Below are 72089 nucleotides of genomic sequence, written 5' to 3'. Positions count from 1 at the left end.
TTTAGCACCTGTTATTTACTACACAGATTTTCATCTTTAAGATGCATTTTTGTTGAGAGAGGTTTAATGACTCAGCTTCCTGTCATAGACTGGATACCATTAAAGAGGGGCTATTTTGAAAAAAACCATTCAGGCAGCAAGGGCCCATATTTAGTGTGGCTCACAGCAGAGAAAACCCAGTGTTTAGAATAATGTGTGATTTCAGCTGCTCAGGTTATTTTTTGTTGTCCTGTTCTGCAGTGTATTTTTGTTTGGTTGAGATGTTATATTTTATTTTATACTCCAGCATGGTCAGAGCTAACAATATACATCCTTATTCCATTCTGTCCTTTGCAGTTTCAGTTTAATTCTGAAAACTTGGCCTATAAGCTTCAAGAAAGATAAAGTAAAGAGTCCCCAAGATCAAAGAGGCGGTAGTAGATGAAAGGAAACTAGAGAACATCTTTAGGGATTAACAAGGAGTCTTGAGGAAAAAGGCACCAAAGATCCAGTCAGTCACAACCAAACTGTGAAGAAAAATCTCTGTGAAAAAAGAATTATACGAGGAAGGATGATTGCTATTATTTAGTCAAAAGCTGAATTTCTGATGTTGGTGTGAGAGAGAGAGAATACATAGGAAGAAAAATGTTTTTTGCTGTCATCCTAGAGACAAAAACAGAAATAGCAACATTCAGTGAGCGATGTTAGAGGATTCATTATTTATAACTCTCTTGAGACAAAATGTAAAATAGTTCATGTTCTTCACTCACCCCTGTGATTTGAAGTAAAGGGAATGAGATTTTTCTGATATGTTTAGGCTATGCTAAGTTAATGTTTCTGTAAGAAATCTAGTAGAGTTGCACGTGTTTCACTTAAGTATGGGAAATAACAAATCACGCTGCAAATACATAACAATAAGCAAGTGCTGACCTGCAATTAACCATCTTTCCAAACAGTATGTTTAGGCAACAAGAATATGAAAATCCTAATATAGAGCCTATTACTTAACAGAATTTGTTCCTACTGAGTTTAGTTAGTTTTTGTACAGGCTGTGGAAGAGGAATAAATATCTGCTACCAAATTCTAGGTCATTATTGCATCTTTCTCTGACATATAATTAGAGAAATTACCCGCAGGAGTCAATGGCAATAACCTGTTCTGTTTTGTTGAAAATGTGGAGTCTAACAGCGTTGCCATGTGGCAGCTGAGAGCATCCTTTGGCTCACTGAACACACTGAGTCAATAAAACCTGAGTAAGAGTTAAAATTGGCTTATATTGCTTGAATTACTTTGACTGTCTTAAACTGTTTATGTTAGTTCTCTCCTTGAACCATCCCAGAATTTTCACATCTGAATGACTATTTTTTAGATATGAGTTAGTTTGTGCAATTAAGGACTCTTTTCAAACAGTGAATGCATTCAAAGTATTTAATCCCACCTAAAAAATGCAGCTACTATTTTTAAGTGTTCTTAATTATTTGCTATGTTCAGTGTCCTTTGACCCTTGTGAAGAGTATATGAACAATTCACTGTTTCACATGCCTTGAATCATGGAAAATACTTTACTTGGTTTACTCTATCTAGCTCTAATAATCAACTGTTATCTACAGCTCGCAGTTGGGACATCCAATGGAAGGAGCTTTACCTAAGTCGGTTAATGAAGTATTTTATAGAAAACTGCCTTGAAACAAGCTGAGTCTGCAGCAAGTCAGACTTGGGTATGTGAAAAGATTCAGCCTGGGCCAGACTGTTCTAAGTGGGTAGCTAGTGGGATGAGAAAATGATGGGAGGGATTTATAGTGACCCTGTATGTCTAACGGTTTGTCTAGCTTGATAAGGAGGAGACAGGTGGAGGACTGTTGGATTAGGAAGATCAGAAAAGCTTAAAGGAAGCTTTGGCAAAGAGTATTAAAGAGTTTGGTAGCTGGGAGACTTGGAGATGCTGAAGATGAAGTCAGTTACTCTTTGCCCAGCTATAGGCTTGGTGGAGATTTGGGGTAGCTGCCCTGTCTCAGTCCTTGCAGCTTGGGTAGCCTCTCTCCTTTACTTCAGAGGGAGTCAGGAAAGACCTATGCTTAGCATCAGTGGTTCACATACAGCCTCTGGAAGGGCTGAGGAAACCTAAGGATTAAGGTAGTGTGAATTTCTCATGTTTTTGGAGTGCACCAGGACTCTTTCATACCTATCTATGGTCCCAGGATGCTGTAAAAGATTTGTGTCAACCTGGTGCATCTCTCTAAATGCTCAGAAAATTGCTGATGCTCAGCATCTCACAGGATCCAGTTCTACTGCAGTTTGCGAAGATGAAGTCCATGTGTAACTGGTGTGGGAAGGTCCCTTCAACCCTCAGGCTTTTGAAAAATGGACGAGGTTTACTACTATAAATGCCATCACAACCAACTATTTATCAAAGCACAGTACACTGCAGACTGGAAAGGCAACAGGTTACAGTATTTGCTTTTAGTGGGCATTCTGGGAGAATAAAATAGCCTAGAAAAAATCAAACAGTTTTAGAAAATATTTAAAGGAAATAACGAAGTGATCCAAAATATACTCTTCTTGGGTTATTAAATTACAGTAAAAACATTAGTCCTGCACAGATCATTATTTTATCATTAGCTTAATGTCATCAGTTAATGAAGACTTTCAAGAAATATTCGCATAGCTATAGTATATGGTTAGGCTACACAAACCTGTGGATAACAGATGCAATTAAAATGCTGCCAGAATCATTATCTTTGCAATAAAGCCTTGTGTCTATCTGTGTTCCAACAGCATGTTTTTTTGGTGGTGGAAAACAGTTTTAATTTTACCCGTACAGATGTTTGTTTCCCACTAACCCTAATTTTGCCCATGGCATCACGATATTAAGTTTTCTGTCATAAATTGTTTATTTCTTGCAATAGAAATACCTCCTACTTCCACATTTCAGGAAGGTGTATGTTTAATATATATCACTGATAAGGAGGCAATGAAATAGTTAGAAAATGAATAAGCATCTAAATGATGGTAGCCCTCTAGAAAAATTATTATGCTAATTTAAAAATGTTTTTCACTTTGTAACCTCTTGGGACTATGATTTGTTTCAACAGCAGATGTATCAGATTTCAAAATGCACTACCCATTTTGGGAAAATAAAGATTTAGCATCTTTCTACCAATTCTATATGTTTTTAGCAAAGAATTAAGGCACAGTTTAATCCTACTACATTTTATTATAGGGAAGCTAAAACTCATAGTGGAAAAGATGTGAATGAATTAAGCAAAGCTGTCTGTATTTGCTCCTTGGGACTGCTTCGGTAGATACAAAAGAGCTCCTCTCATTATTTAAAGAAAGGGTAATCCCAATGAACTGGTTAACATTTACTCTACTTGTTAAAAGCACAGAATGCACTGGTACAGTGTACCTGGAAAATATTGCACTTTAGCTGCAGCTTCTACATGCCCATTATCATTTCAGGCACCGTGTGGTTCCCTGAGGCAGACTGTATAAAGAAATGCTAGCTCTAGAAATCCACCCTGGCCACCCCTGCCTTCCCACCCACCCCATGAACTTCTGCCTAGCCAGTAGAATAAAAAAGATATTTAAGCATAAAAAAGTTGCAACTCAGTTTGAATCTGGATTGGTTCAGAAATCTAAATTTGCTGTCTGGTTTTCAAAATGAACTTGAATATTCAAACGGAGATGAAATGACAGTGGATACAAATTCAAGATATGTGTACATCCTCCATGGGTTTTAGCCAATATTTTGAATGATATTTTCACCTGTTAATCTTTTTACTATATTGTCCCTTCTGTAAAGGAGTTCATGATTTTGCATTCATGTTTATGGATGATGTCCTACAAATAGGTCATTCTACCTTTTAAAAGTCTTTGCAAATGATTTAAGAAAATAAGTTTCCTGGAGACCATTTAGGACCCACCGGTCATCATGGAATGAAATGAGAGGTTTTAAATTTATACTCTTTATATGCAAATTATTCTGAGTCACTATTTTAAAACCATATCCTTGATGATTGTTTAGCAAAAAAATAGCACTATACTCTCTGAGTATGTGTTGTCTTCAGCTTGTTGAGACTAAACAGAAGACTTCTCTCATTCTACCAGTGCTTCCAACACAAAGCTGAGACAGGACAGAGCAGAGATGCTCACAAGGTTACTGGTCAGATTGTCAATGCTGTATCTTTCAGAGGAATAGATTGATTTTTCAGAACTTGAACAAGACAATTTAATAAAGAAGCCTGTGCTGCGTGGGGATGTACAACAGTTCTTTTGCTGAAAGGTTATGAAGCATTTCTAGAAAACTTAAAGATTTATTTGCACCTTGTTACTCATCCCTTATAAAATAAAATGCTGAGGTTTTGGAGGTGTCGGATTAGATAGCTGTTCCTTGAACTGCGCCATCTATTTGCAGGAGAGGAAGCAGAGAGAGATGGGAGCTTCATACAACCACTTCATACAATGTAGAGTGTGTGTTACTGTTCACAGATAACTTATCAGCATCACCTCTTTGTTCCCTGTTTGCACAGACCTCAAGTAAGGGACACTGTTGGCTGTTGCTGTTACCTGTGCTGTTGCCTTTTCAGCATTTCCTGCCCTAAGTGCAGCAGTGGGGTCCTGGAGAGTGAGGCCAGTGACTGCTTTGATCATCAGAAGTGGCAGAAGACAAACTGCAGAGGCAGCCAGTCTAGAGTGGTTGCCATTCATCCTACCTACTGGCTGGGAATCTGTATGCTGGTAGTGACAAAGAGAGGAAATCTTAGCCAGCTCACCTGAATTACACTCTGTGTCTCGCAAATAATGTCCTGAGACTTTCAGCAGCTCATCTCAGAAAGAAAAAGAGAGGAATTTTCTTGAAATCCTTGTTATAATTAAATATTTTTTTTTCCTAATGTCCTTCCTAATTTAAATTGTTGGATTTTATGTCTTTAATGACATGAGTGCCGCATGGCCAGGACTACAGGATCCTGCTCTCTAGCTTGGCAGATAATTTTCATAATTAACCTAGTTTTCAGCCAAAGGAAGCCAACAGTTTTCAGATTTGTGTATTGAAGACCTATAAATACACACCATGTCAGGACTGTCTGTTTTCCAAAGTCACTAAGCAAAATCAGCATCTTTCAATGCAAGGGAAAATCAGGCCATTTGAATTCAGGAATCAGGTGTGTGTTTGAGCACTTAATTAGGTAAATGAACAGCTGCTATTTCAGGTGGTAGCAAAGGGCAGAAGAAAAGATAACACTGGAGCAGAATTACCTGGGTGCGTGCTGGAGCAGCACAGTGGTCAGTGGGAACGTGGTCATCCTCACTTGCAAGGTTTGTTTATGTTGTAATCACTGACAGGGCTGGCAGTCCTGAGCTGTACAGAATTATGAAGGCCTTACAGGAGACCTTTGTTGAAATGAAGAGCAGCAGTTCTGAACACAGTTTCTTTCTCCAAATTTTAAGTTCAGCAAATTACATGGACTAGGAACTACTATGCTGTTATAAAGTTTATGCTTGATTCTGTTTGAAAATCACAACAAAAAAGCATTTTGTACCAGATGAATTTCTATTAGAGTATTAAAACAAATTTGATGAACTATAGCAATGTATTTTGATTTTTAGGTCAAATTAATTTCTTTACCAAAACTCTGTATTCTACCAAGAATGTCTCTTAGTGGATTTTTATTGGGGGGATTGCAACTCAGGAGCAACCACTCCTAGTAAAAATGCAAATGCAATTCAAAACATCTCCAAGAATCTTGAAACAAATTAATTTTCTGAAATTATTAAAATCTGCAGTAGGAATCTTGGTTTAACTTATTGTTTTGGAGGAGTTTCAGATCTTAATCTGTAAGGGGCTTGCAAGGTTTTGGTGTGTGTTGGTGGCAGTACTTAGCACTTTCTATAATTTATTCCTCGGTGTACTACAATTTCAGCAGTCTGAGGAGAGAACTGGGTTCTTGGAAGGAAACCTGGATGTTTCAACTGAATTTGCCAATGTTGAGTTGTTTTTCAGCTCTGTGGTGAAACTCAAAATATTTTGTACAACCTAAGTGAAGGTAATGATAGTGTTTGCACGGGTGACCATACTTGTACAACTTAAGAGAGCCAGTAATGAATGACTTCTTAATAAACTAACCTGTAATTTAGAGTAAATATCAGGATTTAAGTAAGACTTATCTAAAAATATAATCTACTTGATGTCTATCCTCATTAGAGGTATTTAAGAAATGACAAATACAAACATGAGTATGAAGACTGCTATTTCACAGGGCATTCTTTTTAGACAAATAAGAAAGTTTGGGAACACTTGGAAAACAAAAGGAAAATTTGCATTCTGTTCCAATCAGGGGGTGAATGGTACAAGTTTCTGTGGTATCTCACAACAGCAGGAAATTAAGTTTTTTACCTAAAGGGTGTTAGAGGGTTGGCTGTAGTCCTCCCTAGCACCATGAGCTTTGCCTGCGGAGGAGAAGAGGATCCAGGTGGAAAGGATGTCTCACTAGCAAATGTTCTTGAAAGGGATTTGCTTTCTAGGCAAAACAAAAAAAAAAACCATGTTTTTCAATTATATCCTGACCTTCCTGGAGAGGAGAGCTGTAAGAAACACAAGCTTAGTAGGGCTTAGTGGTCCCTAACTGAGAAGACTATAAGCACTCCTACTGAAAGACCGTCTCAACTACAGAAGTGCTATTTGCCTGGCAGAGTGAGGCATTTGCAGCCACTTCCTGAAGTTAAAATGCAATGTGTGACTTCTGGGGAACTATATTGTAATTAATACTATGATCAAGTCTGGGGCAGCAGCCTTCGTTCTCCTTTCTATTTTGATGGAATGATTTAACATGATTTAGCAAGTGTCTTCATTTGTGTGAGACATCAGTCAAGTTCATGAGGGGCTGTGGTTAAGAAAGTGCTTAAACTTAGCAATCCTCAAATCTGAGCAATTTTACAACAGTAAAATTACAATATTACAAGAGTAATATTAATAAAGAAATTGCAGGGTACTGTTACAGTGAATTGCAGATTCTTTCCTCTGCCTGAATGTTTTGGTGAGAAGACATTAATTTCTTCCTACAGTTTCTTTTCTTGTACCCGTTAGGGTCTGTAGAATTAAGGCACTTTCTTTTACTGACAGTAAGAATAAATATGTTCTGTATTTTTTTTTTATAATAGTATTATAATAAGTAATGTTTTTGCCACTCTCCTTAAAAACAGATTAATTTTATTAGTCCAAACTGACAGAGAACCAAACTACTCAGCCTCTGGAGTCCACAACACATTACTATATATCCTGTCTATGATCTGAAAGATTGATTGCCCTTTGATTGGTTAATCCTATCAATTATAGCATTATACTGTTGATCAGTTTAGATGCATGTGTCATCCCCACCTTAACATTGATTAATTCCTTCTCACAATCTGCTTATAGAAATATTATCCCAGTATTAGGTAATAGCAGGATATATATGGATGGGCCCACTAATGAATGCATGTTTGCTGCACTATGGACCAGAACCCTGAGTTCCTCTGTCCTTGAAGTCTGTAAAGACACCTGACAACTGCTGGACACCTACCATTAGGTCATTGATTACATTCCATCAGAAATGAATAGATCACATTTTGGTTATTATCTTTCATGCATCCCAGTAAATATATGAAATCATGCTAAGCCAAAAAAGAACATAAAATCATGCTTCATGCTGATTGCATCCTTGTTTTACAGCTAGACTAGAATTTTGTATTAAACCTAGTGCTTTTGCATATATCTCAAATATAAAGTTAATTGACAGAAGTTTGAAGTTATTGGCATAATTTCTGACTTTTGGGCAACATGATGATAGGTGTTAATCTAAATGTTATATTTTTCAGTGTAATAAAATGGAAAAATTCGTTGAAATTAATCAAAGATATACTTTAATTCAGAGGGCAGCCTTCACCATCAGTGCTTTGGGCAATATCAGAATGAGGCTTTCTAAAATAGTTCGTGCCCTGAAGGCTATCCTGGCTACTTTTTCATCATTTCAGAGAAAACTCTCTTCTGAGGTGCTAAGAAGAGAGATGTTCAGTTTGCATTCAAAATGAAGTCTGGAGTCTCCATTGTTCTGACTTGTGACTATCCAGTCATTAGCCTCGGGACTAAGAAGTCCTGTGGCTTGAGAGTGTGACAAAGCAGATTCCCTCTTCCCTCATGGACTTTAAACATGAGCTGGGAACAGGAGAAATTTGGGGAATCTGTTACTTGCCCTTTAAAAAAGCCCAAGTTAAAAGGGACACTATCAAAAAAGTTATCTATGGAACACAGAAAATTAATTCAAAATCACAAATATAAAATTAATATTTTGCAGTGTGTGTTGTGAAATATATAAGCAGAATACATATTTAAACTCAACAGAAAGAATCTATTTCTAAATTTCTAATATCCAAATTTTTTAACTCTAGGGTGTTAAGAAATAGTAACAGATGGCTAGTCCACAAAACAGGACTTTTATCCAAATGATTTACAGTGATTACACAAAAAAATAGTCAGACACTTACTGACTTTATGGGTAAAATATAGCAGGGGAAAACAATAGACACGTTCAACCTAGCTTGTTAGAAACATTTGATTTATCACATCTAGATGTGACTGAAATCTCATTCTCTACTCCATTCTCTGGTTTTTTTTTGTTTCCATTTCTACTTTGCTTCCAATTTCTGGACTTTCTTTCCCTATTCTTTGACTTTTGGAAAAGACCTATGTCGTGGTTTAGGCCTGGTTGGCAGCCAACCACAATGCAGCACCTCTCTCTCCCTTCCCCTCCGGCAATGAGAAGGGACAGAGAGCCAGGCTTGGGGTTCGAGATAGGACTGGGATGGGGGAAAATCCCCCTTTTATGATCACGAGCAAAAGGCAGACTCGTTAGGGGAAGAAAAAAAAGAACATACATTTATTACAGACACTAACAACACATAACAGAGTAAGACATTGAGAAGCATTGCCACATCTTGAGAACACCTTCCCCCCACCCCTCCCTTCTTCCCAGGCTCAGCTCTGCTCCCGATACCTCTACCTCCTCCCCCAGTGGCGCAGGGGCAGGGAATGGGGGGTGCAGTCAGCGCTGCCACTTCCTTCATCTTCGGTGAGGGGAGTGTCCGAAACTTGTTCCTCCTGCTCCATTGTGGTCCCCCCTCACAGGAGACAGTCCTCCACAAACTTTCTCTGACTTGAATTCCTCCCATGGGCCGCAGCGTTCCCCACACTGCTCCGTCATGGGTCACTAACTTCCTCCGACTGGATTCCCTCCCACGGCTGCAGCCCTTCCCGAGCTGCTCCGGCGTGGGACTCCCCCGCATGCTGCAATCCTCCCAGCGCTGAATTACAGCAGCGGGGCTGCCTTTTCCCATGAGACCCCGGCCTTCTTCGGGCACAGAACCTTGATCAGACGAGCAGGAGCAACAGGCCATAAATCAGTGTCTGCTCCACCGTAGATCTTCATGGGTGGCAGGGGGGGGCCGCCCTGCCGTCTCACCACAGGATACAGAGGGGTCTCTGCTCCGGCACACCTCCCCCCTCCTTTCTTCCTCCGTTCCTCCACTGACCTTGGTGTTCATGCAGCTGCAGCAACTCCTCCTCACAAGTCCGACTGCCCGTCACCACGTCCCTTCTTAAATATGTTATCGCAGAGGCGCAGCAGATTGGCTCAATTTCCCAAACAGAAGTGGAGCTGACGTGGAGCTGGGGGAGCTTCGAGAAGCTTCTCACAGGGGGCTGCCCCGATAGCCCCCTCCCCTGCCACCAAAAAACTCCACCACTCACTCAACCCAGGACAACCTACTATATAAAACCACAAGAGCAATAAAGCATAGCAAAATCCAAGTCAAACTAATTTCTAATTTTTTTTTTCTCAACCATGAACTTGTGGGGATACATTTTTAATATACTCTGAGCCGTTTGTTAATTAGAAGATGTCATTGTCTTTGAGGGCTCCAGGTGGTACAATCAAAATTCCAGAAGTCTTCGCATACTTCTAGACAGCTTTGAAAACATACCCCTACAGTGACCAAATGGATCAAAATATGTAAAAATAGAAAAGCTATAAGGGGGTTCAATAGTTTAATCAAAGAGATGGATAGGAATTTCAAATATTTGAGCAGCTGCCTTTGGGAAAAGCTACAGTAAATATGGCAGAGTATTGCAAGCAAATATGCTTTCCTTTAAGAGACAGGTCACCTCACTGGTGCAAGTTGTTATCTTTCTAAAGGCTCTAGGGTTGATTTTTTTTTTTTATATTGCTCTTTTTCAAAATTGAATCTACATTTTAAATCTTAACTCATGCCATCTTAGTAATTAGTTCCAGCATCTATCTGTGCCAGTCACTGCCACCATAATTTTTGTTAATTAAAACCAGTCATGGCAAGGGAAAATTAAAAATGTAAATGCCTCAAGCTTCATACCAGTTTCTGTTGTGGAAATTTGGAAGATTTGTTTGAAAAGGCAAAAATTTTTCACTGAAGCAATTAATTTGCTGCTGTTGTACCTTTTCAGTAGAATATCAAGGCTGAGGTTTCTTAATATGATAAGTATTAATATGTAGGCTGCATTTCAGTAAGCCATGAGCAAATGAATCAAATGCTGCTTCCAGGGAGCATCGCTTTCAACGAGAGAGTGAATGGCCAAATGTGCATGGCATGAGCATTCACATCCCAGCCTGTGTGCACATCGGCTCCATTTCCACACTATACGCAAAAAAAAAACCCAGAAGAGCTAGAACAACTTGTTTGCTTTCACGTGTCATTTGAAACTATCTCTTCTCACTGCACCCGCTTTCTTCATTGCTAAGAGAGAAAAGAACGGATCAAATTCATCCTTGCAGTAAATCTACTGATGTGAGCTCACATTAGAAAACTTCATTCTTTTCAAAGGCAAAATTATCACAAGCAGTGAGAAGGGGTTTTGTGTCACATGAAGGCTTTGTAAAAGAGCCAGAATTCTCATACTTTATTAATGAGGATTTTCTTCTGACAGATGTGCTTTGTATCCCAGTAGCTGCAAGTGGTTTCAGTGTTACAAGTACTTTTATGGGAAACGCCTGGAATACTTACAGCTAAACAGTGATTTTTTCAAAGACGAGTTGGTGTGAAATCCACAATGCACCAGTTAATGAGGAGGTTTTGCTACGCAGGCTCCTGCTGTTTGTGAATCCTTTTATTTGAGGGAACGCTGATAGGGCATCAGAATGGGACATAAGGGACTCGCATTTTTCCCTAGCTGTGCCACCAGTCTGTTCGATGATCTGGATGAGCCTCTTCATCTCCCTGTGAGACAGTTTTTCCTACAGCAAAATAAGCATCGTGATACTTTTTTTCTTTTAGAAGGTGTACAGTGAAGAACGTTAAGTGCACTACAACACGTAAGTATTCTTCTTTCAGTTACAAGAAGAGAAACCTTTTATTTTTAAAGCAGATGCGCACCGTTGATCCCTTCCCGTGAATGCCTTTGCCAGGCCACTCACACCGATGGACGTCAGCAGCAAGCACTTAGCAGGACTAATTGCCACTGCAGTTATCACTTCATATCATGTGAGGAATCAAAATTAACCAAAGGAAAACTTTTGTTATCTAGGGTAATGCTGAGCATTGACCAGTAAAGGCTTCCTCTGTGTAACTGAAAAACACAGTGTACAGGTAGCACAGTTTTTCTATTCCTGCTTCAGAGCTACTTACACGCAAATCCATCATTTTCCTACCCATACATATTTACTAGCATTTTGTGATCTATCTGTAGTTGACACTGTTGCCTATGACTAAATCTTGTACACTAAGGTGTCTCAGGCAGTGACTCACTGAACTGAACAGAACAGATATTGAAAAATTGCAAATCAGATTGTTTTCAACCTAATCAAAGATGCAAGAATTCATTTTGCCCAGTAGCCCTTCTGAGCACTGAGGAGATCAACATGAAAATTGGGGAAAAAAAAAAAGGTTGCTGACTGTTAAGAATAATGCAGTTGTACTTCTCATTGAACTTTGTAATGAAATGAGGAATGCACTTAATTATACGATCCCAACGGTAATAACTGAGATAATCAGGTTTCTGTTTGGCTCTCTTCTTATTCCTCTGTGTCACCATCCTTGTCTAATTTCTAATCTTGCTAAAATAATTGTTAAATTATTGTCCAACATATAATGCATAAAGGATATGAAGAGGGCTAGAACAGTGTAAATATTCATAGTGCCAGCATAATTCCTCTCATCTGTTTCAAAAATATTTTCCTGTGAGTCACATAACTAGTGCTTCCAAGATTTAAAGACATGAAAAATAAAGAAAAAATTGAAAAAATGTGGTATCATTTCAAGGGGGAAAAATTGGCTAAGGATTTTATTTTTTTTTTTCCTCTGTAAATGAGCAATTATCCCTTAGTAAATTGTAGCACAATGGATTAGACATGCTTGTCAATACCATGTAAAAATCAAGCCCTTGAGATTACTTGTGTTTAAATTGCTTTACAAAGGACTACAAAATATTGTGGGCTACAAGATTATGTTTCAAAACTGTTTTTTTTCCCTAAAATTGTGCAAGGAATCATGACTCTTAGCCAGGAAAATCATCTGCATCTATCCAACCTGTTGACTTTAACATGCCAATGAGCATTTCTACACCCTGGAATGTCAGAGGGCTTAAAATCTTCTGGAATTTAAAACTTCATACTTAAAACAGTTTTGAAAAATACAAAACTCTATGTATCTATGTCTGTCTAACCTCTACAGCACACTTTGTGTGTGCAAAAATATTGTGTGTATAGTGTGCAGGAAAGGTTCATATATCCAGGCCAAATAAGAGGATTAACTTGTGGTGGCATGTTCTCTCTTTCTGGAAGGTTTCTCCTCCTTTCCTGGAGATGGAAGGCAACCTACCTGGGCTGCCTTTCCTCATGCAGGAGAAAACAACTCTTGATCTACTGAAGAGATAGTGGAGCAAATGGTCTTTGCACCTGAGCTCTCTGGCGCAGCACCTCAGCACCCACCGGTGGGTAAGTAAGCATTGAGACGTTGATTGCTAAAGACAGGAGGGCTGTGGCTCCCACTAGGCTGAAAATGGCCCTTCAAGGGCTACCACATATTATATTTGATATAACAGAAAAAGTTTATTATTAGATAGCCTTAAAAAGTCAGAATACTCATATTTCTGAAGCAAAAGAAAATTAAATGTAAAATGTGCTTTTAACCTGTCCAAATGCAAGTCAGAAGTTTTTGAGCAGTATGTATTAACATTTCAGAGATATATTCTACAAAACGTTAGAAAGTTAGATATAGGAACTTGTGGTTTTATTGGAGAAATTATTTGTTAACAGGTTAAACAAAATCAAGAACGCTTTGTAAATATCTCCACTCTGACTTCAGATCTTTGGTTTTAATATTGTATAGCGCATTCTAAATATTTAATTATTTTTATATATATTTTCTGCTCTGAAGCTTGCACGTCTGGGATGTGATTCAGATTGATAATTCTGTCTTCAAATCAGGGATATTTTATTTAAAATTCTGTGGAGAATAGGGAGCTAGAGAACTGTTTTATCATGAAAAACTCATCTACAATAATCCACTATAGGCAAAACATCTGTATTCCCCAGTATGTGCAAAATGTAGCAAAGAGAGACAACGAGAAGGAACATGAAAATGCAAGGATTAAGATGGAACAGAATTGATAAGCAGGGAAAATGTGCTTTGGGCTCATGGGTTTAGATCTGTTGATCTTGTCAGTGAAAAAGTGACTGCTTAATTTGTATTAAAACTGAATATCAGATCTCTGCATAGCAGAAATTCCGAAAGTGCTGGAAGAAACAGCTTGCAGGGGAATAGAAAATAATATGAAGGAAGCCTTTCAAGAGTAGCTGAAGACTTATCCTGTGATAATTATGTTTACTACAGGCCCATGTTTCCTCTCGTTTGGTAGCAGCTGAGCTCTTAGTCATGGCGACCAGCATTGATTCATTGTCGTCTTGCAGTCCTTCATCTTTTGAATTTCCCTGCTATCTCTTGTCTGATACTTCAGTAACTTCTTAGAAGCTTGGGTTGTCGGGCTTGGCTTGTTGAGCTCCAATTGCAAAGTTCTAACCACAGGCCATAACATCAGCCTCTTTTGGTAATGAAATGATGATCAAAAGGAAATGTTAGGCTATAGAGAACTAGCTCCCTATTGACATGAGAATGATAGCATCTTTGGCAGAAAGAGAGCATGAGCATTTCTCCAGACTAGGGAATCATAACTTCATTCTGATATTGCTGTAATTTTATTTAGTTTTTTTTTTTAAAAAAAAAAAACAAAACCAAAACCAAACCAAACCAAAACAAAAAAAACATATAACCGATCTTTGCTTAAAACAGGGTTGATGCCATTTGTCTGTCCAGAAGTACATTCAGAAAGAAATGCAGGCCTTTGTCTTTGAAGAATCAGGGCACTCTATGAATCCCAAATGACATCATGTGGACAAACATCATCCCAGGACTGGAGAGAACCGAGCATCTTCCCACAGTGTGTAGGAGGCACTAGCATTCTGATATGCATGTCATTTACTTGAATTTATCAAATATTGTTTAGACTGTTGATAATGTGTAATAAAATGTGACCAAACAATTTTTATTTGACTGCTCTGCAGATTGATGCTTCTCAGATCCATCGACTCTCCTCTCTTTCATGCTTTGTACACATTGTCAGAGAGGAGAAGGGATTGAGGTAGTGTCTACTTCTTAAAAGTATGTGAGAAATGCTTCATGTGTTAAGCATTGCATCACAGGCAGCAGGAAGAAATATAATTCTCTCCATTGCTACCACAAGTGGCCATCTGTTGTTTACATCTGCTGTGCGTTCAAGTTTTGAAGATGGGATCTTTGGTGACATTAGATACTCTGCTTTTAGTACAGACATAGAAGCCTTGAAACTCACTGTTTTTACCCAAAGTGAGTTCAAGAAATGTTCTTCTTTCAATGCCCATCAAGATCACTGTCTTAGAAAATCCATTTCTCCTATACTGAAAACCTCAAATATACTGATGCCACATGGTCATCAATACAGATACTTATCAAATTATATCCATTAAGAACTAAGGAATTGATAGTCCTTAAACTATGCAAATTTTGGCAGTAGGTTTTTTTTTTCAATGACTTCCTTCTCAAGGGAAGATGTATATATGTCATGTCCCTGGTAAAAGAATATTCTTGCTTCCCATATTGGAGATATGGAGATATTTGTGAAAATCCTATTATAAGGGATCTGGGGGGTTATAGCATAATGAAATACAGAAATATTTTATCTAAACTTGACAGGTCTGGTAAAGTTTGCAGACAAATACATCACAAATTGAGATGGAAACAGACATAAGTGAATTGTGTGTTTGTTGAATTAGGGAAAATATCCCTTTACTCCACAGAGGAAGATAAACAGTTTTAATTTGTATTCAACCCACTGTCAGCACTTTCATAATTGAAGAAAGCAAACTGTAAGCTGGATGGGCGGGCTCCAGTGGTAGGGACCTCAGGAATGGGATGCTCCTTTGTGCTAGACCAAGCGTGCAACACAAAGAGCGCTTTTCTTGGATGTAGGTATGGAAATTATCAATACAGAAGCAAAAGTTCAGCTGCAATTTTAATGGAAAGAAGTACCTTCATTATCACTCAGCGCTGTCAAAATTGAAGAACTGGCTTAGAGTGAAATATGGTTTAATTTTTTATAAGGGAAAAAAAATGGTTACATATAACAATATTTGGAAATAAAGGTTTCTTACTCTCACGATTTATGTCCCTTTAAGAATGCCAGTTATCAAGTATATTAATGTAAATATGGCCTGAGAGAACTGGCTTCAAACTGAATATGCTCCTTCCTTCCTGATCTCATAGGAGTCCTACTCTGGAGAGGAGAAACAACAGAAACTGAAATAATCCTGCATATTTGCAGTACAGGAACATGACGACTCCTTTATGGCAGAAATTCAAGGCACCAATATGAAAAAGTTTTGCAAGAAGGAGATAGAGGTATGTTTTCATGAGTAACAAAATCCAAAATCACACTTAATGCCATAGATTTTAAATTCCCCTGCCACATTTTACTCTGGAAGAATCTAACTTCTTAAATTACTTTATGCAGTATTGCTTTTAAAAGTTATTTTCATAAAAGTTTGTATTGAAAAAGCAGTTGTCAGATGCCTCCAAATATTACTTGTGTGAAAAAATCACTACATATTTGTGCATTCCTATATAAATTGTCCTGTAAATTTAAATCCCGACATGGATCTCTAATTGCTTTGCTCTATGACCCTACAATGACTGAAGTTAAGAAAAAAAAATTTTAAAATTCTCAAGTAGTTTATCTTTTCTAAACTTGTTCAACTCTGATGGGGTCATTTCAGGTGAGCTTAACGAGGCATGGAAGAACACTGTGTATCCTTGTAGAAGTCCTAGATTTCAGAGATTTCTTAGTCCTGCATTTCATCATAATTCCTACTTGAATTTGTATCATACTTCTGAGGCATGGGATGTCTTTAACTGATAAAACTCCTAAAAAGAATTTCATGCCAACCCCTGAAGGCCTGGGGTTTTTTATTTGGTTGTTTTTGGTTTTGTTTGTGTATGTATGGGTTTGGGTTTGTTGTTTTGTTTTGTTTTTAAATCTGCCTTTGTTTTTCTTCTGTGCTGAAGAGAGAAAAGTCAGAAATGGAAAGGTAAATAAAATCAAGTATGAGAATACTGCCACATTAGGGAGGGCCTTCAAGTCAATTTATCATATGGCTGAAGCCAGTCAAACTGTCTCTTCCATACACGAGAATGAACTAAAGCAACAGCTATTATTATTTATCTGACATCCACTGCATGTTGGGAGAACAATTTTACATTTTAAAGAATCATCTATAAAGAGGAAGTGAACGTTTTAAAAAATCACCGACAAAGCAAAGACACAACTCTCTCTCTCTCCACTGCTTTCACTGAATGGGAAAAACAGACAAATGCTGTTGTTGCTGCAGAATATAAACCAACATATACAGCTCAAACAGGACTGTGAAGGAATACAGTTTATTTGCAGCTTGTGAGGCAGGCATCTGATCTCTACTACAATGTCAGTATTTTTTTTTAATGGACTCTTCAGTAGATGATTTTTGTATGGATGGATACGTGGTATTTGTCTGTTAACACATGCAGTATTTCAGCCAAGTCATTTCCTATCCTGCAGACATTTATAAGAACTGGACACATTATGTGTGAAATTTGATGGGTCTTGTGAAGATTTTTACCTCTATATTACCTTTATCAGTGATCATAAAACTTGCTTTTTCAGTACTATTTCAAAGTCAGATCAAATAATTGCTGTATTTATGGGAAACATTTACATCAGCTCTTTGAAATCTGAAATTTGAACAGTAACACACCAGCATAGAAAAATTACTGAGACTCACTTGACTTTTTTATCAGTAGCTTAATGTCACATGAGAAAGCACTTTAAAGTGTGAAAAAAAGCCACAGCAGGAGTCAGCCTTACTGATGAAAAAGCCCTCATGACCTGCCTTCACTCCACCGACCACATATTTTTCTTTTTCCCACTGTTCCCAGACCCTAATCTAAACTAACTGCTACTGACTTCCATTTCTTTCCACTTCTCCCACATGCAGAGCTGCCTTCTACCTGCCCTGGCCAGTCAGTCCCACAGATGGACGCGTTCCCCTCTGATGAGGTGGGGGCCATCCAAACCCTACAGCAACCTATGCTTCTGGGCTGTTCACCATGCTGGTTTGCTTTCAGAGCCTTTCCCAAGGTCTTCTTTCACCCTTTAACCAAATCTCCAAGGCCATTTGCTATTCCTTCCTCCAGGATGTCCTTCCCCTGCACGCCCAAGAGCCAGAACCTGTGAAGTAGCCTGTAAAGCATCACCAGCAAACCAACATCAGAAGCTGATTTTTATAACATTTTTATTTCATATTTGTATTACAGCAGCTGTGTAGAATTACTCTCTCTCTGACTGTCACAAATCTGGATATCTTTTTTTATGCTGGCAATATACAGATTGCATAGATCATAATTTTGTTCTGCCAGACTGCTGCATTATTTCTGATTCTTACAGACTTGTTACTAGGTGATCACTCTTTGCTTTATTTAAACTGGAAAAGTGACAAATCCCAGGTCAAGTTGACCAGGAACTCTGGTGCATTTACACCTTCTGTTCTAAAAACTGCATCTTACCTTCCCGTCTGTGATCAATTTATAATTACTCCACAGGAAAAAGAAATCATGACACAGCTAGAGAGGTCACAGGTCATCACTTGTGCCAAGTAAGAAGGAAAGCAAGCTTTGTGCATCATATTTCCAGAATTTTCCTGGAACTTCTATTTTCTGCTCCTGTTTACCTGCAAGGCTTTGGTCCTCCACCTAATATATATCATTATATCAAAGAGATCAGGATGTTTTCCAGGATGCTTTTCAAAAAAGAGCAGTAAGGTTCACCAAAGAACCCCAATCCCATTGCAAAACATTGTGTACTACTCTTAAACGTTATTTTATTACAAAAAAAATGAGCAACTACAAAGCTGCTATTGAGACTGAATATGTAATGCTTTATCAGGAACTACTACCTAAAGCAGCTGATACCTCCCAGAGGAACCGGTGGGAATACATCCACAACCTGTAACAGCAGTGGACATCCATAGTATCAACTGATAGACAAGTAAGTGCCATGAGGACTGGAGGCCCACCAAATGTGGCAAACAAATTCTGACTTTAATGTCACTATCTGCTTGCTAATGCCATTTGCATTTAAACAAGGACTTTATCTTTCACAAGGTATTTTAGACTTTTATTTGATTCTTTATATTGTAAGATCTTATCAAGCTTTAAGTTTCCTTTGTGCTTATAAGAGGCTCAAATCTCCACTTAGTCATAAATCAGGCCAGACCGCAGAATTCACATCCCATTTCAGGGAGAGGAGACACTGGTGAATGAATCATCATGGTTCAAGCGGCTGATATGCCAGGCTGTTTGTTTCCTTGCCACATGCAGATTGCACTGCCAGATATTAAATTATACAGTTATTTTGCATCGTAATGAGATTTTCCACTAATGACTTCCATCTAAACCCTTGAAGCAGGACCATACTTTGATAGCAACTGTCAAACTTCACTGGACATTGGAATCAGACAAGTCTTAATACAATTTTCCACAGAATGTGAGATGAAGATGTTACACATTACGAAATAACTGAAGGTTTATGCTCTCATGAAATTTATTTGTGGGCTGTATCCAACCTAAATATTGTTGTGTGGGATATATCACATGCAGCAGTTAATACCACTTTACTGGATATACATGGTTACTGTGGTTTCTGGACATCTGAATTTCTGAATTTAGTTTAAAAAAACCCTCACAACCCAAAACATTGAATATCATGGATGAAAACTTTTTCCACCCATTTAATATGCAATATACACCAGGACACTTTTATTTCTCAATACACTCTTTATCAAATTCAATAAATTACTACATTCACATTTTCATTAGCTGTAGTTATGGAGTAGCAGATGGCTCTTAAAATCAGTCTTTACTTAATTTTCCATTATTTTTTCAGGAAGCACGTCTTCGTGGGGATTTCTTCTTCCTTAAGCATTTATGTCATGGAACATCAGGTTGTCAGGAACACTGACTGATTTATCAGCCTTGAGTGTAATACTGCATTTTTTCACACAGATTTCAAATCCCAACTTCACATCGCTGTTACTCTTATCCTATGTCTTAGAGTAAAATGCACTGATGCTGACAAATTGCTTATTAGCTACAAAAAAAATATTATTTTATGTACATGTCTAATAAAATAGCAAACAAATGTTTTCTTGGCTTGCTAGGATATTTCCAAAGCTCTGAAATATTCTGAGCTTCTTTCCTTGTACCCGTTTGCTGGCTCATTTAGTGGCATGGATATCTATTGCACAGTGCCTGGCATTCCAGGCACAAAACTCCCATGATTACCTCAGCAGATACGCGTGCACAGGAGCCAACATCTGAACTTTAGCTATAGTCACCACTAAATCTCAGGGTTACGCTAGTGGAAATTTTGATTTCCCTTCTTAGGAAAAAACCTAATCTTTGAAGTCCAAATCAATTGAATGGGCATTGGATGTGGATATCTGGGATTAGCATTCTTATTCCCTCTTTGTGTCTGTGAGTGATTATACCCGTATTTCAGATCTATGTCTGTTTATCTGATGTATTTCTCAGGAGATTTTTCACATTGCCTGTGTACAGGATATTACAGGATTGATAGGCACACTGTTATTCTTTTGCTTTACCATTTTCAGGACCTCTAGGTTGCAATTTAATTCAAAACTTTCATGAGTTCTGAGCGCATGAGACACTGTTCAGATGAAGAGTAACAGACAAACCCTGTCTCAGGACCTCATAAACTGATCAGATGAGAGAAACGTGGAAGAAAAAAGTGCTTCCTTATCTTGTACTGGGTGGGAAATGAGACAGAGATGTAGATTCTGATAAACTCACTCTCCCTCGGTACTGTTTAATGTATGGGACTGCATCGGTCAACATTAGATAAGGTCGCATGATTTAGAGATGGGTAAGTTTGTGGTAGAACTAGACTGAACATTCTGTCCTATTCATTAGCCCTCTCTCTATTTTATTTATGACTTCTTTGATGCTGTGTTTCAAAGTATTTAACAAACTCATATGACAGTCAAGGTTGATGCAGCAGTAATTTATCTGTTCAAGATTACTCCAGTTAATTATTTCATGGCACCAATACTTGGAAGAGATGTTGCCTGGGTAACAGAATAATCCTCTCGTCTTTTTTTTAAAAAAAGCTTTAAATCTTTTATGATTTGTTTCATCCCTCATTCAGAAGATTAAGCCATGCCAATATTGTGGTCCAGCATCATTACACTGTATGGTTGCAACTCATAAATAATTTTTGGTTTCCCTTGTCAAAAGTCTACCAAAGCCAGACAGAAAAGGAAAATACATGTCCACATTTAAATGAGGCAAAGAACACAACTTGTTGCTCTTACACTCAGGATCTCCAGCAACCACAGGCAGTGTGAGCCACAGAGCACCCCAGCAATACAGCAGTAGGAAGCTCATCCTGTCCTCTGCTCAAAATGCTCTTTTCATGTTGACCAGATGCCCGCTCTCATTCCAAGTCTCCTCAGGCACATTCGGAGCTGCACAATAAGAACAGACACCAGTGGAGTGAGATTCCTGCCCCTAAAGGGGCTAAAAGAAGCCTTGACAGAGGCTGCCAGCAACACTCTTACCAGAGGCAAGAAGAGCATCACCAGTCAGAGGCCTGTTCTCTTAATAGGTGTCCCTAAATGAGATTTCCTGAAATCACACCTGAAACCCAAACAGTTATATTCAATGGAAATTCTCTTTAACAATGGCAGATTGCAAATCTACCCCAGCTTTGAACTTAGTTATAGCAATGTATTTCAGGGAGGTGGGTGAATACTCATCAGCAGAAGTATTCAAAGGAAGGACACGAAGGGAAACATAAGGGCCAGAGCCTCTCAGAGCAAAGATACTTGAGGCTAGGATGAAATCAGAAAGAAACGGAACAAAACTGGCACTATAGAAATTAAATTTAATTTGTGAATAAAATAATCATTTGTTCTACATTTCATCATCTTTTTGGACCCTTAGAAATAGAGAAATGCTTAAGGCTAAGGAAAATATATTCAGAGAAAAACAGTGGACCACTTGAGACATTTTTCCTTTGATGACACTTAGTCAAAACAAAGTGAGACTGCAGGCGGTCATTAGAGCTATCTTCATAGTTTGCTCCATTATCTCTGAAAATTTACATTTACATGTCCAGCAAGTTCAGTGGAACTGGATTAGACCACACATGCACTTTCAGAGGACAGTTTCTAGATAATTTTTGAGCTTTTGAGCTGAAAGCATGTGGAAAGGGAGACAAGTATTTGTGCTTTTGGTCAAAACCATCTGGTTTTGCATAAAGTTGATATTTGGTTCTAGGTGCCAAATATTTCACACTCTGGGAGTCATATATTGATTTTATTTTTATGTTAATTTTAGCAGAACTCTGAAGTCCCAGAAATAGAACCGCTTTCATCAATACCTTTTATTTTTTTTTTTTTTTCTGAAAATACAACATGAAATACAAAGATACCTATTAGGATTATAAAGTTAGGCTGTGATTAAATGAATCTTGACTTCAGATACATTCCATCTGGAAGGAAAATCACAACGCTTGATTTTAAATAACGAAGTAATCCACACTAACACTCAAAACAAGTGAGAGCACATTGAATTCCACCTGCATTTGGGGGTGCCTTGAGATGTTTCCATCCCTTTTCTTTAGTGCAGATTTAGAAATACCTGAAGTGTTTTGCTGCACAGCAGGCTTTGCTGAATAAGGCTGTGATTGCTCACGCTTCTTCGTTGGCAAGGAGTGCTTCGCTGAAAGAGGACCCAATTCACTGCTGATTCTGAATGCAGACCTCTCGGTTGAGAAAAGACGGTGTCATGTCAGGTCAAGTGATGGGGAACATATCTTCTCAAAGGAATTGCCTTCCTGTATGGCTTTCTTGAACACAGAGTCTGTGATGTGGCATGGCTGTCTGCCTTTATACTCAGTGATCTCAAGCTGCAGGTGCAGAGAGGCAGCTTGTCTCAGATGAGCTGTCTGCATTTGAGGGAGGTTCCAGTTGTGGGGGCAAAGGACATGGCACGGAGCTGGGGGTGTGCAAGGTGTGCACACAGCTGTGAGGCTGTACAAGGCAAAGGGGAACCGTGCAAGTCTGTGCTCCGTGCATGAGTCCCGAGAGAGAGAATGGCACAAGTTCTGTGCATAGTTTTCACTGTCAGCCCCTGTTCAAACAAGGACACTTAACTAGGAAAGAACTTAAGGAGTCTTAAATGCATGGGGTAGAAATGATCACGCTAAGGCAATAGCAACACAATTTTTAAGGCAAATATAACCCTGACCTGTAGCATATATGAATTGGTTACATATCCTGATTTCAAGCTGGGCTTTTTATAATAGAATGCAACAGCTAGTCTCAGACTGTGGTGGTTCACTGGTGGATCCCATGAGCTCCTGGAGTTCTGTCTTAAGGCCATGGAAATTAATGAAGTCCCAGAAGCTTTCATAGGATTATTCCTGCGGTAATTATTATATAAAAGAGAAACCTAAAAGAGAGAGACTGTGCATGTCTCTACCTTGGTCCCACTTTTTCTTGTTCAAACGCACAGAAAAATTATTTAGAATCATGAGCCAAAAGCTACGTAAAATCATAGTTCTCACTACTCATTTAATCATGAATTTATTAAAATGTTTTTTATGATCACCCACAAGTTAATTCTCCATATGTACTTTGTGAGAACAACTGGAGCTCAGGCTGTCCAGAATGAAGTCTCTCACACAAGGTATCATATCTTGGACATTTGCTAGTGCCAGAGGTTTTAGCAGGTTTAATAAAATTACTGAATATACAGTTAAACAGCTTGAAGTTTGATATCTATTGTCTGTATAGCAGTCAAAAGTGTATCATTGTATTTACAGAAGAATGAGAGGATTGAATGCCTTGGCGTATTTTACATTCTTGCTTGGCAATGATTTAAATTAACAATAGGATATAAAAGAGGGAATATGGTTAACCACCTCAAAAAAAAAGTCAGCATCTCTCATTTTAGCTCGCATCCATTTGCTGTGTATCAGTCTCTGTGCTGGTGAATAGTGATGAATGGACCCCAGGAATCACACGTAGTTCATCCAGTACACACCTCTTCTTTTCGTCTGACATCTCACAACATTCCTATTCCTTTCAGCTCTTCCAATGATCTTTATTGCTCACAAACCTCTTCCTCATCTCCTTTCTATCCCTCTGATGAATCTTCAGTACGTATTCATCTGGCTGATGCACCCTGATCTTCACCCTGCTATCTGACCCTGAAAACCACTCTTAGATTCTTAATTTTTCAACCAATTTGGTGACACAGCCCTCATTTCCTCTTTTGTTTCCCTTTTTCTGGTACCTTTGTCCTTATCTTCAACTACCTTAAAGTATCTATTTCTTTTAACCATTTCATTTATCCCCTGGTTTTCTGATGTCAAGAAAACGGATGGAAAACTGTCAAGAAGAGCCTCTGTTTCTGGTTTGCAAAAAAAGTACCAGAGCACCCTTCTCAGAAAACCCCAATCACACAAACCAGGCAAACAACCAAAACCCTCCAAAAACATAAGCAGCAGCAGGTTGTCCAAGGACACAGAGTAAAACCACAGAATTAGCAAAAAATAACTAAAATTAATGAAGCTAGTGTCTGCTCAAGCTACCGCAAAATTGATCTCTGGAGGTGTAGATCATGTTGTCCTCAAGTGGTAGCAAAAAAAAAGGAACAAAAAAGATCCCTACTTCTCCAATAGTGATTTTTAAGCTTTAAGCGTAAAGATAGAGATTTTGGGAGGAGAGGTATTGAGAAATAAGTTTCAATATTAAAGTGACGTGAAAATGTTATTGAGCAATATACTGTGTTTCAAGAGCAGATTTCTTTAGAAGAGATTTGGAAAAAATATCAGCTGCAGGTTGTTTCTTGAGTTCCCACTTGCACATATTCAACTGTGATTAGAAAGAAAATTAGAAAAAAATAACAGCATTATTGCATCTTCTGTGACAAAGTGACACTGCGGCATTGCAAAAACCTGTGGCTGGCATTACATCCTCACCAACTTTGGCCATCTAGTGGCATCTTTCTCATTACAAAAAAATAACAAATAAACAATTTCTAGACATCTCTATTTTGAAGAGAAACAAACCCCCAAACAGCACATGTGTATCAAGTAATGCACCTGGAACTACATGGTTCTGGCCACCTTATTATTGCTGTGGCACCGAAAAAACATTCTGGATGTTTCAATGCCCAGCAGCCTGCTGTGCTCCAGTGCAAATGCAGTGTGTTCTTGCACACCTATGTGTCCGCCTGGGTGTTTTTGCCAAGCACGGGTGACTGCTTGGGGACAGGCTGGAAGACGGGCTGCGTTAGGTCCGACTTTGTTTTTAGGCAGGATATTGTTTTTAGGTAGGACGCCAGGTAGGGCAATTTTGCATCGTGCTGCTATTGAGCGATGCAGCAGCAACACAGTGGTTACTGCAAGAGGGCGATCACTGTTGCGTTTTGCCATTTAAGAGGCAACTTTGGAGCAGAAATTACGACGGGGAAAGGAATTCTCTGGCTGTAGCAGTGGGTCCTGCAGTGGGGACCTGAAAGGGAGCCCTCGGCGTGGTGTTTCACGGGCCCCCGTCGCGGAGCGGCCACAATCACAAGTTTCCCCGGAGCTACTCCGCCAAGGCAGACGGAGCCTCTGGCATCCCCACGGCCGTTTTTCGTTCCCCGCCTTGCGATATTCGACCAGGGAGGGAGGGCAGGGCGGCTGCCGCGGCCTAGCACGGAGCGAGGCGGGCGGTGGCCGGCCCCGGAACTGCCGTTCCCGAGCCGCGGGGCCCCGCCGGACCCCGGCGGTACGGACCGGCGGCACCGCCGGGGCGGTGCTTCCTACGCTGGGCCGGGGCTGGGGCGGCTCCGCCGGGCCCCGGCGCTCCGCGGGCTCGCCATGCAGCGCTTCACGGTGAACATCAAGCTGCCGGCGCGGACCCTGACGGGCGCCCTCAGCGCGCCGAACAGGGGGGCGGCGGACTGGTGAGGGGCCGCGGGCGGGGAGGGTCTGAGAGGGGCGGCGGAGGAGCCCCGGGCCTCAGCCGCGGGTTGGGCATCGCTCTCCACTGTCCGCCTCGGTTCTGCTTCCCCCCGCCCGGCCGCGCTTTCCCCGGGAGGTTCATAAACCCACACGGCGGCGGGGAGCCCTGTGGAGAGCCGGCTGTGCCCTCCTGAGGGGGAATCCTGCCCTGCCGCCTCGGCCAAGGTGGTCGCCGCAAATACTTGGGTCCTTTTTGTGGTGGCTGGAGGTGGGGCATGCTGTGCTGCTGTGCCCGAGCCCTTTTCTGCTAGGCGAGGTGCAAGCTGCCGAAACCCGCGTCCTCTCTCCCCATTCCTCGCTGGAGAGGCTGCAGAGCGCGGGCAGGGAGCTGCAGTGGAGTTGCTGCTGCTGCCCAGCTCTCGAGCAAGAACAAAGCCACGGCTACAGACGATCAGGGGCCAGACCCCTCTGGCAGTGGCATTTGCAGCTCTGAGCAGAGGTCTTGTTGGTGCAGCGAACTGTAAAGATCAGAGCAGCTTCTCCTGGTTTCTATTTTTGTTATTCTTGACACTTGGTGTACAAAGTCAGTACATATATTGGTGTTTGTGTTCATTGCTCTGAACAATGAGTTCACCCAGCTGTGCTGTAAAGCATTGCCCTGATACTGCTGAATCGTTGGGAGAGAAAATGAATGAGCTGAACCAACTCATTTTTTAAAACTGTGGCCTTTAGGTTTGTTAGCTTGCAAAGGAGTGAACATGGAAGTACTCTGAAATTCTTAGTTTGAAACTTTATTTTTCTCCTTTGACTGTTGCCAATTGCTTGCTGTTCATCCTAGCTTTAGAATTGTCATTGGTGGCCACATTACCCTCTCCTGAAGTCAGACAGACCTCAGCAGATTTTCACTATTACTGTAACCATTGTTCGCATGCTCCTTTTTTATCTAAAAAAAAACCCAAACCACCCCAAACAATTAATTATATATTGCAAATATATTGCTTACCTGCATGCTTATATATAAAATTCGGGAATTCTCTATGTGATGTCTTAAATTTACAGAAGAGGATTTTTATCAATGGAGGCAAAGAGATGCTTTGTGGTGGCTTAGGGTTCCATCAGCAGATGGTTTGGCAATAGCATTTTATAATGCTTTTGAGTTTTACATTACTAAATATTTTTTTACTGTTTGAAGTTTGTGTCTAGTAGCGTGCATTCAGCTTAGCAAAAAAAGAGTCTCATTCTGGATGTGAAGTGCTTTTTTTTTTTTTCTTTTTTGGCCTGTTTGATGATGATATATGCTTTTCTAGGGGCTGGCAAGGTTTGATTGCATATGGATGTCATTCTCTTGTGCTGATAGTTGATGCCAATACTGCTCAGACTTTACAGGTTTTGGAAAGACACAAAGGTAGTGTTGTCAAGGTGAGATGTACATGTTTTAAGGTATATTACTTGATCCTGGTGTATATATTATATTTCTAAATCACTGTAAATACTTGATGTTATGTTGCACTTGATTTTCACATAAAATCTGTTGTAAAATACGTATATTTTACGTGATCTCTTTTACAGCTAAATGAAACCATACATGCTGAAATTTGTAGAAGGTATAGAATATATAGAAACACTTGGTAGTGTTACAGAACATAGACAGAAATGTTTTTAAGAAAGCTCTTAACATGGCAGAATTTCAAATGAACATTACAAAATATCAGATGCATCTCTTTGGTGAATGCCCTTGCTGATCTTTCCTGTTGTGGGGGTAACCAGTGCGTCACTTGACTAGAAAGTTGCTTTTAAGTTTTCACTTCTGTTCTTACCTATGGAAAAGGAACAATAGCAGAAAAAAGTGAACATCTATCTTAGCAATAAAAAATAGCTAAAATTGAAGCTTAAGTGTAGGGTACTTTCCTTTGAAGGTCCATGTCTTGAAGTTGCAGCGCATTTGACTGAGAGTCAAGTGTGGAACAGGATGAATTTCTTTGACTGTGGAGGATGACAGATTCAGTCAGGGGTTAGAGGAATGTTTGACTGGCAGATGTAATGTTTGATAGTCCTTAACTCAAATGCTATATTAGAAGGCAGTCAGTAATTTATGAAGAAAAGTAGATTTTTAGATAGGGGATTTTGGTGTTTTTTGTAGTAAAAGAAAAATTTGAATGTGCCTTCTGGACATTGGACACTATTTTCTCCCATGTGTAATTTACTTTAAATAGACTATCTTCATATAGATAAACTAATTCTATCCCAGATATGGCCACTCTGGCATTTTAAAACTAAACACAATTATTTTGCTTTTGGGTTTGATAATTCACTGCCTTCTGAGCCATCATGTTCTGATGGTGTCTTTCTGCACAATAAAGAGCTTCAATTTTTTGGTGAGTGGTTTAGAAATTTCATCATATTCAGTAGTTACACAGGTGGTGGTTTTTATGTACCTTTATATAGTGTAATGAACTTCGGTGCTACAGAGTCCAATTAGGTACGGTTTTTAGTAATAAATAAAGTCTTCAAATTCTGGGTGAAAATATTGAGTAGGGCAAAGCTGATACAGATCCAAACAAGATCTTGGCCGAGAGTCATATAGATAATGACATTGTAGCTTTTAAAAATGGTTGTAAGGTTTAGGAAATAGTTTTGCTTAATTAGAGAGAATTTTGAACCTGACAGACAAAAAGGAAGATAGAAGGGTTAGGTTTCAAAATAGATACTTTATGTAATTTTTTTGAGACTTGTGTGCTGTGACATGTTTAAAAATAATGCTAAAATGTTACGAAGAATGAAACACTGATTTCTTCCAGCCTGTTTGTATACTTACCCAAATCTTTCACTGAATTTTGAAGATTGTCAGGGTTGCCCAAACATTGCTGTTAGCTTAGAGTTTGTGCTGCTGATAAGAATAATCTCTCCGGTGACAAATGTGAGGCAACTTATCTGACTCTAAATAAGGAGAGGTTATTTGTCAGTTATCTGAGAGTAAAGGTGTGTACATGACAGCAACCACAGAGTAAGTGGCACTCTGAATCAATAGCTTTGCTTTCCTTTTGGCAATTTGTTTGGGTAAGCATACCCCTAACCTCACTTATCTTCAGGCTGTCCTTTAAAATGAACAAATCAATTCCAATGTCTATAACTGTGTAAAAAATAAAAAACGTAAGTGGCACAATGGTAGTGGCTATAATGATGACTGTTTTAAAATTTCCGTTCATCTTAGATAATAATTTGTGGCAAAATTAGGTTTTGGTCCATGTAGTGATAGCATTTTAATGTGCTTTAGTTACATTCACTAGCTTTGAGAAGTAACATTATTTCAATAGAAAGCCAAATGCTGAAGTCCAAATAGTTTTTGTATCATTTATAAGATAATTTTCCAAAACTACTATCTAGTGCTTTATTAACAGTAATACACTGTAAGAAATTGACTAATTTATGACAAGGAAGAATGAAGATAAATTCTGTTCTGCTTTAAGAAGTAGACATCGCATGAGAAATTATGAGGCCATGATCATTGTAGATACCTTTACATACATTTGTAAGAAATTTTCTTCACTTCCTAACTGACTTATTTTTTTTTGTTTGTAAATACTAAGAGTATAAATAAGCTGGAGGGGATCTATAATGAGTATGCTGTGTGTGTCTGACTTAAACTCTTTGTAGTAGAGGTTCATGCCAGCAAACTCAGTATACGCAGGATCTTCTTCCCCAAAACCCATGCTTCAGCTTTGAAAAATTCCAAAACACTCCACTATCTGCAAGAAAAAAAGCAAAGAGAAGAGCGATTGTTTCATAATCCTTCTACAGACTGTGTAACTATTTTTCTTTAAATACTTCCTTGCTGTTGTAACTGTCTGGAATAGGTAATGGTTTCAGTGAAAATGGATCCATGTTAGTTGTCCCTATGTCCATATGGTGTTTGGGGGATACTGATAACTTTGTACGGAGTGGATTATATCTGATTATTTTTTTATACCTTTACAAAGAGTACTTGAAAGAATACTTTTACAAAAGAAAATATATTTACAAGAAAAATTTTTTGATTGAGGATTGAAATTTCATTTGTTTATACTATGATATGTTAATAAGCAGTGATTATAAGGTTCTTTAAATCAGGTGAGATAGATTGTGAAAATTGAAGAAACTTCACCTCTGGTTCCTGTTTCTGACCAATGCTGCTGTATTTTTAAGTTAGGGTAGAGAGGCAATGACCAGTACAGTAAGAAAATAATTTCTTTTAGCAGAGGGATCAGGTCATGTGTGGTGACTTTGTTGGAGCATATGTGGAGCTTTGTTGGTGTTAGAGAGCCGCATGAGCTCTGGTCGAGACTGATCATGTTGAAGATCTCCTTTTTGTTGTTCTTAACTTGGTGACAGCTCCTCCCTTGAGAAATGATGCTTTCCAGACTTAGAATTCGCTTCAAAGTGATACATATTTGACTGAGGAAGAAACAACTTTGCAGGTTTCTATAATTACTTTTTTTTTAATAGCTACATAGCTACATGCAAATATCCTCATGGGTAATTTTTTTTTGAACAGCTGGGAAACATGAATTGCAGCACTGAAATCTACAGGTAGAGGAGAATCTCCCAAGAATTCTTTGTTATTCTGGTAGAAACACACTTTGGGTTTATAGCTAGAGCTCTTTGAAGATGGCTTGCTGTGCACGTGTAATGTTTGTTTCATTTATTCTGCTAGGCTTCTGAGATGCTTCCTGGTCACCTCTGAGAGGGGTTCTCTGAATGCGGTTATAAATCTAATGTTTAAAAGTTAGTGGTGCCTAATGATGTCTATTTTTTTAATATCTTGCTTTCAATATCTGCAAAAAGTGTGGTGTTTGACTTCACCTCTGTCAGGTACTGTGACAGGACAGAGCTAGCTAGCTACAGCATCATTTTTGTAGTAGGTAAATTCACATTAGTTTAGCATTAAGATTTCTTTAAGCTGTTAGTATCTTCAGTCCCTCTTATGGGCAGAAGTTTACCTTTAAAGCATATAGCAAAACAAGTCCATACTGAATAGATAAGAAAGGAGTGAGTGTTATCTGTTTATAATTTCAGGAGATTTGTAGACAGAATGTTTCAAATTTCAAGACACATAGTTTTCGTAAGTATTGCCAACTTGCAAGCCCCTGCAGCTTGAAATCCCAAACGAAAAAGTGTTATGTGGAAATCAGTGGTGGCAACGTGCTGTAAAGGGTGAAAAAGATAGCAAATGTCATCAATAGCTTGACATAAGACCACATATAGATAAAAGATGAACCTTCCTTCCTCCCCAGTATTAAAATATACTTGTATTTGATGTATTAGGAAAATGACATGTTTTAGAATGTGTATAAAAGTTGGGTGGTAAATTTTAAACTTCGATTTGTTTGAAAATCAGTGGTTGTAGATTTGTAGATGCCCACAGAACCTTAAACATTGCCATTTAATTTTTTCTAAATATTTGAGTAGAATTCTTATATGTATATTGCATATATTTATGGATTATTTTAGTTACCTTCAGGAACAAGGATTGTTGATTTGTGTAATTTGAAAATATCAACCACACAGTCATGCAGCACAGTTGAAACATATCTTAAATTCTTACAATTGGTGGTAGTTTAAAAGTATGCTTACACAGATGCTTTTACTGTTAAGTATTGCTATGCTTTTTTCTTGAGTTAATTATTATTTGTTTATCCATCTGAAAATGAAGTATGGCGTCTTATGCTTGCCTCCTTTGAGCAATTTTCATCTGTATCTTCAGGTTAAATGGGCTAAAGAAAATTACCATCACAATATTGGCTCTCCATATTCTTTACGTTTAGCTTCTGCTGATGTTACTGGAAAAATAATTGTATGGGATGTGGCAACAGGAACAGCTCGTTGTGAAATACAAGAACATGCAAAGCCAATTCAAGGTAATGATAGTACATCATGTTTGTATGGAAATTACTTTATGGAGCATCATTACAAATCCATCATTTAGGTTTTGCAGACTATACGCAGTTCTGCCATTGAATTTTACTGTTGTAATTAGTAGCCTTCTCATTTCTCTACTCATTTTCTCTGTAAATGTAAAACTTGCTGTCTCCCAAAGAGGTGCTGTGAGTTTTAATTCATTATGGTAATATTTTCCAAGATCTTCTGACAAAAGGTTACAATCTATTTTTATTAATGTGATTGATTGAAATAATAATATTTACAGTGTCAAGTACATCTTCCTGCTTTTGAATTGATGATGTAGTGCAGTTGGCATCACACCTGAATGTTAATGCCATTTGTAGTGGTGTAGTACTTCAATAGTATTACATTGCTGTAAGTCAAGAGGTTTGATTACGCACATACACTTTGACAATTATTTAGATAGTTCATTATATAGCTACTTCTGATCAAATATATTAGCTCGATAACATATATTTGCAATGTATATAGAGAAGGTTTTTTTGAGCATCTTTGCGGTTGTCTGATTCATAGGAGTTGGGAGGCTTTTCTATGCATAGCAATATTAAGATGTGAAATGTGACTAAATTTTAGCCTAGAAGACAGTTATAATAGGTTTTGCATATAGTTGGAGTTAGTTATATGAAGCTTGAAACTGAGTATGACACATTTGAATTAAGTTTCTAATGTAGTTAAGTAGACATAAATGGCAAGGATTAACACAAATGGTCAAGAGAAAGGGGAAATTTTGAGTTGGTATAAATAACTGGTTTGGGCTTTCATTTGAGAAGATAGTTTAGTGGTAGTATTTCTGCTTTTGATTCTGTTCTGTGGGTGTTAGCCCAGTGCAGGTTGGAAGGTCTTAAAAATACCCCAAAACCCTGACCCAAACAGTCCTGAACAGTTGGATGTTTGAAGATTCTTTATGCTGTTACCAGAAAAAAAAATTTAATCTCATTCAGGGATTTCACAAGTCTCTGGGGGAAGTAAAAAAACAAAAGCAAAAACCAACCAACCAACCAAAAGCCCACCAAATAACCCAAAGAAACAAACAAGCCTGGAGAAAGGAGCTATGCATTTATGATGTTGTAAGATATAGAAGATTTATGTTTGCTTGTGCTAGAGGCAGAAATGCCCAGAAGCCTGACATAGACGTAAATGCTCTCTTAATTAGTCTGATGAACGATAGAGAACAGAAAATGCAGCCACTGGCCAGGTATAACACAGTTAAGAGAATATATTGGAAAGGAATAATTAAGTGTCTTTTTTCTTGCTTCTTTTTGTGCTCATTTGTTAGTAAGGTGACATCCATCAAATGCTCCCTTTCGTTAATTAACATCTTGTACTTCATCAGTGAAAAAGTTAAGGCTGTGGTTAGAACTCAGAAAAGGGAATTAAAGATCTAGACTTCATTCCTTGTTGCATGACATAATATAATTTTTACTATTGCTTTAATTGGTGGAGTTTGTAGTTGATAGTAGTATTCTCTTACTGTTGTAAAACTTGGTTTTTTGGTTCTAATTAGGCGCATTTCTGTCAACTAGAGCCACTTCTAACAGAGCTGACCAGGAGCTGGCTAGAGCACTGGAATGAATCTGGTTAGCTTTGTGGCTGCGCTCCTGTGGCTGGTCTGCTTCCAGTACCTGAGCTGATGCTGCCAGTGGACTGCTTCCAGCATTGGGCTGGCTCTTTCAGAATTAGCTGGGAGGGATAGTTTTGCAAGTGCAGCAGCAGCTACATGCTCTGCTGCATGTTCTGGTTTTCTGTTTATTGCTACTGCTCTCTACGCTAGCAATATGTCCACAGATTATTTCTGAAGTAATATTTAGAACACTTCCCCTCCCTCCCTGAGAAACTACCGTAAGAAGTTTCTAAGAATAATTTATAGTTTATTTGGACTATTTTAAAAATTTGTTATGATGCTTGTGTTATACTTGGTTTTTATTTTGAATTCTATTATATGAAAGCCTGCTTATTAAATTAGATTGGGTTTTTTTTGTTACTATTCTGTTTTTATAAATCCTGTGAAAGTAGATACAATATCGTAAGTCTGATAGTGTGACACTGAAAATTTATTCTATTGACTGCAGTTAATTTTATTAGATTTATTTCTTTTTGTCTGTGTATTATCAGTTGTGTTTTATTTACTCCTGACACCAATTCACTGAATGCTTGATGGAGTCTTGGCCATGCCATTTGAAGTTTTCTCCAGGGTTTCAGACCTAGTGAAGGCTTTCCAATCTGCTGGGTGAGAAAAAAAGTTGGTAAACAACCGAATTAAAATTCTGTTCTGTCCTCAGTCCCTCATCTGATTCAGCAGTAACCTCTAACAAAAGCAGCTTCTTTTCCTTTCCATCTGTTTCTGAGGCCTCTGGCTTTTTACAAGCCTGTAGAAAATGGTGCAAATACAGAGATGGAGCACCAGAGTGATCTGCTCATTCTCTGTGTTATCTGCAAGAGCTTTGCAGGGTAACAGCTGGAGCTCCAATGTTTCAATGAGGAGAAAAGTGGTGCATCAGTGTAAGGCACTCTTCTTTATTTGATCCAAACCCTGCATTCAGCTGAGGAGGAGTTAACCTTTTGTTAACTTACAGTGCAGTCCACCTGGTTGGATTTATTTTTTTCCTCTGAAACCCAGTGAGAAGCACGTACCAGCTCTGAAAAAGCTGAGTTCATAAAACCGAAGAACAACTGAGGAAGGAAGCTTTTTATACATCTTAGAATAAATGAACATGCTCTGACTTATTGAGGTCATGCGGTGAGTGATAGGAACTGGACTGGGGGGGACTTCATCCTTTGCCTGCCTGACCCATTCTGTTGTCTAAAACTGCCCCGTCATGGAGCACGTAGGTATCTCTAATACAGCTCCTTTCAATTAACTGAGATGTGTCTCTTTTCTGATTGACAGAAAACATAGTCTTTTATGTCCATTTATCTTGAATGTTTAAATGATGCCCTGCCATGGTGATTGGCAACCATACCTCTTCAGACTGATCGAATCATTTAAGCACTGTACTTGTATTCTTGATTGGGTGTTACAACCAGTTTAGTTTTACTCTTGAACTTAAAACTCAGTTTAAAAAGTGTTTGAATTGGAGAAAACATTTGTTTCTAGGTCTAATACTGATACGTCTCAAATATTATTTTGGGGTGGTGTTGTGGTTCATGGTGTCATCCCAGATATTAATTAGGATGGTGTATTGTTCTTTTCATTTTGACTGTATAGTTTCAGACAGGATTTCACTGGATGAAAAGATCTGTCTTCTTCAGGCAGGACGTGGGTTGTGTGCATGTGTGAGGACATGTGTAACCCAGTTTACTTCTGCTTGTTAAAAACATAAATTCAGGCCATGAAAGGGACTTACGTTTTAGAGTTGTGAAACAGAAGCATCTTGTTACTAAGAAGTCACTGTTTCTTTAAAGAAGAGGTATTATAGAAGAAGAATAGTTTTAAAATAGAACAAACTTTTTTTTTGAAAATTAATTTCACTGTTGTTTCTTCTTTCTTTTGACAGACATGCAGTGGTTGTGGAATCAAGATGCTTCTAGAGATTTACTGCTTGCAGTTCATCCACCTAACTACATTGTATTGTGGAATGCAGACACAGGCACCAAACTTTGGAAGAAAAGTTATGCTGAAAATATTCTGTCTTTCTCATTTGATCCTTTTGATCCATCACACTTAGCTTGTAAGTTTATGCATATAAAATAGTGTGACCTGAATATGTATGACCAGGAAAAAGGGTAAACTAAAATGATAATACTGAGATTAAAAGTAATGGATTGGAGAGAATAATGTCAGAAATGCCGAGAAGTCGTCTCAAAACAAAGACAGGGGTATGTTTGGCTAATGTGGAATCTTCTAAAATAAGATGCCATTATATGAGGGGTGGGGAAAAGTAGGCATGAGAAGTCAGAGATCTGAAAATAAATGTGTGAGACTTTATAAAAGAAGGTATAAAGCGTGTAGATAGGGAGCTGGAGGAAGCCAAGTATAGAGAGCCCTGTTCAATTGACATAAAAAGCTATAAAGAGATGGATGCCGAGGGAGAATCCAGTGAGATGCATAGACCAAGAATAAATGTTATTTTCAGCAGAAAGGATTTTTTTTTAAAGAAATACAGTGTGAGCATCAATTTCAGAAGCAATTCAGAGGTCAAGGGGGATGTAGTGCAGATTTATTCACATTTTAGCAGAAAGAAACTAAGAAATAAGAGTTACTTTTATTCTTTAATTTACCTTTATCGCTCCTGATCTGTCATGAGACAATGCAGTTTCCAGGCTTTGTAGCTGTATTTTTTTTTGGTCTGCCATACCATTCAACCTTTTATAAACATGTAGTAGAATCTTAGCTACATCTTTACAGCTTAGCTGAGTCTTTATGCTGCAACATAAATAATGTGAGTTAATGATTCTTTGAGTCATACTCTGCATGAGAAATGTTGATACAGACAATGTGTGCAACCCTGCCTTCTATTTGCATTGTGAAGCTTAAAGAAAAATAGTTGATGAGAGAGAATGACTGATCTGCACAACCAAGAGGTTTCTGCCAATGATCCCCACAGTATTTTTTTAGTATATACTTAGTTTTGAAAAATTGAGTTTCATGGATATTCATTAATTGTAGTGGACCATCTGTTGCAATTTCAGTAGGAGGTGCTGGTTGTCTAGAATTACGAGTTTTCTACCTAATACAGTATTATTAAAGTTATTAGCATTTCTCCCCACCAAAATTTCATCAAAATGGAATGCCACAATCAGATTGCAGATTGTATTTTGCTATAATCAAAATTGTTTTTGTTGATACAGTGCTCACCAGTGAAGGAATAGTGTTCATTTCCGACTTCTCTCCTTCCAAAGCTCCTGCCAGCTCAGGAAAGAAAGTTTACATCTCTAGTCCCCATTCCAGTCCTTCTCACAACAAGCTGGCTGCTGCTACAGGGGCCAAAAAGGCCCTGGATAAAGTAAAAATCTTAATCAGTAATGAAAAACCAAGGTAGGTTGCAGGTATTTCTTCTCAGATGATGTCTTGTATACCTTTATATTTTATAGATATAACTAGGTTTGAGCCTACATGTAATTAGTTTAAAAAAAGAAAATTGATTGGGGTAGGCAAATAGATGGATATCCTATATGAGGACATTATTTAAGAATATAACATTGACAGTAATTCATCCAGTTCTGTTCATAAAAACAGCCATATCATCCCAGCATATTTTATATAAGTTAATGACAATATGTTGTCCCTTCACTAACAGATTTTCATGCAGGTGTAAATTCAGAAACATCTTTCTTAGGGGGGAAAAAAGATGAAAATGGGCTAACGTAATTCAGTTGTGGAATGAGAAGGGATATACTAAGAGAATGAAAATTATGTAAGTACTGATACCTGCGAAGAGTTCTAATTCTGATGTTGTACATGATACTGCAGTAGGAGGTGTGTTTAATGTTATTTATACACTATTAACTTAAAAATTTATACATACTTATTTGTGTATTTTCTGACCTTTTAAAACTAAATTAATTAATTTAAAACTAAATAAATTAATTGCATTTTCAGGTTGTTTTTTATTGTTAGCAATTCTCTAGGCCACTTTCTTGTATGGTGTATATTTTTTTCCTTTTATATTTTCTATTTGAGTAATAAAAGTATTACTCAAACCTCTAGCAAATGTGAGAACAAACTAATTGGACTATATTATCAACAGTTGACACCAAAATTTAATGGAGGTATGAAATTTATACTCTGTTTTAATGTGTTTAAATTGCAAACTGGGGAGAAGACTTGATGATGGCTTCTCTAGTAATCATTTAAGAAATTATGATTTTTATATGAAGTTAATGGACATGATCTTGTCATCTTGTGTTCTGTATTGCCTGATTTGTGCTGCATTGGACAGAACACCTGATTTGCAAATACTGAGACAGTACATATGCTGCTGCAGCCTTATGTATGCTCCGTAATAACGGTAAATCAACAAAGATACCATTTTTCTGCATTCTCCTGATGGCATTTTAAGTTGTATGTGAATATTGCCAGAGCTGCGGTAGTTTCTTTTCTCCCTCCTTTCCCATCCAGAACACCAGAAAACACTAGAATGGGAAAATGGGAAGAAAAATTGTAGCAGCAATGATTTATATGATTTTTTATGAGATTAGGGAAACTTTGAGGAAAGTGGAGCAGGAGATTGTCAGGAAAGTGATTGCAGACAAAAGGGGACTCGTACTCCTGAAGTAAGGAGTGAGATGCAAGTGTGTAAGGGGGGTGGTTTAGTGTGTGGTAGAACGAGGAGATTAAAAACAAACACAACCCCTCAAGAAGGGTGATACATTAAATGAGTTCAGAGGCTTTCAAAACTGAGCACAGTATGAGGATGATTTTCTTCAGTGTGACAGTTCATTGGATGCATGTTCCTAATGAACCTCTTACCTTGTAGCTGATCTGTTAACATTCAGCAAAATGATGAACTGTCTTGCTCTTTGCTACTTTCTTTGAATTTTGAAGACTGGTATTCTTGATAGGCTAGTTCAGTTCATTTCAAAATAAAGTAAAATGCATAATAATATAAAAATTCAAGTAAGCAGTATGTTTAAGGGTAATTTCCCATGAATACCTGTAAATGTCATGGCAACTAGCACTGTTCATAATTGAATTGCTTTGTATATTTGAGATGTGGAAGAATTACACTTGTTCCACTTGAATCACATACTAGTTTAAAAATTATGCTATAATCTTACTTACACACTTTGTTGACTTTTGTCTGTGTCTTTTGAAGGTCAGTGATGCTTTGCACTGCTGTAGCAATTAAATGGAAATCTGCAGTTGCCTAGTGATCAACATAGGGAACACCTGAAAAAATGCAGCTGCAGGAAAATTTATACTGTTAATTTTATTTTGAACTTGAAGTATTTGTTGACACAACTTGATTAAATTTTATATCTGATGTTTTACAGTGCTGAATCTGTAACACTCAATGATTGTCTTCAGTTGTCATATTTGCCTTCTAAAAGAAACTACATGCTGTTGTTGTATCCCAGAGAGATTTTGATTCTTGACTTGGAAGTGAATCAGACAGTGGGTGTGATTGCAATTGAAAGAACAGGTGTGCCTTTCCTACAGGTAATGCAAATTTGATTGGTTTCTATCATTGTAGTTGTTTATTAAGATCATATGTAAGTTCGTTACTCACTGATAGCTGTATTTTGATTAGTTCTTGAGGATGAAAAGAAGTTAACTCATCAGGGGAAAAAATGTCCTCTGTACCAAGCGTCATTTAATTTAGTTTCTGAAGTCTGCAACAAGCCCACTTCATTTTGCAGTGTTATGAAAGTTACCAGTGTGGAAATAGTGCTATGGGAAAAGGACATTGCATTCTCTGGTGGTTAAGCTGCTTATACACAAGTTAGTACTAGTTCTCTGAGCATCTGCCTTTGCTTAATTAGACAGCTAAGTCTAGGCTAAGGTCTTATTGAAGCATCTTTGTTCTCTTGGATTCTTGAATTCTGATACCAAAAAAAAAAAAAGAAAAAAGTGATAGCTAAAAAGAATTTATATGAGTACATTGATGTTTAAAAAGAAAACACAAAAACCCCAAACCCAAACTAGAGAACAATTCAAGCAAAAACTGTCAATTAATTTCTCAAATCAGTTGACTTCCTTAGTGACTAGTACTGTAGCTAAAGAAATTAATTGAACTGTTGCATTAGCATTACATGGTAATGTTTTTAGTGACTTGCTTATACATCAGGAATTGCATGTTCATTTGCAAGTATACTTTGCAAAGGATAAAATTGTAATAACACACTATAATGTAGTATCTCTTTACCTAGGTAATTCCTTGTTTTCAGCGTGATGGGTTATTTTGCCTACATGAAAATGGTTGTATAACTTTAAGAGTTCGTAGATCTAACTGCAGTATAACTGGAACTCCAAATGAAGAACCAGGTAAGTTTTGTTTAAAAAATGTGCAGAAATTAACTTTGAGGCATTATAATTAATACTTCAACACCAGTATTAACCATCACGCCTCATACAAGATGGTGAATTACAGCCCTTCTAGTGTTTTTTCTCTTATACATTAAATATAAATTTATGCTGCGTTTTCACAAAATTATTTTTAACTTCTGTGATGTTTAGTGCAAAGTAAGATATATTAATATCCTGAAAATTCTGTATCACTAAATAATACTTTAATTATGAAGAGGCCTTACAGTCACATATATAAAAATGTTTTGGATAAAAGATGATTAGTGTGTTCTTTTTATCTTTAAGAAAAAAACATAGGCAAGCACAAGGTTTTGGAAGCCATTTGGTCAATCGGAAGAATTGATTTTGGCACTAAGACATGGGCTTAAATTTAGATTAATATCTAGATATTAAACCTTTGTCTCTTTTATGAAATGTTACTAAGAATGGCCTTTTAAATATAGTGGAGGAGACTGGAAAAAGGAAGAAAAAACAATTCTGTAAATGTAAATAAGTGATTTATTTATTTATATATTTTTTTTCTTGTTAGAGTTTGGTTGGTTGTCTTGTTTTGGTTTTGGCAGTTTGGTAGTTTCTAGTGAGCTACATTACTTGCTTCCAGTTTTCACCAGTAAACCAAATGAGTTTTGGATTGTGGAGAGCAGGTGCACTTTCTGCCTAGATATGAAACAGTCATTTTTTAGACTTTGCAAGATTCATGTGAAATAATATATTTTTAAATACAAAGTTATATTTTGGAGAACTTTTCGGAGCTGGATTGTGTACCACAAGATCAACAGTACATAGTTTTTAATTGGTTTTCGTGATTGTTGCACAGAAAGGATGTGGATTTCAATCAGAGAGCTCAGTCGTGCTGCAAATTTACCTCTCTTGATTAATTATGTCATATGTTTTCCACTCTAATTGTTTGTCCTCTGTGGGACATTGATGTTACAGATCCAGACCCAGTTCAGGAGCTGATTTATGATTTAAGAAGTCAGTGTGATGCAATCAGGGTAACAAAAACAGTTCGACCCTTCAGTATGGTGTGTTGCCCAGTGAATGAGAATTCTGCAGCTCTCATAGTCAGTGATGGGAGGGTAATGATCTGGGAATTAAAATCCAGTATTACTGGCAGAAATGTGCGTAACAGGTAATGGGATTTATTTTTCTTATCAAAGCTTCCATCTGTACATTTAAAAGTGGCGTGTAATGTTTAATTATATTCCAAAAGCAACAGTGATGTCCTAATGTGTATGGTAGTATGACATGTGTATGAATGAAAGGAAGAGAAACAAAATGCATCATCCAAATAGACTAGTTCACTTGTTTTGGGGAAGTGGAGGAACTGTATGTACTCTTCTTTCTTTAAAAAATAGTTTCATATGAAGTGGTTAGAATAAGGAAACAAAAGATAGAATGAATATTCATATTACTTTGGGGGAACATTTTCTTCCTGTTTGGTTTTCTTCAGACTATGTAATTTTCCTCAGGAATGGATCCCTCACTTTCTGTCACGTGAAAGGACTTCAAAATGAGTCTGGGAAGGACTACATTTTTAGTAGGGGAAATGTTTTCTGCTGTATTTGTGTGAATTTGGCACAGAGCAATGTGAGGCTGCACAGCAGGTGGCTGGAATATGGTGGTATAAAAAAGATTTTTATACAATGCCTTTAGAGTTTTAAATTTTGAGCAGTATCTAAGAATACTATATGAAGTAATATAGTTATTTGAACATTCAGTGTACTAAGGCCATTCTGCTGCAATAAACCTTTAAAGTACTATTGAATAAAATAAATAACTTACTGCCATAAAAGAAATACAGAATCCTTAGTACACTTTTAAATGTTAGTAGTACTAGACTTTCAGCATAGGTCCTTTTGTTCATCAGTGATTTAATGTTTTTATTCTTGGTGTTCTCAAAAATACTTTTAGATGGATTCTTTGTGATGCCTATCTAAGAGAGCTGTTTAGGATCCATATGTTGCTGGGTTTTACTTGTATTCTTAGACTCACTTCTAAAACACTGATCTTTGTCATGATTATATAACCAGGAAAAATGTAATAAGAAGAAACACAGAACTTAGAGGATTCTGGATATGGTGAGATTCTACTAAAAAGTAAAGCGTATTTCTAGTTGGCACAGAGTCTTTAACAGATTTTGAAGGAGTCTTCCTCCATTAGCTCTTGCTCCTGCTGGATTTGATGGTCTTAATTAAAATTTGAACTCGGAGTCTGTCATAGTGAGATTTTAAAGAAAAAGGCTTTGTACGTGCCTTAAACTGCATTTTTGCATACAGCTAGGTGCAGTCAGTAGTCTTTGGTCTTTGCTTCTGATGTAGACCTGCCCTCAGCCCAGCAAGATATAATTGGGCTCCTTGAGTCCCTTTTAGATGGAGATTGTACTGGAACCCAGTCACAGTCATCGGGGATGAAATAACACAAAAACCTGGTGCATAGATAGCTCACAAGACTGTAGACAGAGGTTATACTGTAAGTTTCTGCTATAGCTTTGTATATGCAGAGGCAATCGTGTTTCATATGTTTAGGTAAAAGGCATTGCTTCCATTATGGGTTTCATCATCTAGAACCTATATGAGAGGTTTATATACGTTAGCAAAAACTCTTCTGTAAGTTTGGGAATCTGTTCTTACATGTCAAAATATTTATGAATGAACAAGGGATACATCTGTTACTTAGAAATATCTCTGTAAGGAAGATGAAAGTTATTTTGAGTTTTGTACATTTTTGTTTGCGTTATCTCCTGGGAGAGTTGTTCATGGAAGTTAATGGTGGGAATGAACTTATCAAAAATATTCTGCAAGTAATAAGTGGCAGGAATACTGAAAGATAAACCTGGGATAAAAACAGAGTCGAGGACCTAAGTCCCCAGGCAAACCAGTTAGTTTTAGGAACTTGTTCTCATTTCTTTTACAGCAGTTCAAGTGCATCACCTTTGTATTCCCCAGTCTCATTCTGTGGAATTCCTGTAGGAGCATTCCAAAACAAACTTCCAGACCTCTCATTAGACAATATGATTGGTAAGAATTTTTCACTATTATTACTGCTACTTATTTCTGGGATTTTTGAATCGTTGTAGATCTTAGCTTACATAAGTACTACATATGCTAGAATTACTTTTTGTGCAATATAAATAGCAGTTCAGAAGGAAACTAATCCTGTTTGCTAAAGAAATTATAAAATTAATCTTTTTGAGGATTTTATGCTGGGGACCAATATTCAAAGTTCATTTTCTCTGAGGAAAGAAAAAGTGATTAAAAATGGAATTTGGCCAAAACTCCTTTATTTTTTTGAAAGTAATCTTAAACAGATGAAGAAAATTTATCTGAAGCATCCTATCTTTGTGCAATCTAGACAGCAACCAACATTTCAGTATTGAGAAATGTTCCGTAAAGATGGTTACCTTCACATTTTAAGACTAATTTTTATTGGAAAAGCGACTAGTGCTGCTCAGAGATACAAAGGTGCAAACTGGGAATTGCTCTTGGTAAAAGTTGTCTGTATTAGCTGGTGTAGGCAGCTTACCACTGTGGGAGGTTCCTTTATATTTTAACTCATGTTTAAAGATGACATTTAGGGCATGATTTTTCTCTTATCTGCATATCCGGTAGTCATTGACATTGTAGCTATTGTTATTTTGTACCTTACATCACTCAGACTCATACAGCTGAATGCAGAAGGTATACAGGAGTGGAATTATGTGTTTTTCATGCCCATTTTTATTGTTGTATCTGAACAAATTCACTGTATTTTTAGTGGTGGATTTCACCCTGTTTTTACTGTTTGGAGTTATAGCTTCATAAGTCTTTGAACTGGTCTAATACTTTTAAAATATTTGTAACTAACTTAAAAAAAAAAAAAAGAAAAAACCCTACCTTTGAATTATGGAAGAAGACTGAAATGGTTGCACTTACTTTTTTTTTTTCTTATTTTTTTTTTCCCCTTGTTAGTGTTAAGAAAGAAAGTTAGTGTTGGAAAAATTAGTAGAACTGAAGACTTACAAAAAGTTTCATCAGACAGTTCAACAGGAAGGAATGCATCCCTAAATAAATGTTGATATTTTATACATTAGTTTATTTGAAATTTTTATTTTATAAACTCTTGAGTCTGATAACTTTCAATAACATCTCTGATTAGAATTTAATACTAACAAGAGCTTTAATTTTTAAGCAGGGCAAGGCACAATTGCTGGAGAAGAACAGTTCAAGAATTCTTTTCTGCAAGAAGTGCACCTCAAATTTCTGCTGACTGGACTTCTTTCAGGACTTCCTTTGCCTCCGTTTGCTATTCGCATGTGCCCACCTCTTACGACAAAAAACATTAAACAGTATGAGCCAATCCTTGCTGTTGGTGAGTGCCTTGAATAGGTTATTGGTTGCTCTGAAAATATAGTTACTAATACAGAAAAAAAAAAATTTCTATTTTTTGATCCTGTGTAACGAATCACAGATAGCGACCCTTATATTAGTTTGTATCCATGATAGTCTTCAGATTCTTTTTTTTCTGCCTTGGGTTTAACTAATGCTACCTGAAAAATTGCAATATATTAACAAGTTTGTATTTATGTTTTAATTTACTATGATATTGGTCTGTTGATACACTCAGCATTTTACACGTTGCTCTTGCTTCATTCTAAACATCAATAAACACGGATGTCTGCAGCAGTGCATTCCTAGAATAAATGAATGAACTTAACAGAGATACTATTTTTGTTCTGATATAAGTACCTAAAAATATACTTAAAGCACATTTATTTTTTCTGAATGAATCTATTCTTATTACAAATGTAGTTAAACTCATCTAGATATTAGAATAGCTGCCAGAGAGCACCTGATTTATTAAGTCTGAGTTCTCCCTGTTTAAATCTAAATTTTCTGGCATGCTCTTTCAGACCACATCAGGGATTTCACAGTGTATCCATACAGGTTGCTCTTTCTCTCTGAAGTCAGCAGACTGGAACAGTAGACACAGAGGTGCTGTAATTTAAAGACTGTAGTAGGTTGTAAAATTAGACCTCTGTATTTGGGTTGTTCAAACATGCTCTTGATATATCTAAGATATCAGTTGATTATGGGCTGCCCAGTTAACACTGTACCTGTTGCAAGTCAGACTTGGGAGATTCTTGTTATTTTTCAGGTTGCCTGTGCTATAGAGTTTTCTTAGGTTTTTGGACAAGGCAGGGCAGTATTGTAAAGCTGGATGTTACACAGGAGCTTACAAAGAGGATCTCACTCCAGAAATGAAAATGCCATAATGATGCATATATGTATGTGTGCAGTTCTCATAATACTTCTGTTATTACTGAGCTAAAAGCACCATCAATATTTGTGTCCTAAAATGTAGGCAAGCTAGTAAAATGTAACTTTTGATTTTTTGATAAGGTGTAGCCATGAAAACAGGTGAAATACAAAGAATAGGAAACTAGTAAGTAGGTATAAAGTGCATTTACAACAAGGTCTGCAGCATTCTAAACTTAAGGTACCTGAATGACTCTTCAGGTATCCATTGTTGTATTTAATAAAATTGATATAAGTATAAAGAGAAAAGAGAACAAGTAAGTCTTTCCAGTGTCTAATAGAGAATTTTAATTTTCAGTGTTTCAGAATGTTTTTGATCTGAAGCTAATAGCTACTAAGTTATTGATTTGTAATTTGAAGGAGGTCATTATTTCAGGGATGAGAGGGCAGAATTGCTTTAATGATTTGGTAAAATCTACCTATGATTCTCCCCTGGGATTATTGGTGGATAACAGTTAATACTCTTCCTTGAGGTGTTTACTCAGCTCAAGTAATGAAACCAAAATGAAACATTCCTTTCTCCTGCAACTGGGTATGTCGTGAAAATGCAAGATGAACAGATTTTCTACAGACTCTACAAATAGGCTCAGGAAAATGTCTTGATCCAAATGGATATCACTGGCTGCAGAGAACCTTGGAGGATTTGATATTTGGGATTTAAGCACAAGAAATCAAAATACCTTTTCTAAAATTTTAAAACATAATAGTTACAGGTATTAAAAAAAAAAAAAGAAAGAGAAATAGCTGTAAATCCTGCATTTTCAGTAAAGTGTGGAAGAAGAGAATAAAATTGGTCAATATATTTTTTTTAAATTGTTTTTTCTAGGTACAGGTAATGGCTCTGTCCTAGTGTTTCATCTTACAAGTGGACTCTTACATAAAGAGTTAAGCATCCATTCCTGTGAAGTCAAGTAAGATTTTAATTTTAGTTCCTACTATAATCTTTCTAATAATACTAAAACCTCTAACTAACATTGTACCAGCAATATGTCTTGCTTCATTGTTAATGATGCTCAAGAAAATTGCCTGTTGAGTAGTCTACCTTAACAGTATTTTTGCTATGTATAAGCAGTAACACATTGCCAAAATTAGAGTAAAAATTACACTGAACCTAAATATTTGAATTGTATCTGTGCCTGTTGATCTAGGATATGTATCAACTGCTTCCAGTTTCTTTAGTGCATTGTAGTACAAAGAAGTTTTCTTAGGACAAGAATCTTCATTACATTGTCTTATTTATGTAACTGTTGTGACTCACAGATTGTGTCCTTTGAAATACTTATGTTTTGTATGCCAAGGTTTATTTACTTTGACCCCCTGGGGCTGAAATTGCTATTGAGATAGTTCTAACTCAAGTCCTAACTCGAGTAAAAACAATTTTATCATTAAAAGATCTTAAAGACCAAATACAGGACTCAGTATCCATCATAAGAAGGAACAGAGTAAGTTTTAAAGCTGCTGTACTGTGTGTTTGTTTGTACACAATGACATAAATTTTTTGATAACTAATGGCAAAGATATTTAAGATGGTGCTTGTTGAATACATAGAAAAAGATGGGGAGACAGGAGGAAATAGCTTTTGAAAAAATATTTCTTTACCTTTTATTTAGGCTTCATATATTATTCAAAGGTATTGCTAGTTTGAGATTTTTCCTTTGTAAAGGTTTTGCAACTTTTGAAAAACTTCAGAAATACATTGTCTTTCTAGCAACTGTCCTTGCACAAATGGTATTTTTAGAACATCATTAAAATTATTGTTTTATTTAGCCATAAGATGTAATCTTGGTAAGTTTTCTAAATATTTGTTTTAATTACTTCAATTCTACTCTTAAAGTGACTTTCTACATAATTTTTACAAGTTCAGTGCAATGCTTTAAGGAACATAGAATAAGGCACAGGGATTTTTTTTCTAATTAATATTCATGGAGTTCAACAATTTGTCTTTCAGTGGGAATTCTTTCTTTACCTCTGAAATGCAGATAGATTGCATAATGCCTCTATTTTATCTGAAAATGCACCTTCAGGGAATACCATTATTTTAGTATGTAATTGAGAATATCCTGAAACTGTAACTCAAGACCAGCAGAATTTTCAGTGCTCTGTAGTTGAAGAAGAGAATGTAATAAAACTAAGGTCCCCAGAATGGCAACTGTCCTTTACATATCAAGTGTACTAAAAGAATGGCCACCAAGTTGTCTAGGTGCTAGTAATTGCAACTTTTTTTTTGAGTTTAAAGTGTTCTTTGGCAGAAGTTAGATAGGTAGTCACATGCAGATTTTTTTTGTTTTTTTAAACTTTACAAATCTGTATTGTGATTAGGAGGAGGGAGAACTGTCTTTCTGTCCTTTATTTAAGATAATTCATACTCGTGAGTAACCTTGAATATTCATTTTATCCATGACTATTACTTAGCTATTTTACTGTTTGTTTAGATAGAACTATGTGAGTAAATACTTTGAGCTTAATTTGGTTTTTATAAGGAGGCTGAGGCAAGAAGCGGCAGAAATGCTTCAGAGTGCACAAAGAGGAAAAGTCAACCAGGCTACTGCTAGGAGCATAAGTGAGGGGAAAAAATCAGAAGGGGACTATGTCAGGTATGCTGGCTGAAAGAAGCTGTGAGCAGGTCAGTCCTTCTTCCTTCAGGATAGAGAGAAATGCAAATAATTATTATTACTAGGAGGAATTAGAAGAACCATGAAATAACTGAGTCTGGTACCTGTTCTGGCTTCTGTGGGAGCTATCTAAGCTATTGTATGATAGGAGATGATAAATCTTAAATGCAGAGGAGAATATATTTGAGCCATGTAAATAAAATGCCTGTGATGTAGCTTTAGTTCAGTGAAAGTGGTGCATTTGCAATGCCTCTTACTGCTACTTTTACTTATTCTGATAGATATAGAACTATGACTAGAGCAGTGCTTCTCATTTTTTTTTCACTGAAGCTCAGCAAGTTCAAGATTACAACAGCTTTAATTTTTAAAATTTAAATCTCACTGACTGTAACAAGAATGTGTATGGCCTGCAGGCAAAACTTGAAAATTACTGCATTACATTCAAGTTTTAGCAGTTGAATTTAAGCTGACTCCCCTTTGGGAAACTGCTTTTCAAACATTCATCACCTCCTTGAAAAAACTTCCCTCACATAGAGAAAGATGAATGAAAAATACCTACTACTTCTGTCATACAGGTTTGTGTGCTAGATTGATTTCTGTGCATTAGTAAATACATATTGCCTAACAAACGTAAACAGCATTGCAGTGAAATCCTGTGTATTTGGAATTTCTTTTTCTTAACCTTCCTCTTCTTAAAAGGGAAAAACTTGTTCCATTGCTGATATTCATTTTTGGACGTGTAGACTGTACAAAAACTTTTGAAGTACAAGGAAAATCCTTTTTAAATAATAAAATTTGAGCCTGAGAGTGTTTTCTGATAATATGACAGATTTTAATGCAGTTTTCTTTAAGATATGGTTTGATACCAGTTTTACTTTTCTCCTTTTATTATAATTCTTACAGTTAATCTGAGTAGCAGCTGCTTTATCATAAAGGCACAATAATCCGTTTCCAACTAGAAAAGGTGTTTTTATCCACCTTGGTACAATCTGTAATTTGTTTGTATTGGAAACATTAATTAAAATGACTGAATCTTACCTGTGAGGTAACAGAGACAAGTTGAATGTATACAATCCCTGAATTTCATATTTTAGAAGAGTGGATCCATTCTGAGCAGTAGTTTACAGCTGAATGTAACCCTGAATTCTAGTAGAAAAGATGCCTTTTATTACAAAATTTTGCAAATGGAGATATTTCAATAGGGGAGGCATTACTTGTTTCCTTCATTAAAACTTGAACCACTGTTTCAGATTGTCAATTGACGTGTATGAGAACAACCAAAATTATAGTGTTTCAGGTGCAAGCAGATAGCTAAGCTAAGGTTTTCTTTTGATTATGAATACCTTGGGTTTCTGTAGATTTTTATTGGTATTGACAGATGACCAGCCAGCAGCAAAGAAAAAGGACTTGCCTTGTTAAATCTGAGCTGATAAAAGAAGTATAGAAAATGCCTCAGGTCTTTGAATGGGAATGGTGAATAACTACTGGCAATAACAATACATTACGAGTATTCAGTGCTTTTTCCAAAAAACATAGTAGAATAATAGATAAAAATTAGAAAGGTGTCATAATCATATTTCTTCCATTTCAGAAAGCTCCCTGTTTTTATGAACATTTGAAGACTTGAAATTGTTGCACATTATTTCAATTGCAGATTTCTCTTCGGTCATTCCAGTAATTTTTCACTTAGTTGAATACTTCTCATTTTGATTGAAATTATTGGTTGAGCTTTCATAGGTCCCAGTGGGAAAAGGACCGCATCCTAAATTTTTAACTTTACTTGAGGATTTAGGAATAAAGCTTGCCATTTTTTAAAAGCTTGAACTAAAAAAAATAAATATGGTTGTAACTTAGACACACAAAATATTATGGGAGTGCTTTTTGCTTTCACCCATCTACATTGCATTTGGGAAACTTCTGCTTAATACAATGTGAGCTGGATTTACTGACAGTAAGTCATAAATGCTGTTATTTATCTTTCTCATATTTCACATATATTCTTGCAAAACAGACCATGATTTTACAATTGATGTAACAGAAGACTTAATAGTCCTGATAGTATTCCTTAAGTAATCTGTTTTTGAAGGATTTGAGGAAAACCTAAATCCTTTTATCCATGTTAAAATGAACTTGGCCATATGTATGTATTAGAACAGTCTCAATTTTCTTTTAGATTAGTTCTTTGATTTATTTCACAGATAAAGCACTCAGCAGTTTATGCTGGCACAAAGCGTGTGTGGGAAATGGGGACGGAGGATGATCTCGTTTTGAAACAGTACCACCTAGTGCTCTTTTCTATCCTTTTGTGGCCTGTGGTATATTTAAAGAGTTTGCTTAGAATCCATATGTTCTGACAGTATGTTGTGTACAGCATAACCTTACATCCTGACAACACTTCAGGGTAATTTGGTTTGCAGCTGCCTTGGCATGATCTAAAAAACCAAAAAAACTTACCGGCTTTTCAGTTCTTTTGTGATAGCCTTTGAAATCTGTTCAGGACTTCTCTTTTTTTTATCATCTTGGTTTCTTCTCTTTCTGGACTGAAAGAATAAAGTCTCCCCACCTTGCTATCCGTATGAATATTTTTCTCTTTCTGTATGCTGGCAAATTTAAGTTACTTCTTAAAGATTGTTCTTCCCCTGTGGTAAACTACTGATTTATTCAGAGCAGTCCTTTTAGTCCATTCTAATGCTGAATATCTATGAGGGATTTTTTCAAAGGTTACCATTGTTTCTAACTGAAATTTTTGTTTTAACCAAACAAGAACTAGTGTATTCTGAAAAGAAAGCTCCTCTTTAATTTAATTTGCTAACTCTATATTTACACCATAGTTGTAAATGCGTAGCTTCTTTGTGTGTGTAGAAAATTTCTTCTGTGTTGTTTTTCAATTGAAGAATATGCGTCAAAAAAATTATTGTACTTCAGTCCAGGCTGTTTTCTAGCCATTTGAATGTTTTGGCTAATACGCTTCATGTACTCTCTTCTGATGACAGAGGAATTGAGTGGATAAGCTTGACTGGGTTTATTTCCTTTGCCACATCAACACCTAACAATCTGGGGCTAGTAAGGAATGAGCTGCAGCTTGTGGACCTACCAACAGGTTAGTATTTCCTGAGAAATCTGTCCTAGAGGCTGACAGATTTGCTGGGGAGTGACAAACATAAGTTCTTACTACTTTTTTTTTTTTTTTTCCTGTTGTCATGACAAAATAAAATAGTAAAGAGGAGTTTTAACTGGTTCCGCTCTTCTGTCCTTGTGAAGCCATGTAATATGTTCCATCTGGTGCTCTGCAGACAGACTTGAAACAACACCTTTGCAAAGATGTCTGTGGCTTGGACTCATTAAAAGCATGAATCTTTGTCATCAAATTTAGAAGTATTCACACAGCATGGGTATTAGTGGTGTATTTTGTTTACAAAATGCATATATTTTCAAATGTATTTTGTCACAGTCTACACCCATTGTTTCATGTGCACCTGAAATAGTTTTGAACCATTTGTTGTGGTTTGTATCAGCAACAGATAATTTTTCAGGGTAGACCAGATGCGTGGCCAGAATTTGAATGTGTGTTTGAATGTGAAATGTGGATTTTAATAATAAAATCTGATACATTTATAAAGAATTAGAAGGGTTAAAAAATAAATAGCTTTTTAAAGGATACGGTTGATCACAAAATTAACAGGTTATGTGTATTTTTCAACTCTTCTGGCCTTATACCGGATGACAAATATATTTGTGATTGAACTCAATGTTTGCACAATACTAAGAGGTATGATTTGATGGATTAGACAGCCCAAAATAGGAAGCACTTCAATAATTTTAAATTATTTTTGAAGGTGAAAACCTGGAGCCATTTAATTTCTAATTGAAGAACCTGAATCTTGTAACACATGGCTAATTCTGAATTGCTTTATGTAGTAAAAAGTAATTTTTTTTATTTATTGTTCTTTTTTTTTTTTTTTTAAGCTTATGGAAAAGACTCAGTTTTTATATTTCCAGGGTGCTGCACAAGGAGGCTATTCTTTTAACATGACAGTACTGTAATTTTTTTCCATATAAAGTCTTTTGTTCATTTGTTTAAAATCAAACCAAAAAAGATATTTACTTAGTAAAATTAATCTCACGTAAAATGGGATTTTGATTTTTCAGTCAGCTTGTAAATCAGTATTGAAACATTTATAAATATAAGTGATAAACGGTTCAGTATTTCCACAGGTAACCAAGTTTCAAGTAAATATGAATATCTGAGACCTTAGCATATGATTTGCTTAAAAAATGTTACATTTCCTGGTGTAAAACTTACAAGAAAGGCATAAGTACATAACTGTTTGAATGTTGGTTCTTCCATCACTAATTAGCCCAACTTTCTATTTTAGGGCTGGGAAAACTATGCTGATTTGTATTTACTTCATGAACACTTTGACAAAATTCTCATTTACATTTCTGAACAAAAATAAGGAAGAAAATTCCTAAGGTGTTTCATCACTAATGAAGAAAATAGAACTGGAAGGTTTTCTGTGTCCTGGCCTCTGACATGAGAGTTCTAACTAGCATTGCTAATAACTAGATTTATTCACATAATTGACCTAAGATAAGTAATTTAGCTATGAGCAGCTTCAAGTGTGGCTAAAGTTTGAAAAACTTCCAATTTTCCTTGAAAGCTAAGGGGACTGAAACTTCTATAGGAGATGCTGTGACACTGTGTATAACCCAGCATATGTATAACGTGTATAACACCTTTAATTCTGCAACACTTTAGATGAGTGGATGAGAATTTACTGGGGATAAGAGTATAAGTTCTTCGGGTTTATTCTTTTAGCTGGAAAGAGAGAATAGTTCAGCTAAATGTAGAATGAATTAGTACTTCACCATGAAAATTCTTCCAGACTTAGTTTATGGCAGAGTGAATTCATCTTACAAAACTTGGAATCTACTGATGAATTTCCTCCTTGGAGAATTGAGAGTATATCTTCATTGGCTGTCAGTGGAAAATAATAACTCTTTGAACTCTCTCTGTGTGTAATGCCAATGATGCATCAAGTCAGTAGTTGTGCTCTGGAAGCTAGTCAGGTATTATATTAGACAGAAGAGTTTACATTTTATTTAGTCCTTTGAAATGCCGTAAAACTTCAACACTGACAAGAGTAATGTAAGATAAGGCAGGTTACTTTTAGTTGTTCTAGTTCAGTTTGTAAACCATTTCAGCATACAAACAGAGTAGTTTATAAAATATTTCTGTATTTACATTTAGTTTAGTAACTATTTCTGTTTTCCCCCATGTCATTTTTGTGTTCCAGGCAGGAGCATTGCATTTCGTGGGGAGAGAGGCAATGATGAGCCAGCTATTGAAATGATAAAGGTGTCTCATTTGAAGTAAGTAGATTAGCCTTGTGAAGTTTGTAAATTTTGCTTTACTGCATGAAGATCCTCATGACTTAATAGAAACAGTAGAAATTCCAGGAAAAAGCACTCCAGTGAGTATAGAAAAATGTGCAACTTAAAGAGAAAAATACTTTAGAATATTAGTTCAAAGTGCAAAATCTGTGAATGTTTCTGTGGTTGCCTGTCTTTTCAGAATCCAATCATATTGCAAGATCAGTCATTAACATTTCAGTTAAGAATTATGTTCACTGAATGGACATTTTAATAATATTAGGGAGAATAAAAGTGCTGAACAATTTCTGTCAACTTTGATTATTTTAGGAGTTAATTCTTTTTTCTATAACTTAGGCCTTACTTAAAACTAGAATGTTGGCATTAAAGCTGGGATGATTTTTTAATGTGTTTATTAATTTTTCTAAGTATATATTTCACACCTTTACAATAACTGTCTACTGGAAAACCAGATGTGAGGTATAGTTGTTTGAGAAGTCAGCTGATAAATGACCAAATTGTATGCCATCAAATCCTACTTGTTTTGAGATCAAGCCTGTGATATGAGGCCCTGGTCTTTATAGTATCAAAAATAATAACAGTAGTACTCTGTGAGTTTACTTTAATTTCATTTACACAGGAAAGCATAGTGTTGAATTTAATAAGGCATTGTGTCTAAATTTTAGAAGTTTTTTTTCTTTATAGCGGAGGAAAAAAATTAATGTTCTTTAGCTTACATAGGAATATTTTCAGAAATGTGTATGTGTTCCAGAGAATCTGGAAGAGTTAACCATGTAATGGTCTTATTAATATATTAAAAATTAAGAACAGCCATGGGCTTAGATGAAGAGACTAGAATGTTAAGTGAGAACAAGAACAGATAGTTAATGCAGTGGCGAAGGGTACGTACAGCTGCAGAGCCTCTCTGTATTTTCAGGTTAGATGTGAAGTGGTAGATCGAAGGTGGTTTACTCATCTAGATCCACAGATGAAAGGTCTGAAGACATGACTTACAAGAGGTTTAGTGTAAGAGGATTTTATGTTCATTTATCACTGGATTAGGGAAGTGGCATGCATCTGGAGTAGCGAAAAATATCTGTCCAACCTATAGGCTTGATACGACTTTCTGATACCTTGTGCAGTCATCACTGCAATTTGGGTTAAATTAGAGGTGCTGCTGCTTTCTCTGAATAACTTTCCTGGTCTCTTTTACAGTAATTAAGCAGTACCACCTGACAGAAATTTCTAATTCTCTTAGCTTTGAAGGAGGACTCTTTTTCAGACACTCTTGCACCTCAGTAACTCAAGGAAATCACAAGCTTTAGAGTGGGATTTGAGCCAAATTAATTTACTCTTCTTCCACGTAGTTTTTGAGAGTTTCCAGAGTGCCAATGTGAACAACATGCATGAAGTAAAATGCTCAAATTAAAATAGAATGATGACTTTTGTTGTACTAAATTCTTATTTGTTTTAGGCAGTATCTAGCTGTAGTATTTAAAGACAAACCACTGGAGATCTGGGATGTCAGAACATGTACTCTGCTTAGAGAAATGTCTAAAAACTTCCCTACAGCGACCGCTTTGGTAAGGAGTAGAATCTGTTACTGTTTATTAAATGTAATAGGTTGAGATAGTATAAAAATCTATGAACAGTTTTGCAGGAAAATGGTATTATATCTGTAGTGTACAGATAAGCGCTTTTACCCTTCTGTTTTCATCTGTCATAAGTAGAGGCAGAAAAAAGGGGAGGTACTGGTGGAAGAATGTTGTCTGCTCCTTGGGTGATGGAGAGAGGTATCATAGAAAGCAATCTTCACTGAAATCATTATAATTAACAGAAAAATCCCCAGTAAATTCAGAGAGTGAGCATTTGTCATTTCCATTTTTCCTGGGCAATTTTTGACAGGAGTGGTCACCTTCTCATAACTTAAAAAGCCTGAGGAAGAAGCAGCTAGCAGCCCGTGAGGCCATGGCCCGGCAGACAGTTGCATCAGATACTGAAGTTAGCAGCGTAGAATCTTCTGTAATCAGGTATTTCTCATTCTGATATAATGCTATTCTGCATCAGTTGTTGTTTTTCTACCATGTGCCATTGTTTTATAGAACAGATTATTTTGGAACTGAGTCTTGAGCACATACTGGGCAAAGCTCCCTTTAGCTTTTAGATGTGGAACTTTGATTTACTGCTGAACAAGCGGTGCATCTGTAGCAGTCCATTAGTTGCCTGGTTCTTGAAGTAAAACTTATTTGCCCCTGAACATTTCCACAAGTGTATAAAAGAGTTAACTGTTGCTTCTGGGTAAATTGTTTCGAAGGATATATGCACTTTTGTGCTGCCTCTGTGCATTAGTTAGGGAAAATTTGCCTTGTAATTCTAATTTCAAGAAAGAAATACTTGTGTCTCATTGTGTTCTCTTTAAAGCTTGTTACAGGAAGCTGAAAGTAAATCGGAGCTGAGCCAGAACATTTCTGCCAGAGAGCACTTTGTGTTTACAGGTGCTGATGGGCAAGTTTATCATCTCACAGTAGAAGGAAACTCAGTAAAAGACAGTGCAAGAATTCCTCCTGATGTGAGTTCCAATTTTCTATATCAGTGATGCTTTAATTTTTTTCTTAGCTATGACTGCCAGAAAAAAAAATCAGGGATATTCATTGTAGTGTCAAGTGGTCATGAAGTAAAAACTCCAACTTCAAAAATTGTAGCACTTCTGTTTTCACAGTCTTATAGTTAGTCTTCATAGGCCCTGATTTTATTTCTGAATAAATTACATGACATATTTTTAAGAATTGTAGTAAAGCATATACAAAAAGCTTGAATTACAAAGAGGATGTTACTGAAACTTGACTATGTTCTGTTAATGGATTTTATCTTACATAATAAGGAGAACTTGAGTGGGCCAGACAACTCTTTTGTGAGTTTTAAGTTTGTTTTTTTCCCAGTTACTCTGACAAACGGTCTTTCTTTTTCTAGTCGTTCTCAAAGGCTTTGATAACTTGAACTTGCAAATAGGAATTATTTTGTTTTCTACTTCAGTATATACTAGTATTGTGATTAATGAGGTCTGTCGTGTTGGTGTTTCCTTGCAACAAGAGACAAAGAAATGATTTCCATTGCTTTAAACCCAAAATCTCTTACAAGGAAATGTCTTTTGAAGCATGTTTAAGCAAGTATGACTGACTCGATAAATGCTTATATTCAATAGAATTGTTTCTGTTTTTAACCGAGAAGAATTCAGTCTATCATGTCATACAATATTCAAAAAAACCTGACAAACTCATTTTGAAACGTTTGTTCCTATGTTTGGCTCTATTAATCACAAGGTTGTTTTTGCTTATTAAATATTTCCAGGGAAGTATGGGTAGCATTACATGTATTGCCTGGAAAGGGGATATCCTGGTTCTTGGAGATGTTGATGGAAACTTAAACTTCTGGGATTTGAAAGCTAGAGTGTCCAGGTATGAATGCAAGTTAAGTCTGACGAACATTAGATAATGAGTGTTAGAAGGTTTTTTTTCCCCCCTCATTTTTGTCCTTCACTGTAGGAGATCATCTGTGGTGTTTGAGGCCAAAAATACCAAGTATTTTGAAATAAAATTTCCAAAAATGCCTACTGTGTTACAATTTTATACATTTACTCAGTCTGAAAACACAATAGATGAACATTTTCTCAAAGTTTTAAAAACAGCTAGATATCTTTCTTATGTTAAATCTGCAATGGCTTCTGATAAATTGTTAAGTATTGTAGTATTTATTTCAAGCATTTCATCTTTTTAGTTTTCATAATTTGGATAGCCATTTGTGTGTGTGTGTGTAGATAGATTGTTTTCCATCTCAATCTGTACAGTATTAGGATCTGCAACGTTCATGGAAAGGACTTAGCTACCCACAGTATTAGGTATCGAATGATTGATTCTAATTTTGTGCTTTTCTTAGGGGGATTCCTACACACCGAAGCTGGGTGAAAAAGATACGTTTTGCCCCAGGGAAAGGAAATCAAAAACTTCTTGCAATGTACAATGATGGAGCAGAAATTTGGGATTCAAAAGAGGTACGTATCTGTTATGATATGTGCTGCTTTGTGAAATACATGTATTACTTCTGAAAATCAGAACGAGTGAGGGATTAAGTTTTACTTTGTCATGATTTCTTGCTGTCAGTTGTATGATAAAGTTGTATGGCTTTTCTCAGAAAACTTTTAGTTCCTATAAAGCATTTTCAAGCTGTCATCAATGAAATGTACCTCTTACTCATAAAGCTCACAATGTCTCTGAGATACTCTGTCATTCTCTTGTAATGTTTTTGAGGCAGACATTGAAAATTTAAGGGGGACTTCTCAATTTAGAATTTAATCTGTGGACTAGTGTATTTTTACTATAGGTTTCTTAACTTCTGTGCATAGTCATGAGTATGTATTTTCAGTGTATGAATTTAATTTGTTAGGGAATACCAGAAAGCTACACACTTGTTAATTAACGTTGTCTATTTTCTCATCTCACTCAGAAATTCTATAGTAATGTTCACAAATCTACTAGGGTTTGCTTCATAGGTCTTTCAGGGCATTATAGTACCATGGGGAAGGAAAAATAATTGTACTGTTTTAACTTAGGTCCCCAGAGTAAGTTCAGGGTATGAGGGTATGAAATGAGATTTTTAATGTTTTTTCTGTTCACTTTGTAATGAGCACCAGCTCTGAACTCATACACTTAATTTGAGCAATATGAAACTCTCCCTTGATGATAAGAATTGGACAGCAGATATGAACAACTGTGAATTATGTAGGCAGCATAGAATATTATCCCATGAGCCAATCATTGACAGGCACTTGAGTAGTTTTGGTGCCATAGGATACTCCTCCTGTAGCTGTTGCCTCTCTGTTTCTGGGACAAGGGAGTTTCCTACATGACAGCATTTAAAATTAATTCACATTTTCAGCTGAAAATCTTTCAGAATAGCTGTAGAAATATTTTATAGTGTCATCTGCTTATCCATATAATCCTCTCCTTAGAACTTCGCCTTTGCCTACAACCAGTTATCCAATATTTCCACGTTTTTCTCTAATTCTCTCACTGTTAAGAGTAATCATGCTCTAGAGCTGTTGTACCTTACACTGAACTCCATGCTTTGCCCTAGAACAAGTGAAAGAAACGAGAAAAATGTTGATTGCAGCAGGGGCTTTGTTAGTATTTCTTTATATTAGCAATTGTAATGTTCTGTAATGCTACAGAAGGGTTACAAAATGTCTAACTACTCATATGTGGTTAGAAGGTTTTGTTTATCTCCATTTTGTTTGTGGACAATAAATCATCCTATTCCCAGAAATTTATGTTAATAGTATGTCTAAACATATTTCCAGGCAAGTTCAGGATTTATCAGAGGTATGTATTTATGAAGAGCATGAGTTAATGAGAGCCTCACTTCTGCCTTGATGTACATATGCTAAATCAGAGACTGGATTTAAAGAGGGAATGTAAATAACCACCAGTTTACCATGGAAATTTTCTATCAGAAAAGATAACAAAATGGAAGCTGTACAGCTGTGCTCAAAAGGATCCTTTCTCAGCTCTCAGTTGGGAAAAAGTATTGTTTCAGGGCAACCATGTGCCCTACTCCAATGTTTCTAAATTCCCTACCTTCCAGAAGAGACCATCGTTAAAATGATTTATGACTAACTTCACCTTTTACTGAAAATTTTGTGGTGTGCCTCATGGGCATGTGACAGGGTCTTACACCGTGTGATGGAGAGCCTACTAAAAATGAAAAACTCAACTTTTCAAGGTACAAATGGTGAGCAGTTTAAGAAGCGGAAGAAACGTCAATTTTCGAATCCTGGATGTGGACTGGTGCACTTCAGATAAAGTGGTCTTGGCGTCAGATGATGGGTGCATTAGAGTTCTAGACTTGTCCATGAAACCATCGTGTTTTAGAATGGATGAACAGGACTTGATAGGTATGCTGATTTCTTTTTTTCTATTGACAGCTACATATTTCAATTTGAAGGTGGACCATAAAACTGTTCAGCACTTCTGTTAGAACAGAGAATTGTCATATGTAGAGGAATAGGTATCCCTATAGTGGTTTTCATAGATGCAGATAAATTTTGTAGGCTTAGGGAATATGGGTGGTTTTTGATACAAATCTAATCTCCTAAATAAACAATACTTTTTAGTGTCTTAATTGGAATATAAGTTAACAAAACAAGCTTTTTATATGGCTGTCTAGTAAGTCGACCTAAAGATCATCAGTACATCGGTTGGGTGTGAGAACCTACATCATTGATATTCATGACATGATTTTGCAACACTTGTCAAAGTGTGAAAATGTCTTTTCTGATATTTCCAGATATCAAAGGCAGTTTGTAGACTGATTCATTGCTTTTCGAAGTAGATTTTCCCACTGAGCTCATAGCAATATTATTGCTGTTTGACTTTTTTTGCCATATGTTTAAGTAGGGAATTTAAATATTTAACTATTTAAATAGTTAACTAAGCTGTATTTTTCTATTTTTTTATTACTGATGTTCCAAATAACTGGTTTTGTTTTGGTCTTTTTGGTCAATGCTGCCTTTACTCATACAGTTTCCTTTAAACATGTATTTTCTGACTAAGACATATGTAATAAATCACAAAAAATCACAAAATAATGGTGATGTGTGGAGCTGTGGTGTGGGATGTTTGAAGAAACACATCATTTATCACAGTTATTTTTACTGTCAAACGAATGTTATGTCGTGTTAAGCTATAAAAATTAATGTTCTAAACCCAAGCACAATGAAATTAGGGTATGCCAGGGTTAAGGTTGCCTGTGATTTAGCTGTCCTTCTGCCCCTACACTGTGATAATCTTCTAATTACAAAATCACATTTACAAGATTCCTACTCGAATTGCGGAATATTTAATTATGTAGCTGATTGGGTCTTGTTTTAGTCCTAAGTCACTGGGTAGCATTTACTGCATATCATCCCAACCTTGTACTGAATACAGAATTACTGACTTTTAACTTTGTACAACAGTTAGTACTGTAATTTTCATCTTAGTTCTTTGCTAATATAGACATATATTAAAACTTTATAACATCCGTCTCAGATGATGGGTATTAATCCTTGTATTATACTGTAGAAACTACGATTGCAAAGTAAAACTAAAACATGCATTATGGTACATTTTGGTATAGCTGTACTTATTTTCCAGTGTGTCCTTGTAATAACAAGAATCATCACATACAGTTCTACTTAATGCCAGTATAATGTATTCCAGGTGTCTCTGGCTAAATTCAATAAGGAGTGTCCTGAAATTCTCACTTGAGCATGCTTGATAACCCTGTACCTTCTATGAAATGTTTTAGCTTGGGTGTTAAGATAAGCTTTTATGTCCAGTAACCCATGCTGTGTATATGAAAAGACTGCGATTTATGATTTTCTTCTGGTGCTTGCAAACAGGGTGGTACATTTTATGGTTACTGAACACAATGTTATTGCACAGTAGCCACACAACAATTAATCTTTTCCTTTTGTTTCAGAACCTGCATGGTGTCCCTATCTGCTTGTTCCAAGAGCTTCATTAGCTTTAAAAGCATTCTTGTTGCATCAGCCATGGAATGAGAGATATTCTCTAGATATTATAAACATGTAAGAAGAAATATATATCTCTCTATAAAATACTATTATTTTTTTTTTAAATCCTGCATCTTTATTAGCGTTTCTGTGCAAATAACTGTTAGACATGTAAGTTTCTTCACACTTTGGGACAGTCAAAAAGGTAATATAGCTTCACTGTTTATTACTAAAAGTAATAAATAGAAAAGGCTTTAAGGTCAAGTATTTAATTTCTTTTGACTTTCAGTAGCACTTGGCTATTGAAAACTGCTGTCTACCTTAAAGTCCTGTCAATATTTATGAGTCATTTACAGGTTATATTACTTCAGAGAACTGTCTGTTCTCTTTGGTCAAGAAGTTAATGTAAGAATAGTCAGTGTTGGTTCCTAAAGTGTAATTGAAAGTGGTGGTCTAACTGATAGGCTAATAGGCCTGTCTTTACTTTTAGTGAGCCATGCTTCACATCATAGTAGGAGCACCTTTCTGTGTCCCTTATTGTGTTTTTGTACTGATGGTTGTCATATAATAATGGGAGAGGCATTGTCATTTTCATTAATTTCAAGGTTAATGAATAAAAGAGAATTGGGAAAAGAAAGATTGGTGGCACTGACTCAGAGGATGAGAGAAGGCAAAAACAATCTTTCGTTAATATTTTGGAACTAGGAACTGGACAAAGAATCTTGCATGAATGGCCTGCCATAAGAATATAAAAGATTGTTTCCATATATGTTCTTGTGTTTTACTACTACCAGTTTTACTCTTCCATTTCAGATAATTCTGTCATTTTGGTAATATAGGAAATGTTGGTGTTTTTTTTTTTTTTTAAATCCAGGGATTATCCAGAGAATGAAAATATTAAAAACCTTCTTCAAGAGCAGTTGAATTCATTATCCAAGTAAGAATTTTCTTATTCGTATTTGAGTAAGTTAGTAAATTCAGAGAAGGCAAAAAAACCTGAAATTTGTGGCAATTCACAACTTAATGAGGAAAGAATGGTTTTTACTTTTTTAAAGACAAGCTTGAGTAATGACAGCTTTTATTTTAAGCACAGTTAATTTGTATTTTTATGTAATTCCAAAGGGTGGTGTTTTATTCATTTTATTGAACATTTTAAGGTTTTTTTCTATTTTTTCTAATTAAAAATCAACCATAATACAATCTCAAAAATCTTTTTAAATAAGTAAACTATCTCAAAGTAGTTTGTTTAATATTGACTGAACAGTCAAGTGTACTCTTCTGAATATATAAAGTGTGATGGAAGTCAGTATTGAATTTTTAACATTGACTTACCGTAGTAGTGGCTGGCAACTAGAGATTTAAGGATACTGACCAGGTTTAGTATATAATTTGTAATTGGCCAATGAGGATTTGTAATATTTTAGGCAATACTTCTTGGTGATGTATGGTTCTTTGATGTTGGTCCAGACTGTATTGGACACTGTTGTTTAAATATTCCAAGGTTTGTTAGGATATTGAGGCTCTGAGGAAGACAAGACAAACAATTCTAAAAATCGTTTTTGAAAATATACTTGCAGAGTAATGTTCATGCACAGGGCTCTGCTTACACAGAAAACAGATTTTGATATTCCATTTAAACTATGAAAATTATATTTGAAGCTAGTAAACAGAATTTTTTCCATTTTCCTTTAGTCTTTTCATTTAATAGGATGGAAAAGATAACAGTGAATTTTTTCCAGTCTGAAACATATGGAGAGAACCTAGATTCATGCATGTGGATCTCTTATGCTATGGCACTACAAAGTTTCAAAATTATTTGTAATTAAATTAAACTTGTAATTTGTAGAATCACTGCAGACTAATTTATAGCTTCATACACACCCTTGTGGTTGTTCCCTTTACTGCAGGAATAAGGAGTTCCTGATGGACTCACTATTTGTATTTAAACTGGGCACGCTCCTTGAGATCAGTTATATTTCAAATGATGTATACTTCCTGTTGTAATTGTTTTGATTGTTGCTTTTTTTTATATTCAGAAAAGAAATTGTTTATTTTTTGTTCTGATTCTTTTCAATTTGTAGGTGATATATCCTATTTTTGTTCAAAACAAACAAAAAAAAACGGCACAGCATTTTACAGTTTTATTTATGGCTTTCTCTTTTTGCAGTGACATAAAGAAACTTTTGCTTGATCCGGATTTTACTCTATTGCAAAGATGTCTCCTAGTTGCCAGGTAGTAGAGATGCAGATAACTATATCAAATGTTTCCTATCAATGCACATAAATGAGTTGAAGTTTAAGTACTCAACTTATTCTCCTTTAACTCAGTGCAATTCCTAAGGTACTTTGTTACCACATATTAGAGTGTTTTCAGGACTGAAAATGGAAATGTTATCTTACCGAAGCATTTAGTTTTATTTTCTTGCTGGATGTAGAGATCTTCCTTCGGTCTTGGTGGTACTTTTAGAAATGTAGTTCTGCTAACTACGTTACGTTTAGTTGTACAGTGCCCAAAAATGTAATTCAGAACTTCAAAACACATGATAGATTATATGTAAACAGGGGAAGGCCTGCTTTTTATTTCAAATTTATTTCTTTTGTGTTCTTCTGCCTAAACTGTAGCTTATTTTAGTCTGTCTGTATTCAGAGGTGTTTTTCAAACTATTCTTGGTAACTTTCTTGTAGTTGAAAGAGGATATTAGTGATTAAGTGGAAAATAATAATTAAAAAGTTTCCACATATTTATATACTGAACATTCACTGAGTTTAATGACTACTGTAACAGTCTCTTGGCCAGCCTCTTAGTATCTTGCTTGCTGAATGTCATCCCATAGTCTTTTCTTGTAGTTTGTCTCACTGATAATATAAAGTACTTGTGGTACCCACACGACTGCATGGTCTTTGTGAAAAGGTATTTTAAATGTATTTTTGTGGCATGTGAAAAAATGCAAACATATTTCACATCCTGATTTGTATCTTCTCAGACTGTATGGGGATGAATCTGAACTGCACTTCTGGACTATTGCTGCCCACTATTTGCATAGTTTATCCCAGGAAAAGCCTGCAAAACCAACAGACACAGCCATCCTTCAAGAGCAGTTAGTTAATCCCTTGGATATATGCTATGACATACTGTGTGAAAATTATTACTTCCAGGTATTTCAAGTTCAAAACCATATTTAATAAGTATGTCATCAGCACAGTGAACTCTCAACATTGTCACCTTCTTATTATCTTACAGGTTTTCATTATCCATATTTCACTTTTATTATTAACATACCACTCTGGATTAAATCACTCCACATTACTTAAAAATAGAGGGTGTTCCAAAACCTCTCAAAATACATACTTATCTTTTAAATGCTTGGGTTTATTTCTTAGTGTAGTCTCATATTTAAAATATTTGTCTTTCTTCATGCAGAAATTCCAACTTGAAAGGGTAAATCTCCAGGAAGTGAAGAGATCAACGTATGATCATACCAGGAAATGTGCTGATCAACTGCTTCTCTTGGGCCAGGTTTGTGGGTAATATTTGAATTTTTTATTCTTCTTCCCTGTCCATTTCATGAAGTTATCCTATTCAAGTAAAGTTTTGTCAAACTCATATGTGTTGTTTCATACTTCTATTCACCCAGCACATAGTTTTTGCTGTCTTAATATGTTATTACACTGCAGACTATGTAATGACATGATATATGGTAATGTTTGGTGCTATCTACTTCAGACTGTTTCATTTTTGTGGGAACCCTATAAAAATCTTTCTTCTCACCTTGTGACTAGAAAATAAAAATTACATTTTGAGTTTCTCAGAAATAACTAAAACTTAACATCTTTGGGGTAATTCAGTCTGCACTTAATATTCTCATTTTAGGTAACAAAAGATGTACCAGAGCTTCTGGCAGATCTGTACTGAGCAGAGAGTCACTGTGCAGAGCTGCTCACTGAGACCCTGATAAGAATATTGTTGCATTTGTACAGTATATATCATGAGCTGTTCCCTACTAACGCAATTATGCTGCATCCATTTCCAAAAATAGCTTTGGTATTACTAGCTTGAACTTAAATGATTTTTGTTCCACTGTGCGTGTGAGCATGTCAACAAATGTTACCAGTAAAAGATGCAAAAAGTATTTAGTCTGTAGATAGTCTGTATCAAATGACAGTTCATGGAATCACTGTATTTTAATATATATTTAATGTGGCTTTTCATTTTTTCTGTAATTATCTAAGCCATCAGCTTGACTGACCTCACCAAATTGACCTCTCTAAAAGTTAGGCACCTCATTTTAGTAACAGGCAGAGATGACCTGCCTGCAGTGATTCATTTGATTCAGAGACAGGTGTCTGCAACCAGTGTAACGAGCCCCACTGGTTAGGTGCCCAGCTGTAGCTCACATTTTAAATTGGTGAGTTCTACCTTTGTTTTAAAATATCAAGTATTAAATTGGTCATTGAGATCCTGGCTGGTTTCTGCTTCTTTACAATTTTATTTCTTCTCTGCTTATCTTAGATGCTTCTCTTCCTTTTATTACTCTGCAAAAGATTATGTAAAAAAAGGAAATAAGTATTCTAAATTAAATTTTTCTTTGACTTCTAGAAATGTTAGTCTGTGATTAACCATTATATTCATGATGAGTGCTTAAATGCTAACCTTACTAATGATGCTTTATTGAAATAGAATTTAAATTATTACTATGCTGGTGGATATTTTTGTAGCCTGTTTTAGAATAACTTTCATTGTTACTTTTTCCATGTCTTAAAAAGGGTAAAAATATAAAGATTTTTGTTTAAAAGTGAGTTTGTATTGTTCAGAGTTGTGGGTTTTTTCTCTTGCCAGACTGACAGAGCAGTACAACTATTGCTAGAAACAAGTTCAGAGAATGCACATTATTACTGCGATTCACTCAAAGCTTGTTTGGTCACAACTGTTACCTCATCAGGTCCATCTCAAAGTACCATTAAACTGGTAGCAACCAACATGATAGCCAATGGGAAGCTCGCAGGTAAAATGTGATTTAAATTTTCCATTTGCTTATAAAGTAGTAATTCTGATCATTGTTAAGGTTGATAATGGAGATGGGAGAGGAGAAAGTCCTGTTGTAATAGATCTTATATGTTGCATATGTTATGGTATGCACTACCTAGAGTAGTTAACACAAAGATGATCAGTAACTCAATTATAAAGTTCAACTTGTTCTGATGCATTTTCATTGGAAAACTTATTTCTGAAATAATTCTGAGCACATAAAGGCTGAACACATAAAGCTACATATTTTCCACTTTCCTAATTAAAGACTTAATTTAAAAATGGTTTCTTGTTACTGAAGCTGAAACATGGACTTAGTTTCCTTTTCACTTCAGAACTTGTTTCAAAAAATGTGTTTTCTTACACGTACAGGTTAATTTTGCGTAATGCAAGAGATAATTGCAATATGATGACTGACTGAAATATTCAAAGACATGCAGAGAAAGTACCGATGCCTGTACTTGCTTGGAAAAAATACATACCACTCTGTGGACAATTAACACTTCACTGTTAATAATTACGCTATGGACAACATTAAAATAAAGGTTTATTTATGAAATCTGTTTATTTGACTTACAAAGATCATTATCTCTTTATGATGAGAAGTCCAGTGAACTCCTTGTTGTTTGTATTTAGGTGAAAGATAAATGACAGCTCTGTGAGGTCCTTCTAAGCTCTGTAGCCCAGAAAAAAGATTATAACTGACACCCAGATTATATGGAGAGCCATGTGGTAGAAATTGGGATTTTTCAAAATCTTCATATGTTAAGAAGGATATAGAGATCCTTTTTCTGAGGATGAACGGTCTGCTCGCACTTACAGCAACTCTTTTCTCCCTTAACTTATTATAGAGTGTGCTTTTTATTTTCCAGAGGGTGTACAGTTACTGTGTCTGATCGATAAGGCTGCTGATGCTTGTCGCTACTTGCAAACTTACGGCGAATGGAATCGTGCAGCATGGCTTGCAAAGGTATATAATGTCTCAGTTTTCAATTTGCTAACATAAATGATCTAATTAGTATCTGTAGGAATGAAGTCTGATGAGGGTGCCGAAGTTCTCCACATTAAAAAACATCAATTTGAAATATCATCATCAGTTCTTTCCATGTGTTATGTTATGACCGGCCAATCCATTCAGTCAGTACTGACAGGTGGTTCTTCAGCCTTTTGACTACAGAGGTCTGCCCTGGTCATCCATACGACAAGATTCGGGCCTAAAAATATTTGGAATACTCAATTTTCTAATTTTTGAGCAGTGGTTTGGGAAGTTGCGTATAGCTGCAGCAGTACAGAATTCATAATAAGCTACAAAAAAACACTCCTGGATGTGGATAAGTAGTTAAGCAGTGACTTTGTGCTGAGGCTTCATGTAGTATGTGTGCTGATTTCGAAGTTATCACCAACCACATAAATTTGCATCAAATTCTATTGTGGTACGCAGACGTGCGTACAGTATCAGTACCTAGGCACAGCATTAATTCTCCAAATTATAATGGGCAGGAGTCAGTAAGGATGATCTTTCAGTGTCTCTAAGTAAAGTTTCTGTTACGCTTCCTGCAGAAATTACGGAAAAAGTCATACTCTGATTTTCTAAATGGGTGAATGTTTTGTCCTTAAGTTTCCAGTGAAGGATAAAGATTTCTAACTTCTTCATACTTGAGATTTTAATAAAGCCATATGGTAAAAATAATGCTAATCACATGTAAATATCAAGTGACAAGAGTGGAGTTTTTTATAACTATATATTTTGGTTTTTTCTAAATTCTGTATTCGTTCAAGGGATTAGTGTACTTTTTGTAATCAAATTGGTAATTTGAGATGCTTTTAATACTGCTTAAAGTGTTTTACTAAAAAAAAATGAACCAGAAGCAGAATGCTTACTTTAGATAGCAGCTGAGAATTCATAACTGGCTTTCTCATCTCTTAAAGGTTCGTTTGAACTCAGAGGAGTGTGCTGATGTGTTAAGGCGTTGGGTAGATCACCTTTGCTCTCCACAAGTCAACCAGAAGTCCAAAGCCATTCTTGTCCTCTTGTCACTTGGATGCTTTACAAAAGTTGCAGAGATGTTGCACAGGTAAGGGTGAAACAGCACAATCTGTATTTCGTCTTGTCCAAAATTGTTATTTAAGCATTTGTGACTCGGAAGTCAAGGGGGAGGGATACTGTTTAACCTTGGGGATGATCCAAAGCCTTCTTCAGCCCCCAGTGCAGAAGAGATTTGCCACTCCAGACCTAGGTGCAAAGTTTTAGAAAGCCTGTGTGCAAGTGTTTTGCTGCGACGTCCCTCAATAGTTTGCTGTTTTGTGTCCTAACAAATTACTCTGTTTTTTTCCATTTAACAGCATGAGGTACTTTGATAGAGCAGCTTTATTTGTTGAAGCTTGTCTGAAGTACGGAGCATTGGAAGTTAATGATGATACAAATATCCTTTTTCTGAAATCCTATTTTTGCATCTGTGTACTCATACACAGTGAGTATGCGTGAGCCAACGTTAGATGAACTAGTCTGCACAGGAATAGGAGTTCATATTTTTATTTTCCAGGTTGTGTAGTTTGAAGGAAGTACGAGGAAACAAGTGAAAAGGAGTAATTTGCGTAAATCCATAGCATTACCTCCACTCAATGCTCTGTGAGGCCTGTGGCACTGAAAAACAAACTAAGAGTGAAAAAAATCATCATAGGAAAGAAAAGAACAGACGATAAAATGTTCTTAGCTGAGATTGGAAATTATTACTATAGCCTGTGTAATGAAATCAGTGGTTCAGTTATCTTTTAAACACTGTATCTCAGGAAAAAAAAATCCCTTCATTGAACCCCTCTGTACAGCAAAATACTGTTTTAGTGATTTAAGTCCTTTGTGAAGGAGTCTGTTCTGAGACACTGAAAACAAAGAAAATTAAAGATCAGGATTAGATGAGCTGAAAAAGGAAGAAGTATTTTAAAAGGTATCTAAATTATTGCTCACTACAGTCTGCACATCTAACCTGGTGTTCTGGAAACTCAGAAGAGTTGCTCTAAATTTTGTATTATATACAATAAATAATAATTGATATGTAAATAATACTTCATTATTTTTTATGGATTCATCACTGATGTCAGCTTTTAAATAAAAGAAGCCATTTATAAGTCACGTGGATAACTCCAGACCTAATTAACAAACAAATCTTGTAGTATGACTTTACAATTTCTTAATTTCTCTTGCAAGTTATTACATGGTATTATGGTAGGTACTTACATGTATCTGAAATGTATCTGTTTTAGTGTATAGCACTCTGCCTGTTAACTGATGAATGCTAATATACATTGAATAGTAGAATTTAAGGCAACTTTTGTCTTTAGTTGTGCCGAAAAATACTGGATTAGCACAATTGGCATCAGTGTTCAGCATTTTCAGCTTGGGAGAGCTAAAAAGTGAGAAGAAAAAAAAATATTCTGAGTTTTTTCATTTTGTTGTTAGTTTATTTTCCTTAATGTTTCATTTACATAAATTGATCCATGCTGTATATGCAGATTATGCCAGAAGCTTGAAGCTCCTGGGCTTTAAACAGGGAGCTATTCTCTTTGCCTCAAAAGCAGGAGAAACTGGTAAAGAGTTACTGACTGAGCTCAAACAGCCTAAAGAGGAAGTAACACAAGAGTAAGAATTTTATGTTTATGAGGAGATTTGGGTTGTCTTTGAAACTGAGATTTCACTGTGTGAAAATACATTTTTCTCTTGAATTACTGCAATAGCCGTTATGTGTGATTTGAGCAAATATTGTTAAATGTTTGTGGAGGCAAGATTGAGAACTGTTTTATGTTTATTTTTATGTTAGCTTTGTCTTCACTTTCACGAGAGGGGCCAGAAGCCTGTGGTAAAATTATACGAGAATATTTCCAACTTTTTCAACTGTAGCAGGAATCAAATTTTTAAAGAGTTCTCTATCTGTGTTAACGTCTACTCCATTTACTTCTAAAAATCAGATCTTTATAGTTCTTCACTGCTGTTGTATTTATATGTATAAATGATTCGATCTGTACTATAAAAATATAAGTATATTTAAAGAATAAATATAGATCACAAAACACACGGTTCTTTCCTGGAACATCGTGTTTTCTCAATCCAATTTTTCTGTTTAAAATTACTGTTATTTTAAATGAGGTCATGGTATTGCCATTTTCATAACTGTCTGGAATGGAATCTTGTAGAAGTTTACATATGAAAGTCTCCTAACATCCCAAAAATCCATGAAACATCCGTTTTGGATGGTATTGTTGTATTCTGTGTTATTCTTAAGCATGCACTCCCTGCACACCTTAGGGACTAAATTTTGCCTTGTGTTGACTGATTCATGGGATCAAAGGATGGGAGAAGATCCTACCTCAAAAGCAGCAAGGTAGGCTAATGCAGAATATTCAGGAGACCCATAGTGCTGTCTCCAGGGTTTTGTTTGTTATTTGAATGTAATTAACAATAGGTAAAGAAAGCATTTTGCAAAGCCAGAATGCTGGCTTTTTAATTAGATACTTTGCTAACACATCTTATGGTCTGGATACTTAATAATGCCACCAATCACATCTTTTTTAATTTTTGTGCCAGTGTTTAAGTACTTGTTTTTATTACTGTTTCTTATGTCAGATATATCTTTTCTATTTATTACTGAATGACTGAGAAATTTTACAGCTGAGAAGTGGATGCTGATGTTAAATTGCCCCTGCAAACTGAAGTCTGTGGCATGTGAAAATTAGTCTTGACTAAAAACCAAAATTATTCTTTTTACCAAGTTGTTGGAGCTACTGAAGTTTAGTATGCCGTAGTGAAAAGAATCATATTGTATAAAAGGTTTCTCACTTGTATGTAATTCATGCCTTGTCTACTAAAGTGATAGTGCATTGGATTCTCCTTGTGTTTGAGTATTTGTGGATACGTATTCTATGCTCCTTCCTAAAGGAGCACCAGCTTTGGGGCATCTCTATCTCCATAAACCTTTCATTTCAAATCTAAAATAGCATTTATGATAAAATTTGAAAGGTTAGGCTTTTCAGTAGTGAAGTTGTTTTATACAAATTGAAAATATGAGTTTCATTGCTCTAAATAGAAAAGTGTTTTAACTGCAGTGTATCTTACTTTTTTCTTGCCACATCTTACATACACCATAAAATACTTTCTGTTCAGTATATTATGAACAACACATATAGTTCCTTTAGCTTGGGAAAATAAGTAAACAGTGCAATTTGCCTTAAGTATTAACTGATGAGCAGCAGAGTTGAGTGAAATTAACTGTCATTAACAGTGGCCTAAATTCTTGCTCACACTGACTACTACAATGCTCCTCAATTCCTACTCTTGCTTTTGATAGCAGTATTCATGGACGAAGTTACTACAGAGGTAATGTAAGCACTCACAGATTTTTTTCTTTGACAGATCGTGTAGAAATGTTAGTCAGTGGGTCTCTGGAAACAAATTTGCTTTAATATACACTTGGATTTTTAAATCTAATGTTTTTAAAAGAAACACATTGCAAAGGCCTTTTAATACTGAATGTTTCTATAAACCTTTAATTGTGAAGATTGCAGAATACTGTGGCATTCCCAACTGAAACCTTTATGATGAAAATAGAGTGTAAAAGTGATTGAAAAGTTTATTTAGATAATAATGCATTCACACTACAGTAATAAAAACAAACTTCTAAAATCTCTGTGAGTCTTTATTTAATACAAAAATGTCATCTGTTGCACTGGGATTGAATGCTGATTGTATAATTGTCATTTTTCCTTCTGGAGCAGCACAATGCTGGCCCCCATAGAGAGGCTGGTTTTAGTAGAGTTTTTAGTCCTCTTGGCTTTTAGGATGCTTTTGTCACTTTGGCTTAGAAGTTGTTAGAAAAAAAGAAAAAAGTACAGATAAATATCTGATATATAATTGGATTGTACAGAATGAAATGTGAGAAGCTTCTCACTTGTATGCTTGAAGGACAAGCCTGAGGTTTGGAACATACAAAGAAAGTGAACTGAAAGAATTTCAAAATGTTTCAATAAGTAAGATTTTAACATCTTTAAATCCTTTTGAGAATTCACTCCTCAAACCACTGTGAATAGTTTAAGTAGCAGCTGAAGTTTATAATCTGTATTTTTCAGGTTTTGCATTCTGAAGCTTCTGTCAAGAATGAAGTCTAATGCAGCCATAATTCTGGAACCTGCGTTTGACCATTCTTGGCAATGAAGAAATGGTAGAGGAATTGGCTTTGCAAGCAAATGTATAGGGATTCTTTATTCATTTGTCTTTGAACATGAGTCTAATATTAATTAACTGTGATATTTGATTATCAGAGCAGATTATTCAGTAGCTATTTTAAGATTCATTTGAAAAAGGCCAGGACCTTTGTTCATAAATAAGGAGGTTTTTAGACACTTAGGTTGTCTAGATGGAGAACATCTTACAGCGTAAGTAGTGATGGTTACTCCTGTCATAATATTATATGAATCATTTTGGGCTTGTATGACCAGCAAAAAAAACATACATAGAACTGATTCTACAGGGGTGCCTCAGTTGTCTTCATTTCAGTGAAGCATTCTGAAATTTGTACATCTGCTTGAAGCTCATTTAGTCCTGCGGGCATTTCTAGATCTGTGCGCTCACATTTTACAACTTGAGAAAGGCTTATGGTAAATACTGTGATGGGACTCTTGTGTTAGTACTTAATTTTAAAG

General features: G+C 36.3%; 1 protein-coding gene across 4 annotated transcripts; it reads left to right on the top strand.

The window, feature by feature from the left end:
- Positions 1–25472: 25472 nt before the first annotated feature.
- On the top strand, positions 25473–71073 carry WDR11 (WD repeat domain 11). Of its 4 annotated transcripts, none has more exons than XM_042790171.1 (29): positions 25473–25641; positions 26947–27058; positions 31380–31533; positions 35071–35244; positions 36365–36551; positions 38510–38675; positions 39386–39500; positions 40479–40674; positions 42462–42562; positions 43716–43892; positions 45666–45750; positions 50445–50551; positions 52749–52824; positions 54299–54407; positions 54730–54854; positions 55246–55393; positions 56173–56279; positions 56758–56872; positions 58600–58771; positions 60340–60448; positions 61248–61310; positions 62541–62606; positions 63358–63529; positions 63795–63890; positions 65211–65376; positions 66272–66369; positions 67329–67474; positions 67743–67822; positions 68883–71073. In XM_042790171.1, the coding sequence occupies exons 1-29, from the start codon at positions 25556–25558 to the stop codon at positions 69038–69040; spliced, it is 3666 nt and encodes a 1221-aa protein (XP_042646105.1). In that variant the 5' UTR covers positions 25473–25555; the 3' UTR covers positions 69041–71073. The 4 variants fall into 4 exon arrangements, with proteins under 4 accessions (XP_042646105.1, XP_042646104.1, XP_042646100.1 ...); XM_042790170.1 differs by having other exon boundaries at positions 43713–43892; XM_042790166.1 differs by having other exon boundaries at positions 42459–42562.
- Positions 71074–72089: the final 1016 nt, after the last annotated feature.

This window comes from Tyto alba, unplaced genomic scaffold (genome assembly GCF_018691265.1).
Source record: "Tyto alba isolate M040663 unplaced genomic scaffold, T.alba_DEE_v4.0 Super-Scaffold_1, whole genome shotgun sequence".
Classification (NCBI taxonomy): Eukaryota; Metazoa; Chordata; class Aves; order Strigiformes; family Tytonidae; genus Tyto; species Tyto alba.
Note: the sequence above shows the minus strand (reverse complement) of the source record. Positions and strands in the feature narration are given on the sequence as shown.

Bases quoted from the DNA above. Each gene is read 5' to 3' on its own strand.
- WDR11 (XM_042790160.1), top strand. From the start codon at position 25,556: ATGCAGCGCTTCACGGTGAACATCAAGCTGCCGGCGCGGACCCTGACG. The intron at 25,642-26,946 runs GTGAGGGGCCGC...ATGCTTTTCTAG, and splicing joins AACAGGGGGGCGGCGGACTG to GGGCTGGCAAGGTTTGATTG. The intron at 54,408-54,729 runs GTAAGGAGTAGA...AATTTTTGACAG, and splicing joins TCCCTACAGCGACCGCTTTG to GAGTGGTCACCTTCTCATAA.